We start from the raw sequence: 72,089 nt of genomic DNA, 5'->3' as shown, positions 1-72,089 counted from the left end.
GTAGAAAAACAGAGTTCGTATTTCTCGTTTGTTGCCCGTGCCACATGTTCGCTGGGCAAAGAAGAGGGAGAGAGAGGAGTTGAAAACTTGTCCACAGGATAGTTGGTTGGGGGCGGGGTTTGGTTATCTTAGGTTCCTGGCTAATTGTGTCTCTATCTGAGTAGGTGAGGCCTCTACAAACAGAACAGTATTTACCTGAACCAGTTGGGTGCCAAAATCATCGCAGAGTGGTGGGATTTGGTCGTACTCTGCGCGTGACTTTAAACTAATTCAGCAGAGGGATGCGAACTGAAATTGTAGTTCGAGTATACGGGAGATTCTTGAAATATTTGTCGGGGGTCTGTCCTCGTCCATAGGACAAGGTCTAGAATTTAAACATCCTTGTCTTTCATTCTTATGCTGACCCTGAAAGTTGATCAATTTGTCTTTAAATACAAAAACGCCCACATTTCATTTGTGCATTTTCTCTCATACTCACAATTTCAATGCATTTTTTTTCAGTTTCTGTCTAGTACTGTTGAATTTAATCTTTACCTAATTTCCCATTATCACCCCCTGACAAACCTCATCTGTATTTGCTACTGTCTTGAATCTTTCATAGTTTTGGTCACTGTTCACAATCTTTATCGTCGATGGAATTTTGATTAACTGCTCAGCATTATTTTGCAATACAACGTTTTATAAGATCCTTTCCATAGCTGTACCCTCAACTAAGGAAATTCTATATCAATAATTCCTCCGAGATGTACCTAATAAATGACTTCCTTCTTTTCTCCCTTTCTTTCCCTCGCCTTTTCTGTCTCTATTTTACACCTCTATCCACAGTTCTGCCTTCGTCTAATTCCTCCTTCTGTTTCTTTTCTCTCGATCGCTGCACTTCCACCTTCCCCGTCTACCACTACCCCATATACGCTCCAGTGTTGTTGTTTTTTTCTGTATCTCATTCTGCTCCTTTGCATCATTATCATTCTGTTCTCTGTTCTCCCCCTCCTTCTCGGTCTCGTCTCATGCTATTCCTGTGTGAGTGCCTCTCACCCTGCTTATTAATCTGCTCAGATGGTTAACTATTGCAGAACCACCGATGACTTGTCAAAAATTGCCTGTGGAACGATATACCGATCGTCATCAAGTCTGAAAACATTAAGTTAGGTTGAAAAGAATGAGCTGTAACAAAATATGAAACGGCCAGCTCACTATCTCCCCGTGGATACAATGCGCAGATCTGAATGATTGAACATCTGATGATCGCTAGATTAATTCGTCAATATTGTGAAATCATGTGTTTTGATCTTGATGGTGTAGATTGGATACAAACAGAAACATTACGCATTCAACTGCTATGTCCATCATCACTGGGGAAGTCCAGATAGCTCGTCATAGATTGTGAGTGTCTCTGGTAAAATAGAGCATTGAACAACTCCACAGTTGCAGCCAGACGTCTTCATTATTATTTCACTGCATCTCAGCTGGAATATTGCTCACAGCTCTTGACGCCACGTTCTGGGCTGCATATGAACATATTGTAGTCTGAGAACGTGTGGAAGAGATTTGCGAGTCTGGTTTCCGGTGAGAAACCACCGTTCTGATGATTGAAGAGTATGGGATGTTTCTCATTTGACAGGAGAAGAATAAGAAGAGGATTTGATAGGGGAGGAGGATCTCCAATTTGGCGAGGGCTTTGGACAGAGGAAAACAGGATAAACGTTTTTTCCGATTGCAGATAAACAGCGAACCGGGTTTGTGGTATCAGGCATAGACTTCAACTGATTTGAAACGCTACAAATATGAAATGAAGAAAGATTCTCTTTCTTAAAGCATTGAGTTTTGTTCGGTAATGTGCTGCCTGAGTACGGTGAAGGCAGGTTTCATTCAGGTGTTCAAGGGAGGGATTAGATGAAGATTAGAACATAATTGATTTGTTTGATACTATTGAAATGCAAGGAGAATGTCATTAATTCATGATGCACTTCAAAGAGCCAGGGCTGAAAGCATGGACAAACTGGCCTTCTGCTGTGATTCTACTGCGTAACTATCAGTGATTCTGTGAACTCTGCTCTCAACACAGAACAAGAATTTGGTCCAAAAGCAGAAGGTGCGAGCGACGGCCTTTGTCAGAGTGTGTGGCTGCATTGAGCCATGATTACAATGAAGACCATGGGAATCAGGACAAGGATTCTCTACTGGTTGGTTCCTTAATTCTCTCAAAGGGAGATTGTATTTGCTGACAGGGCCTGCTCATGTCAGCCCCGGGATACTTCTGCAGGACCTCCACAGAATCCAGTCACATTAATATTTTCCGCAATGAGCTTTGCAAATGAAAGATGTGTGTAAATGTGATATTATTGTTTAAGAAAAGGGTAAACCATTCAACCTCAGAGCTGTCAGCTTGGGATTGTTGGGAAAATAGAATGTGGCCTAATTTGGATAACATAAATATTCACTAAGAGCAAAAAAAATGGTAATACTAGACAATGAACAATGATTTGCTCAGGTCAAGTCATATCTGACAAAGCAGATTGACCTCTTTGACGAAGGAAACAGACAGGAGGATGAGGGAATGCTGTAAAAGTTGCATGTTGGGGCTTTTAGAACTTGCTTGACACGGTGCCACGTGGCAGTTTGCGAGGCATGTCAGGAATATTTGGGATGGATGGATCCTTACCATCATGGATTAGCAGTTGGTTAAATGCTAAGAAACAGAGATTATGTTTTGATGGGCGTTTGCCCGATTGGAGGCAATCTGAAGGGGTGCCCCAGAGACTGGTTTTGGGGCCCTTGTTTTTTTTTTGGTTAAGATAAACGATTTAGAGACAGGTGTTTTGGGAAAGCTCTCTACATTTGTAGCTGATGTTAGTTAGGGAGAATAGTGAACTGTGACGAAGCTGCTGTGCAATTTCAGAGGGTAACTAATAGTTAATAAATCTCGCCTGAAGCTTGTGAACACTTTGTAAGCAGTATCATTCAGCTCACCAACAGTCACTTCAACATCACCAAGTTGGATGTAATGCTTATAAAACGTTGGTAAGCATTAAATTAAGATAATGTGCGTTCTTGTAAATGGCTCCAGAGTCTAATTATCTCAATGTCCTTCGGAGGAGATCAGCTGAAGATGTTGGGAACACCAATCTTTATATTTCGATTTGCTGTGGCTCTCCATGGCGGGGGTGGGGGTTGCGGTGGGAGTAGGAGATTGTAAGTGAGGCCATCAGTCGCCAATCTTATGATCCATTTTGTAGATACGGGAAGAAGTGATCTACTCACACACACCAGAACTGCTGTTCATCTGGATCAGAGATCACCCCAACTTAAATCCAGCGACTTATCTTGGTTCTTCAAGAGCTCTGCTGCTTCTGGGTCAAAATCAATTTGGGACTTTTATCAAACTGGACAGAGTTCTCACTTGTGTACTTGGGTGAGAGCCCCTCGGAGTTGATGGCATCTTAACCGTTCTACACACTTCCAAATTGTGGCTGCTAATGACATTTCTGGTGTCAGTGTTCATTGATTAGGCCACACCTGAAGGATAGTGTACGGTCGTTGCCTCCAACTCCCCTGTTCAGAACGGAATGCCTCCATCTCCTCTCTTTGGACAAAACTTCAAACAAGTGCACAGTTCTTCCCTTTGTATGCAATACTTAGACCGTACTGGGAGCACCGTCCTCAGTTTCTGCCTCTATCAACTATGCGAGATAATACTGAGAGCAAAGTGCACAGCAACTACCACATTTTGCACTGTTCCGACCACACCAACAGTATAGTGCACCGTCTCTGCCTTCACCTATACTGTTTGGACGACACTAGGAGCACAGTGTACTTGCGCTGCCGTCACCACACCTGACAGACCACACAGGGAGTACAGTGTAGCGTTCCAGCCGATACCTCCCCTAACAGACCCTGCTGGGAACACAGTGCACATACTCTGACTTATCTTCGATTAACAGACTACACCGGGAGAAAAGAAATGGCCAGTTTCTGTCAATTTTTCCCGATTTTCACTACACATAGCAGAGTCCCTCGTGCCTGCCTCCAAATCGCCAAACGGACCGCATTAGGAGCAAAGTTCTCAGTTGCTATCTATTTTTAACCCAATTCATATAGTCATGGAGTAACACGACATGTAAACAGGTCCTTCAGACCAAACTGACCATGGTGGGCACTCATTCCGTCTGAATGGCCCACATTTGGTCCATATAACCCGAAACCATTCCAATCAATGTGCCGATCCAAATGTTTACTTTGTTAAATACTGTATCTGCCTCAACCTTTTCTCTGGCAGCCCATTCCACGCACGCACTGTTTTCTCGGTGAAGAATTAGCCGGTCAGGACCTTTTTAAATCTTTCGACTTTCACCTTAAAACCTATATTACGGTCACTGCGAACACAATTCATTCTATCGGTGCTGCTCCTGATTATATACGCCTCAATGAGATCGCAAGTCATTTTCCTCCATTCCACGGAGTGCAGTCCTATCCTGGCCAACCATCCCCGATAACCCTGGCCCACTAGAACTGGAAATATACCCGTAAATCTTCTTTGCACTCTTCCCAGCTGCACTATGTCCAGCTTCAGCACCAGCTTCGGCTCCAGCTGCAGCAAAGGCACGAGCTCAATGAACCTGTTCTAGCACAAGTTGAAGGATTCGATCTCGCTGCAACTCCAACACCACTTCACGAGCAACTCTTGATCCAACACCAGAGCCTGCTCTAGCCCCAGCTCCAGCACCAATTGCAGCAATTGCACAAGCTCCAGTACCAGCTTCAGCCATAACTTCGTCTCCTTTTCCAGCACCAGCTCTAGCTCCAGCTGCAGAGTCAGCTGCAGCGCTATCACCAGCTCCAGCACCACATCAGCAAAAGGTCCTGCTCTCGCACCAGCTCAAGTTCCAGCTCCAGCTCCAGCTCAAGATTGAGTTTCCGCTCCAGCTCCAGCTCTGTAAAAAAGTTCACCTCAAGTTCCAGAGCAGGCACCATCACATGTGGCAGCTCCAGAAACCGCGACAGCACTAGATCTAGCTCCATCGTTAGCATCACCTCCAGTCCCAGATCCAAGTCCAGATTCAGGTTCAGCTACAGCTCCTGCGCCAGCTTCAGCACCAGCAACAGCACCAACTCCATCGCCAGCACCAGCAAAAGATCCTGCTCCAACTCCAGCTCCAGCTCCAGCTCCAGCTCCAGGTAGTGCCTGATGTTCCCGGGTTTCAGACCAATTACACTGCATTTCTATTTGCCTCGCCATCTTGTTCTGACCCTCCGATAGGGTCCACTCCCACTCAGCAGTTTAACTCTCCCTGACGACTGACCCGCTGACTGTGTAGTGCACCGTCAGTTCTGAAACGCCCACAAAGCCGACGTCTTCAGAACTGAACTTGCAACAGTGGCCACTCATAGAGCACTGACCTTCCAACATTGTAGCACACCCTCTGCACGGACCCTCGACAGTGCCCACTCCCTCAGCACGGTCCCTCGACAATTCCCACTCCTTCAGCACTAATCGTCCGACAGTGCCAAAACCGTCAAGACTGACCTTCTGACAGTGACCAATTCCTCTGTACTGATTATGCAACAGTGCCCATTCCGTCAGCATTGACACTCCAACAGCGCGGCACACCTTCGGGGTTCACGATTGAACAGTGCCCACGTCACATCACTTCCCTTCCCAGTGCGCAGCTCCCTCAGCAGTGACCATTTGGCAGTGCAGCACTTGCTCAGCACGGACCGCCGTCACCGCCCATTCCTTCAGTACTGACCTCCAACAGCGAGCTCAGCACTGATCCTAAGACCTTGTTCATTCTGTGAGCACTGACCCTACAACAGAGCACCGTCCCTTAGCATTGACCCGCTACAAGTGCAGAACTTCCTAATTACTGACCCTTCAACAGTGTGGGATTCCCTCAGCACTGATCCTTCGACAGTTTTGCAATCCCTCTTCACTGACTGTCCGACAGTTCCCACTTACTCAACACTGACCTTCTGACAGTTCCCATTCCCTCAGCACTGACCCCGCGATAGTTCCCACTCCCTCCACATTGACCCTCCAATAATGCTCACACCATCAGGACTGAACACCAATTACCACTCACTCAATACTGACTGTAAAAGAGTGCCCATTCCCTCAGAGCTGACCTTCTGACTGTGCGGTGTTACCTCAGCATTGAGCCTGCGACCTGTTCGCACTCTCTCAGTACTGACGTTACAAAAGTGCATCCTGATTCAGCACTGAAACACGAAAAGTGCAGATTCCCCTCACCGCTGACCCTATGACGATGCGGCAAATCCCTCAAATCTGATCATTCAACAGTGTGGCACAATATCATCACTGACCCTCCGACAGTGGGGAACTCCCTTAGCACTGACTCTCTGACAGTGTCTACACCAAAGGACTGACCCGTGAAAGTGCCCACGTCCTCAGAATTGACACTCCGACAGTGCCCAGTCCATCAGCACTGACCTGTTCACAGTGACGTCTGATCGTGCAGCTCCCCCTCAAACTTTACACGATGACCGTGCGGCACTCCCACAGCACTGACCCTACAAGCATTCACCCTTCCCCAGAACTGAACCGATGACAATGCTAACATTTCTGCAGTCGTGTAGCAATGTCCCAGCCAATGTCATACTGAATGTCAAGAAGAGACGGACCTCAGGTGAATGTCAATGCAGTGACTTTATTTCTGAAAACTCTCCATTATTTGACTACCTGAATTGACAGGAATCAGTGGACTTAAAGAACATCCACTCTGACACGGCTTGTTTCGTCACCATGCCCACCACCCGTTGCCCCCACCCACCATCTCAGTCATAGTGCAGACGGATGCAGCAGCCATATGTCCAGATACAAAGGTTGCTTCTCCGGATTTCTCCTGGATCACAGCCATCACTTCGACACCTGCCACCCATGCTGGAGCATCTGAATGATGCCGCTGAAATGCAGAAAGTGAGTGGTTATTGGACTGTGGTACCTCGTGGAGGCTTATGGGAGAACGGCGTTCTCTCCCATTCCCCTACGAGGTTTTATCTAGTTTCCACCATCAACCAACCTGCATTATGCATTTCATCATTCCCATGTCCTTTGGCTCAAAACACCTCACGCAATTGTGCACAGTTCTATGAACAAACTGCTTCAATTGGACTACACCGGGAGAGTTGGGCACTTATGCCTTCCACTGCCCAATATTTAGGCCCGTACTTGGGGGGGGGGGTGCATGTACACATTCCCTATCGCACTATTCCTCAGGCCAGAATATGGGCCCTGTGTGCAGTCGCCATTATCCTCTCCTTCAGACCACATTGCGAGCCCTGTGCACAGTGCCCATCTCCCTGTCCCTCAGTTACAACCACACTGGGAACTCTGTGCTCACTCGTCATCTCACTAGCCCTCGGTTAGATTCAATTTGGGATCACTATGCACAGTCCTCGTTTTATCCTTCAGAATGTACCGGCATCACTGTGCAGAGCTCCATTTGCATATCCCTTTGTCAGACGACGCTGGCTGCACTGTGCACAGTTCCTGTCTCCATGTCTCTGAAACAGTCAAGACTGTAGATAATGGAAGTTACAGCCTGAAAAATGTGGAACTGGAAAAATACAACACGTCAGAAAATATCTGTGGAGCATGAAAATCAGCGTTGATCCAGAACTCTTTCGGCCTGAAACACTGACTTTCTTGCTCCTTCGACTCTGCCTGACCTGTTGTGATTTTCCACCTACTGATTTTACCGACTCCCATCACCACATGATTCAGTTAGCTCCATAACAGGAGCACAGCACATATTGTATACATTTCATGAAAAATATCTACTTGTCACTTCATTAGAAACAGTAACCACCTTCAAGGGAGACCTAGCGAGGCTACCTGGGAAATTATCGAATTTTCCGATAATCTCTTGGCAACACCCTCCAGCTGGGGATTCCAGAGTGTCCCCACATCCGGCTCCTATTCTGGCATTGACCATAACAGCCATGCCATTTGAAAACTATAGGTTATTCATCAGAAGGGAAAGCTCGGGGCACATGGAGGTGTGACAGTCAGTCTCCAGAGAGGCCACTTAGGAGAGGAGAGTTGTTGGAACTCACAGCTTTACCCAAAGAGGAATAGATATGCTCAAACATTCAAAACCAGCCTACATCTCACATGTTGTTGTGGTTCTGTTCGCCGAGCTGGGAATTTGTGTTGCAGACGCTTCGTCCCCTCTATAGGTGACATCCTCAGTGCTTGGGAGCCTCCTGTAAAGCGCTTCTGTGATGTTTCCTCCGGCATTTATAGTGATTTGTATCTGCCACTTCTGCTTGTCAGTTCCAGCTGTCCGCTGCAGTGGCCAGTTTATTGGGTACAGGTCGATGTGCTTATTGATTGAATCTGTGGATGAATGCCATGCCTCTAGGAATTCCATAGCTGTTCTCTGTTTGGCTTGTCCTATAATAGTACTGTTGTCTCAGTCGACCTCATGTTGCTTGTTAGCTGAGTGTGTGACTACTAAGGACAGCTGGTCGTGTCGTTTCGTGGCTAATTGGTGTTCAAAGATGCGGATCATTAGCTGGCTTCCTCCTTGTTCTTTGTCGTATTTTTGCAGTCCTTGCATGGGATTTTGTATACTGCATTGGTTTTGCTCAAGCTGGGTATCGGGTCCTTCGTCCTGGTGAGTTGTTGTCTGAGAGTGGCTGTTGGTTTGTGTGCTGTTATGCGTCCTAGTGTTCGCAGTAGTCTGGCTGTCAGTTCGGAAATGCTCTTGATGTATGGTCGTGTGGCTAGTCCTTTGGGTTGCGGCATGTCCTCGTTCCATTGTCTTTCCCTTAGGCATCTGTTGATGAAATTGCACGGGTATCTGGTTTTGGTGAATACATTGTATATGTGATTTTATTCCTCTTTTTGCAGTTCTGGTCTACTGCAGTGTGTTGTGGCCCTTTTGAATAGTGTCTTGATGCAACTTCTTTGGTGTGTGTTGTGGTGGTTGCTTTCACAGTTTAGGACTTGGTCTGTGTGTGACTTTCCTGTATATCTTTGTGGTGAACTCCCCGTTAAGTGTTCTCTGTGCAGGAAAACCACACACACAGACCAAGTCCTGAACTACGAAAGCAACGACCCCAAAACACACCAAAGAAGTTGCATCAAGACACTATTCAAAAGGGCCACAATATAGTGCAGTAGACCAGAACTGCAAATAGAGAAAGAAGAACACCTATAGAATGTATTTACCAAAAACGGATACCCGCGCAATTTCATCCACAGATGCCTAACGGAAAGACAACGGAACGAGGACATGCCGCAACCGAAAGGACTAGCCACACTACCATACATCAAGAGCATTTCCGAACTGACAGCCAGACTACTGCGACCACTAGGACTCATAACAGCACACAAACCAACAACCAAATAACAACTCACCAGGACGAAGGACCTGATACCCAGCATGAGCAAAACCAATGTAGTGTACAAAGTCCCATGCAAGGACTGCAATAACACTACATAGGACAAACAGTAAGACAGCTAATGATCTGCATCAATGAACACCAACTAGCCATGAAACGATATGACCAGCTATCCTTAGTAGCCACACACTCAGATGACAACAACATGAGTTCGACTGAGACAACACTACCATTGTAAGACAAGCCAAACAGAGAACAGCCAGGGAATTCCTAGAGGCATGGCATTCATCCACAGATTTAATCAATGAGCACATCGACCTGGACTCAATATACCAGCCACTGCAGCGGACAGCTGGAACTGACAAGCAGAAGTGGCAGATACAAATCACTATAAATGCCGGAGGAAACATCACAGAAGCGCTTCTCAGGAGGCTCCCAAGCACTGAGGATGTCACCTAGAGAGGGGACGAAACGTCTGCAACACAAATTCCCAGCTTAGCGAACAGAACCACAACAATGAGCACCCGAGCTACAAGTGTTCTCACAAACTTTCTACATCTCACATATTTGATCCTTGGGTCAGTTGGGGGCAAGGGCTTTTGGTGCATGGTATGCCTTGTCTGGGCAGATCTACTTAGTGCGGGGTGTGCTTGCAAGGAGAGAAGGCAGGGTGGAAATGCCGCTTCACTCTCCATTAACAGCTCTGTCTGCAGAATGCATACGAGGGGCCGAAGGGCCTACCCATCCAACAGGTAAGCGACGCAAAGAGCAGACATACCTCCGAATAGTTCTGATACCGTTTCGTCTTTGGCGATGATGGTCTGCATGAGGAGCAGAGCTCCAAATATCATGGACAGGGCGTTGTCCATTGTTCCCTCAGCTCCTTCCAGACAGGGCGAAGTGGCTGCAATGCAGTCACTCTTTATGAGACTATGCGGTATCCTGGAGTTAATCATCACTTGAGCAGTTTGTCAGTTGTCTTCGCCTTGCAGCTGGTTTAATGGTCAATTGACTCACCAGCATCATTATTAACAGATTCAAAGTTCAGAGAATTCCCCAGGAGCATGTTTGCATTCATTAATAGTACCACAGAAACAGTGCTTGGGTAGCTGTTGTGTACAAGGTTTCTGTGTATTTTTTGAAACTGTGTCTGTGCTTTTGCAAATGAATGTGTATTTGTATATCGTGTGTGTCTGTGTGAATCTGTATGTACTTGCGTGAGTGTGAGAATGCGTGGACATAAGTGTGCATTTATTTATCAGAGATTATGGATATGTGTGTGAATCAGTGTGCATGCGTATGTGTGCAAGTGTATGCATGTTTTTACATCAGTCTGCATGAATGTGTATGTGTGTGTGCATGCAGCAGTATGTATGCCTGCATGCGTGTGTATGAGAGTAGATGTGTGATTGAATCAGTATATGTGTACGATTGTGTGTGTGTGTGTGCATGAGCATCAATGTGTTTGTGTGTGTGTGTGTGTGTGTGTGTGTGTATGTGTGGCATGCATTTTGTGATTGTGTGTGAACTTATGTCCTAATTTTTGACATTATCTGAAGTGGCCACACTGTAAGTCCAGATCCAGGGAATTCGTGCTGCAGTTTCCACAGTGATGAGCTTGGTGAAAACTGAGGGAAACGCTACATATTTCAATTTGGGTTTCTGGTGCAGGCTCTGCAGTCAACGGATGAATGCATATGAAGCATTTTTTACCAAGTGGTGAGTTGTTTAATTAAAAAAATCGATATCAAAATCTGAGCATGAGCAGGAAGGGATTCTGCCATTCAAATCTATCCTGCATCATACTTGGATCATGGGCAATTGGAATCTCAGCACATTCAGTACCTTTTGGTGCTGTAACCCTCCAGTCACTATGCAAATATGAACAAATCCATCTCAGTTTTGGAACTTTTCAAATCATTGTGCATCACACATTTCTTTTTTTCTCGTCATATATCCTCAAACCGATGTCACCATTAACAGCTGTCATCTGTGCGATCCCACTTACGGTCCCTTCGTCCCATCCAACATGAATTATGTACCAGGTCTGGAAATCCAACTCAGTCTCCAACTCTCTAATCTCCTCCAGGATTAAGGTTCCGACACGCTCGGAAGCTCGGGAAATTTTGATCGTATGGAATGCAGAAGGAGTTGGAAAATTTGGATCCACGATTGGGTTAATGGTGGGAAGAAAAGGATAGTATTGAAAGGATGCTTATCACACTAGAGGCCTGTCGATAGTGGATTGTCTCAGGGGTCAAAGCTGGGCACATTGCTGTTTATTATCGTTATCAATCATTTGGATCAGACTGTGCAAGCTATGATTAGAAAGTTTGCAAATCACACTAAAATAGGTGGTATCGTGAGCAGGGGGGAAGTTTATCAGAAATTGCAGCAGGGTCTTGATCAGCTGGGGAAGTGGGCTGAAAAATGGCAAATGGAGTTTCAGTGTGAGGTCTTGCATTTCAGCAATTTAGATCAAGGTAGGAGTTTCATTTTAAATGGTAGGGCCTTAATGAGTTTAGTTGGAAATGGGTACCTTGGAGTTCAGGTTCACGGTTCTCTGAAAGTGGAATCACCTGTAAACAGAACAGTGAAGAAAGCTTTTAGTATGCTGACCTTCATCAGTCAGTGCATTGAGTATAGAAGTTGGGAAGTCATGTTGCAGTTGTACAGAACTTTGGTGAGGCCGCAGTTAGTTGATTCTGTTCAGTTTTAGTAAATTTGCCACAGAAAGGATGCTACGAATCTGTAAACAGTGAAGAATACATTTACACGTATGATGCATGGACCCATCGGTTATAGGGAGAGGTTGGAAAGTTAAGATTTTTTAGATTGTCGGAGGCGGTGGGAGGATTTTATTCAAGTGTATAAGGTCATACGTGGCATAGATAGGAATAATACAGTCGTTTTCTGAGGTTTGGGGAATCGAGGACGCGAAGGCAACAGTTTAAGGTTAGAGGGGAAAAAGTAAAAGTGAACCTACACGGCAACTTTTTTTTAATCAGATGGTGGTATGAATATAGGATGAGCTGCCAGGGGAATTGATTGAGGCAGATATATCAGCTACAATTTAAAATGGCATTTGGACAAATACATGGACAGGAAAGGTTCAGAGGGATATGGGCCAAATATAGGGAAAAGTGTTGAGCACGGGTGGGCATTTTGGTCGGCATGGAGAGTCTGCTTTCAGTTTGTATATTTCCAGGAAACTATGACTCAATCTCGCTTCCTCAGATAAAATGGTGAACTCTGTGGTAAAAACCTCACACTGAGCAAACGGTCACAATGGGAAGAAAGCTGCTAATATAAGAACTTTCCTTTTAAATAGTCATAGATTTCTACAGCACAGACACAGACACTTTTGATCAAACTTGTCGATGCCAACCAGATATCTTCAATTAATATATTCCCATTTGCCAGCATTTGGCCCATATCCCTAAAAAGCTTTCCTATCCATATGCCCATTCTGATGCATTTTTATATATTGTATTTGTACCAGTTTATGCTACCTCCTCGGACAACTCGTTTCTTACATGCATGAGCCTCTGTATGAACGAGTTACACCTTCAGTCCTTTTATAATCTTGCACCTCTCAACCTAAATCTATGCTCTCCAGTTCTTGACGCCCCCTCTCAAAGGAAAAATACCTTGTCTATTTAACCTATCCAGGGCCGTGATGATTTTATACATCTCTATGTGTTCATCCCTCCATCTCTGACACTCCAGGGAAAACAGCCCCAACCTATTCGCCTCTCCCTGTCGCTCAGACCTCCCAAACCGGACAACATTTTTCGAAATGTTTTCTGAACCATTTCGAATTTCACCACACCCTTGCGATAGTAAGGTGACCAGAATTGTACACTATATTCCAAAAGTGGCCAACCAATCTCCTATACACATGCAAAATGACCTCCCAACTTAATGCACTGATTAATAAAGGGGAGCATACTCAACCGCTTCTTCACTTTTCTTGGAATATTGTGTTCAGTTGTGGTCACGTCATTATGGGAATGCTGTGGAAGCTTTACAGAGGGTGCAGAGGAGATTTACTCGGATGGTGCCTGGATTGGAGGGCATGTCTGATGAAGAATGTTGAAGATAGCGAGGGCGTTGCTCATTGAAGTGAATAAGAACGAGAGGTGACTTGATTGATGCGTACAAAATAATGAGAGGCATGAGGGGACTGCCAGAGACTTTATCCCAGGGCTAAAATGACTGTCACGAGGGGATATAATTTTAAGGTGATGGAAGGAAGGTTTAGGGAAGATTGCAGAGGTAAAATCTTTACACCGAAAGAGATGGGTGCTTGGAATGCACAGCCGTAAGTGGTCATAGAATCAGATACAGTAGGGATATTTATGCAACTCCTGGATAATCACATGGATGACAGTAAAATGAAGTGAATGTAGCTTAGTTTGATCTTCGAGTCGGATAAATGTTCGGCACAACATCGAGTAAAGAAGAACCCATATAGTGCTGTAGTATTTTATGTCCATGTGCTCTCCTGTCTACCTGCGACCCCAATGTCAAGGAATTATGTGATTCCACCACAAGATCTCTTGGCTAACGAACACTCACTAGGACTTATCAAAAAGTGTATAATTTCTGCCCTGGTTTTGCTAAATGTGAGGCAGATCTAATTTATCTAAATTCGACTCCTGTCTTTGCTATGTGGAGTTTAGAAGAGAGAGAGGAAATCTAATTGCGGGATATAAGATTGAAAACCGGATTGGCATATAAGACGTGGAAAAGCTGATTTCCTATGTGGAGGCATTCTGGAATGAGAGGTCATCGTTTAATGGGATCGGGAAGTGGGATTCAGAACAGAAATGATACGATAATACATCTCCCGAAAGTTCGTGGATCTGTGCATTTCACTGACCAAGAATGCAGTAGATGCCAGGACAGTAAGTAAATTAACGAGCAGATGGGTAATTCTCTAATGCGTAATGGATTGATGGGCAATGGACGTGTGGCAGGAAAACGCAGCTGAGTCCAAGATGGACCAGCTATGATGGTGTCAAATGGTGCAGCAGACTCAAGGGACTGAACAGGTTCCTCATTTTCCAAGTATTTATGTTCTTGTATGGGTTTTGTCTGATGGCATGGGAATACCTGCAGACTCCCAATTAGTTCCGGAGCCATCCACTGCATGTAACAGGCATGACTGGAATAAGACACAACGTCAATTTTGTTCAAAAGTTGTGACAACAGAATAATTTTGAACACTCTCCGCTCAATTCCTGTTGAAGTAACACCGTCCACCCAGGTCCCCACGTTCCTTTCCTGATTGGTGAGGTGATGGGTGAGAAATTCAAACAGAATTTGAGAAGTTGTCTATCTGCTCAGCTATTCATTCTGTAATTCATGGTTAGGGTAATCAGGAATCTCATATATTATATTCCTCCTCTGCCCCTTGCAGCAGACAGGAGCATAGAAAGAGCAGGAGACCATCAGTTCCTCCAGTCTGTTACATCATTCCATTAGATCACGGGTGATTCCATATTGCTGCCTTTGGTCCGCACCCCTGAAGTGAAATGTTTATCTCAGATTTAGAATTTGCAACTGATTTAGCGTCCACTGGCATTCGTTGAAGAGAGACCCAAACATCTGGCAATCTTTGTGTGTAAATGCGCTTTCTAACATCTCCCCTGAAGGTTTTGGTCCTCATTCTCGTACTACACCACGAGTTGCAGAATGCCAACTTGCGAAAATGTTTTTAGCTTTATCTACTTTGTCTTGTCCTGTTATTGTTTTGTTGACTGATATCAGATAAACCCTTAGTTCTTCCAAGCATTCCTCTTCTTTCTTCTTGTCCGCACAGACACAGTGAGCTCCTGGAAAACAATCTCACTATAAACGCACACACTGTAGTATGAGAGCATTCTGCAATTAATACTCAACCCAGGTTCATTGACTTTGGCACCATTTCGGGAGGGTGAAAGGGACAGTTCACTCACCAAGAGCATCAGGAACTGGAAACAGGGAATAAATATGACCTCCCAGTCTGATCTTTAATAATCTCATGCTCGGAGCTAAGGTTGACACAGGACGAGTCAGATCTCAGACCGAAATGTGCCTTGATCCACGTCATTTCGTCTGTGTTCAACGTAATATGACATTTCTCAAGAAAGCATCAGGACGCAGTGCTGATAATTTGGATTTAGGAGTAAGGTTCAAACATGTGAAGTGAATGACGCATTAAATACAGAAAAAAGTAGCTATTTGACCGAGTATATCACTGCTAAATCTTGATGAGAGAACTGAAAGAACCAGTGTAGGAATGATGGACCAAAGCTTAGCAAAAAAAAAACAAAACATATGCATAGTGAAATTTGCTGTAAACTTTCAGCATGTCAACAATTATACAGTTAGGTCTCTTTGTTCCTTGATAAATAACTGATTGCCAGAAACGTGTAATCTTTGATTACAGTTCCATTTGGTCTTAGTGAAATGTCTTTATAATCAGCACAAGTTGTATCCAGCCCTCAATGGTGTTCTGTGATTATTAACTACAGAATAGTCTCTCATTTCGTATAAATTACCTCCGTGTTCCAGTCGTTCCACCGTGACACTGAAAGATCTACAGAGAAAGATGGAATTATTATTTTTGCTATTAATTGTCGTGGTGGTTGCCGGGCCTATCACTGCAAGTGGAGAATGGACACAAAGGATATGATTGCCCAGATAGTACATTTCTGTGAAAACTAACTGTGGAACCATTCAGCTTTACAAACGTGTTCGGTTTTGCTTTCTTTCAGTCAACTCAAATTCTCATTCCCTCCGGTTCTGAATGAAAAGTTGCCATCTCATTTTTAAGAATTTTCAAGAAGTGACACTTTCATTTTAATTTGCTAATTGTCTACCCTCAAGAACTATCCAACAAGTAACTCTCCCTAGCTGGCTCGTTTGCACGTTGAACAGTGACATGTTTTCAAATCTCCTTTGACTTGATGTTCCCTATCTCTGCAATCTCCGCCAGTCCTGAAAACGCTTCTGGACTCCCACATGCCTCTGATTCTAATGAACTCCAAGTGATCAGACAGTGTATCATTTTTGGGATTTTGTTCAGCTGACTGAGCCCACGGCTGCGGGATGGGATCCATACAAACACCGTCTATCCTCTTAAACAGTTCTTTAGTGAAACACGTTGCAAAAGTGTCTGGTAACGTGCTGGTCTATCTCCTTTTATTCTTCTTTCCGTATGAAAGTAAACACTGTGCACAGAACCGCTCCGTATATACATTGGTTACGTCACACTGGGAGCACTGTGCACAGTTCTTATCCCTATATCCCTCAGTGAGACAATAATTGGAACACTGTGCACAGGGATGGTTTGGATCTCCCCTGCTAAGACAAAATGAGATCCCTGAGAAGCATTCTGGTCTCGATGTCCTTCGGTTACACGATACTGATAGCACTGTGCTCAGAGCTGGACTGCATGTTCTTTGGTTAAGCTACAGTAGGACCACTGTGCACCTTTCTGTTCTCTATATCCTTTACTTAAACCATACTGGGAGAAATGTACACAGTTCTCGTCCACATACCCCTCAGTTAGACTACACTTTGGCCACCGTCGATAGAGATAGTCTCAATCTCCCTTTGTATGGCCACACTATGCAAAGTTCAGGACTCCACATTCCTCAGATCGATGACACTGTGATGACAGTGTACCGTGTGAAAGTGGATACTGCAGATGTTGGAGATGAGAGTCAAGGTTGGAGTGGTACTGGAAAAGCACAGCATGTCGGGCTGCATCCGAGGAGCAGGGAAATTGTTGTTTCGGGCAAAAGCCCTTGAACAGGAATGAGGAATAAGGAATCATTCCGGATGAAGGGCTTTTGCCCGAAACGTCGATTTTCCTGCTCCTCAGATGCTTCCTGACCTGCTGTGCTTTTCCAGCCCTGTTCTAAACTTGATTTCTAATCTGTTCTAATCCCCTCCGTCCTTATATCTCCCTGCACACATTGGAAGCAGATAAACAATTTTAGAATCATCCAGACCTGCTGGTTTCGAATTGTGTGAATAAAATTCGTTGCATTGACTTCTATTCTTACCTTAGTTTTTCATACGTGTAATCGGAGGGAGGGGAGGTCACAAAAAAAAGGCAGAATCGTTCATATCTTGGAGTTACAACAGCACCATCCACACAGAGTTATAGGTTTCAGTCACTTCCACCTGTCACCATCCTCGAGGACGCACTGTCATTATGGAAGTCATGGTAAAGGAACACTCCTGCTGATTGCCATCTAGTACACTCCGTCAGCTGCTGGTCTGATTTACGACAAAGACAAACAGCAGCAATAAATTCGTGGATAGGAGCCAGCATGGCTAATCCATTCTGGTTTTGGGACTTGAATCGTCTTCAATCTGAAAGTCTCGGTTTCTCAAATGATGAGTCGAATTGATCGTTTCGTGCAAACCGAAGACTTCGCACAGTTCATGACGAAGACACCAGCAGAAGGGGAAATAATGTCCTTGTTTTCCTTTTTGCAAATCTTTGTGCCTCGAACACATTTGTCCGCATCGTCACTGGTGAGAATCAATACCACTCAGTGCTGCTGAAGATGGAACATTCCCTTCACACTGGGGACACCGTTCAGTTGTTGTGTGCAGTCATTGTGACAAATGTGCAGACTCTCAACAGATATGAAATCCCCAATTTGTGCACGCATGTTGCGCCAGTGGAGTATAATTTAATGACAATATCTTAAATCATGGTGTAGCATATTACTCTTGCATAATCCACTCAGACCACCCCCCGACACACCTTTTGTAATTCATCCCACCTTGGGTTTCAAAGCGATCTCCAAGGAGATATGATGACTTTTGCAGTTCATCATCCACATTGTACACACTGTTGCTTCTGAGCGTCCGTGGTAGTGGGAGCAGATGTTTTTGTATATGGCTCCGAACTTCATCTCTGTTTTAACAGAAGTCATAAAGTGTGCAAACAGGCCATTACAACCAATGGACCCACAGTGACCCTCCGAAGAGTATTACAAAGATATGGGTGTACCTTGAAGAGAGTTAAAGCTAGTAGAACGACCTAATACATCACCAAGTGTTCTGAATAATGTAGAATTGTAACATTTAGTCGAGCAACTAGATTAGCTGGGTTGCCTGGAGACGATGAAACAAATTCGAATTCCGCAAATCAGTTTAAATTATACCCAAAATACCAAACTCAAATCAAGTTTGAATTTAGTATGTTGACAATATTAAAACCCAATGAAACGATCCGGTGCGTTGGCTTATACGACGGGGAAAAATGAACAGTTGAGGAAGAACTGCCAACCACCAGCATGTACAGACTGTCCGAAAAATACCTCTCTTAAAGATACTTTTATCGATCAGTGATTTGTGCAAGAGAAACACTAAGAAGAATAAAAGAAGCCAGAGGAAGACACAGAGAGAAGATACGAGAGAGCTGAATTTGAAATTTTACTTTCTGTTAAATCTTTATTAGGGGTTTTATGGGACTAGTAGAGTAGAAGGGGAAGACAAAGGATAGGTTAGAGAAAGGAATTGTAAATATTTGCTACTTCATTATTCTTTGTTATCATTGAGATATAAAGTTGTTAATTTTTACTTTAAGTAGATCTTGGCCTCTCGAATTTTCACAGATTATTAAAAAGGAGAAATCGTTCTGTGTTGCTGGTTTAAATTAAGCAGTTGAGTTTACCCGTACCGTAACCCTCTGGGGCTCATCGTAGGGATTTGAATGGTTTGGGGGCTCCTCAAGGGGTTTTGATAGGTTTGGGGGACTATTTGTCCGTAATTTAAATAGTTTAACTCAGATTTGAGGTTTGATCTGGTTTAGACAGATTTGAATAGATTTGTGGTACGAGAAATCCCAGCGGATTGGAACACGAGTGGGTCAATGACCTCGATCTTGAAATAATACAGAGGTGAGGCAATTTGTTTTCTTTCATTGACTTGGTCATTAAATTGAAAGTGAGAGAAATGGCTCTTGAAATTGCTGAAGAGATTCTGGGATTTGAAGACGATTCTCAAATTTGCCAAGGAAGATCAGAAAGAAATAAAAGTGCCATAATTTTGAATTAGCAAATAAGTTACATTTGGGTTCAACCAAGGAAAAGAAAAGTAAAGCTCAAATTGGAAGGGACTTACTCAAAAACTTCGGTGTATCGGAGAAACAGACAAGTGCAGTAGAGATGCAAAAACAAAATTACAATTGACGAAAAAGGAGATAAAGATAAACAAAACGAGGGAAAGGGAAGAGCGAGGCAAAGACAAAGAGAAGAAGAGAGAGGAGAAGGGAGAGAGGAAAAGGACAGAGAGAGAGAAAGAAAAGGTTCTTGGCTTTACAAAGCAAGAGAGAAGAAAGAGAGAGAAACAGAGAGCGAGAAGGGTGAAAAAGAGAGATGGTGAGAGAAAAGTAAACGAGCGAGAGAAGCTGAGCAAAAAGAGAGAGAATTTGAATTTTAGACGTTGCGACTCAGTCAGCAAAGTCGAGTAAACAGCATGGAGGTTAAAAGAGAAGGCAGCGATAGGTATAATAATGTCAAAATTCTGCCACATTTTGATGATAAAGACTACTTTATTTAATTTGATAAATGGTTTAGGCAGATGGAATGGTGTGAGGATTTAGGGCTAATGCTAATTCAGACTAGGCTGGCAGGCAGAGCTAGTGATATATTTGCTGCTGTGTCAGATGAGATTTCAAGAGATTATGAAGAGGTTATAAAGGTCATTTTAAATGTTTACAAATTCGTACCAGATCCACACAGAACTCTGTTCAGAAGCACAAAGAAAGAACCAGATCAGACTTATGTTGAGTTCGAAAGATTTAAACGTTGTCACTTTGATCCATGGGAGCGTGCTTGTAATCTGGATAAGTCCTTTGAGTCTCTACGAGAGATTGTTCTGTTGGAGGAGTTTAAAAAACTCACTTCTAGAGATGGTAGGAATTCACGTTTTGGAACAGAAAGTTCAGGAAGAGGGAAGGGCAGCAGAATTGGGTGGCACGGTTGCTCAGTGGTTAGTACTGTTGCCTCGCAGGGCCAGAGACCTGGGTTCAATTCCCACCTCTGTGTGGAGTTTGCACATTCTCCCCGTGTCTGCTTGCGTTTCCTCCCGCATTCCAAAAATGTGCTGTTTCGGTGAATAGGCCATGCTACATTGACCGTAGTGTTAGGTGTAGCAGAATGGGTCTGGGTGGGTTGCTCTTCGGAGGGTCGATGTAGACGTTTTGGGCCGAAGGGCCTGTTTCCACACTGTAAGTAATCTAAACTAATTAGCTGATGAAAACATGTTGATGCATAAGACAAGCCTCCTGCCAAAATTTCATCCTGTGGGCAATGTACGTTGAGAGAAGGGGAGACCCTACAGAACGAAAGAACGAGTAGAGAACGCTGGTAAGTATTTACGACAGAATTTAAAAAAAACCTGAAGAGGGTGAACTAGAGATGAAACGCCTCAGGAGTTTTCACTGCAATGGAGGGCGACACAGAAAATTACAGTGACAGTGATTTCAGAAGGCACTGGAAAAGGGTGTTTTCACTGCCAGAAAGTGGGAAACGCAAAATCACAACGCTGGTCGTTAAAGAAAGGTACTTTGTGAAATGTTGTGGTAAAAGAAGCTAAGCCAGTGGCATGAGAAAAGGTTGTAGAGGCGACCCCAAGAAGAGCTGAAGAGCTTCAGGAGGCTGCATCGCGTAGGCAGTCTCTGGGTGTGGCGTTAGTATCAGATGTCTGCATAGAATTCTCCTCTGTGGCTAATGTTTATTCTGAAGGAATGGGCGAGAATATCAAGAAGTTATAATATTGAGAGAGACAGGATCTAAACAGTAGCTGACTCTAAATGATGAGTGAATATGCACTTTTTCAAATCTGTTTCCCGAGAGTGTGGTAATTTGTGGGATAGATGGACAGACATTTAGCATTCCTCTATGTAAGATCAGGTTGGAGTGCCAACTCAAGTCCGGGGAAGTAACAGTGGGAGTGACGGGCTGAGTGTCAGTTTCAGGACTGCAGTTTGTTCTTGGGAATGATTTAGCAGAATACAAGGTGTAATTGGCAGCCCTTGTTATGAAGAAGCCCAAGGAAGAGAAAGAAACTGAGGAGTGAAAACAGAAGTATCTCAGTATTTTCCCAGACTGCGTGGTAACCAGATGCTATTATCATAAATCACAGCACGAAGTGAAAAGTAAAGAGAAAGATGAAGTCGATGACGTTCAATTATCCGATACCCTGTTTGTTGAAGGGTGCACAAAAACGTGAACACACAGAGGGTCAGAGAGAAGTGTTTTGTTCTGAAAATTGAAGGGACTTGCAACAGCAAGACAAGACGATAAAAGATACCTATGTGGATGCGTACATTTTAAAGGAGACATAGAATATTCTGTAGGGTTATTATCTGAAAGATAGAATCCGAGACGGAAATGGAGATGAGGGCAGGTTAGTGCAGAGGAGAAATGACCAGATTGTGTTGGCCTTAGCATACAGACAGGAGGTGTTATGGGTAGCACAGGAACTACTTGCAGGACATCACCGAGGAGTACAACATTCTCAGGTTAAGTTACAAAAGCATTTTTATTGACCTGGATTGCAAAAGAATGTGGGTAACTCTTGCCGTACTTGTCATTCATGCCAAATGTCTTGGAGGTGAGGGAAAGATTAAATCGAGTAAGTGAGTTAGCTAAACAACACCTAAAGAGAGCACAGTATAGATTGAAGCAGGTGGCAGACTATGATTCTGAGACTCGCACAATTTCCCGAGGTTATGATGTGTCAGCACTGTTACCAATGATCAGAGATCCCTTCAATGCCAGGTTTAGTGATCCTTATTCTTTTGAGAAAAAAATTGAGTCAGGTGAACTTTATAGGAAGGATGCCAGATGGAAAAAATAGGACATCGTGCAAGTCATGCGAACATGTTGGAACCGTATTATACTCGAGAGAATGAACTGGAGAAACAAGTGTTAGTTACTGCCCCTCAGAGTGTGGAATCAAATCCAGATGATGTAGACTTTGATGTGCCTCAAAAATAAATTAAAATTGAAGAAGTCTTGAGGATTGGGACAGGTTAGTGAGCTATCTGTCTCAGAAGCATAGAATGCAGTTGAAAGATGTGTTACTGCAGTGTAAGTATATATGTAAGAATCAGATGTGGAAGACTGATGTTATTGTACAGGAAATGGATGTAGAGATTATTGCTCCGATAAAACAATACGCCTATAGGCTTAATTCTTTCAATGCCAGGCAAGTGCAGAAAGAGGTAGAGGCCATGCTCGACGAGACGTCATTGATCCAAGCCATAGCGAATGGAAGTCGCTGACCATCTTTGTACCCAAAAGGATGGGACTCCAAGATTCTGCGTGAATTATCTGAAGGTCAACGCTGTTACAATATCTGACTCATATCTAACTCCTAGATTGGAGAACTGTATTGAGAAAGTCGGACAAGCCAATTTCACCACCAAGCTGAACTTAATGCGTGGTTAATAGCAGGTAACTTTACCAGAGTTGGCCGAAGAAATTCCTGCTTTTGGGCTACATCAGTTGAAAGTGATGCTCTTTGAAATAAAGAACGCACCCGCCACATTCCAAAGACACATGACCAGAGTTGTGGCTGGGTTAACAAATTGTGCAGTCCATTTGGACGATGTAGTGATCTTCAGTAAATTCTGGAAAGATCACATAGTACAGGTGGCAGAACTCTTTGATTGACTATGAGAAACAAAACTGAAGATAAACTTAAATGAAACTGAATTGGTCATGGAAGTTTGATCCCATGGAACACAAGGACGAAGGCTATTGAAGAATTTACACGACCAAACTTTAAGAAAGTGGTGCTTCAATTCCTAATACACAGTGGATACTATCGGAAGTTTGCTCGAAACTTCAACAATGTAGTGGCACCGTTAATACATTTGCAGAAGAAGAACACACAATTTAGTGGGCAGAACAATGCCAGAAGACATTCGACCATTTGAAATCAACGTTGTGGCTCTGTCGCCGAGCTGGGAATTTATGTTACAGACGTTTCGTCCCCTGTCTAGTCTAGGTGACATCCTCAGTGCTTGGAACCCTCCTGTGAAGTGCTTTTGTGATCTTTCCTCCGGCATTTGTAGTGGTTTGAATCTGCCGCTTCTGGTTGTCAGTTCCAGCTGTCCTCTGCAGTGCCCTGTATATTGGGTCCAAGTCGATGTGCTTATTGATTGAATTGTGGATGAGTGCCATGCCTCGAGGAATTCCCTGGCTGTGCACTGTTTGGCTTGTCCTATAATGGTAGTGGTGTCTCAGTCGAACTCATGTTGCTTGTCATCTACATGTTTGCCTACTAAGGATAGCTGGTCGTGTCGTTTCGTGGCTAATTGGTGTTCATGGATGCGGATCATTAGCTGTCTTCCTGTTTGTCCTGTGTATTGTTTTGTGCAGTCCTTGAATGGGATTTCGTATACTACGTTGAAATCAATGTTAACAAACAAATCGGTTTTAGCTACACCAAAGTTTTCAAATCATTCGAAAGTCGCCTTTGAAGCTAGTGACACAGGGGTTGGAGCTGTGCTGTCTTTCTGTCCCGAACTGTCTCTATGTCTCCCCTTACCTATCTCGACCTGTGCTCAAATCCCTCTCTCAGAATCTCTATTCCGTTCACTTTCCTCCTCTTCCACACTTTTCCTATCTGATTTTGATTATATCGTCCTTTCTCTATCCTGAAGTTTCATGATTTGATCATTTCTGTGCTTCCCCATCTTCCTTTCATGCTATCTCTTGAAATCTCTCTCTCTCGCTGATATATACAAACGCCACAGACGTTAATTTTTTTCTTTTAACTTATTCATTCATGGATCTCACATTTATTGGCCAATTCGAATTGGCTCTTGAGAAAGGTATAGTGAGTGGCCTTCTTGAAAAGATATGCTCCATGTGTGTATGTAAATTCCATTGTCCTACTGCAGGGGAAATTCCAAGATTTTGATCAATGAACATCAAGGAACGGTGACATATTTCCAAATCAGGATGGAGACTGGCTTGGAAGGGAGCATGCAGTGAGCATGCAGAGAGAGGTGCTCCAATATGCTCTTTGTCCTTCTAGATGGACACGGTCTTTGTTTTGGAAGTTGCTGTCTGTGGTTCTTTTGAAAATTTATGCAGCGCATTTTTTCGTAAATGGCACATTGTGCTTACTACTGTGCGTTGAAGCTAGACGGATGGGTACCTGTGGTTGCGGACCCGCAACGTTCACTTTGGCTTGTCTTTGCAGATGATGTCAGACCTGAGGAGTTCGGCAGCAATTCCACTTCTTGTTTGAAGTCTGCTTGTTGGATGTGGTGTCAATCAGGCGGACTGACTTCTCTTGAAATGTGTCGAGCGTTTTCAGTATTGTTGGAGGTGCACCAAACCAGGCAAATAGAGAGTATTTCATCACACTTCTGACTTGTGCCTTAACTATAGTGCACAGGCTTTACAGAGAGTGTCAGGAAGTGGATTTCTCACTGCAAAACTTCAAACTATAAACGTGCCATTATAGCACCTATAATGATTTGTTGTCTACAATTCTGTTTCTGGTCAATGGTAATTCTCCTCAGTGTTTTAATCTTGAGGGAATTATATAATGGTAATGCCATTGAATGTCAAGGGGTTATAAGTCAGATTCTCTCTCAACAGAAACCCCAGGGCGTCATGTGTTTGTGTGCGCATGGGCGTGTGTGTGTGTGTATGTATGTGTGTGTGTTGTGTGTGCACGCATGTGTGTTTGTGTGTGTGTGTATATGTGTGTTGTGTGTGTGCACGCATGTGTGTTTGTGTGTGTGTGTCTGTCTGTCTCTGTGTGTGTCTGGGTGTATTTTGGGGTGAGTTGATAGGAGTTTTAAGTAATGATGATGCCATTGAACTTCCAGGAACAAAGATTGGATTGCCCCTCAATGGTAATCCCCAGGAGGTTAATCGTGATGGAAGTGGATCATGGCAATCGCATTGAATGCCAAGTCCTGATGTTGAGATTCCGTCACACTGCTATTCTCCAGGATGACATAATGGGTTGTGGTGGAATGGCTTCAATGATGGTAACTCCATTGAACACAGCGAGGCATTTGTTAGATAGTCTGTCATTAAAATAGCCATTTTCTGGTATTTGTGAAGCGCAAATATTCCTTGCCTATTAACACTAAAGGCATCTCGTTTACATTCATTGCTGATTTATCAAGTATTTACTTCTGAAGTGAACTGTCCTGTTGCCAGTCACCACCCTGTCGGGCATCTTTCAGTAAAGTTGTAAAGTGAGAGCTGGTTCGGTATATGCACCAACCCCTCACTGTTTCTCTGCAGGGTAATGCTTTAGCTGCGGATATTCAGTCCTCATTCGTTCTGGATACTGAGTGTCCAACACTATAGGTCCAAAGAAATATGCAGACATAGAAAAGTACAGAACGGAAACAAACTCTTCGTTCCAGGTCGTCCATGCCGACCTGATATCCTAAATAAATCTAGTTACATTTGCCAGTATTTGACCCATATCCCTCTCAACCATGCTGATTAATGCATCCAACAAAATCCCTTTCAATGTTTTAATTTTACCGCCATTCACCACTTGCTTGCGCAGTTCTTTCCAAATATGCACAACAGTGCAAGTCAGAAAGTCGCCCCTTTGGTCATTTTCAAATGTATCCCCTCTCACGATAAACCAATGTCCTCTCGGTTTGGACTCCCCAAACCAAGTTACAAGTTATGTGTCAGCATGAGAAGAGCCAACGGACATGCACGCACGCACACACACACACACACACACACACACACACACACACACACTCACACACACGCACACACACACACACCCATGTTCTCTCTCTCTCTCTCTCTCATATAGACGTACGTATACTCTCCCACGCAATACACACACAACAGCACAAACTGTAAGTAGGAGAGGAAAATAGAGAGGAAGGAAAGGAAGGAGGAGACACAACTTTAGAAACCAAAACCAAGGAAGACAGTGAAACAAGAAGGAGAAATATTACAGGTTTGCTGAGTGGAGACGATTGATTGAATTGAAAATAGTGTGGGAGACAAAGAGCATTCAGAAATTGACAAAGGGTACAAGTATCGAAAATGTGAGAATGAGGAAAATGAAGAGAGAGAGAAAGAGGGCGAGAGAGAAAACTGTCAAAAGGGACAGAGAACAGAAGTTCGAGGTTGACCTGTTTTCTAAAACACTCACAGAACTTTCAAGGTTCTAAGTAGCAATGCTGTATACTTCAACGGTAGGAGCATCCAGAAAAAGGAGGGTGAACTTCCTGCATGGTTTGGTACCTGGGACTTCGATGTTGTCGCCATTTCAGAGACATGGATCGAGCAGGGGCAGGAATGGTTGTTGCAGGTTCCAGGAATTAGATGTTTCAGTAAGAACAGGCAAGATGGTAAAAGAGGGGGACGTGTGCACTGTTGGTCAAGGACAGTATTACAGTTGCAAAAAGGATGTCTGGGGACTCGTCAACTGAGGTAGAATGGGCTGGGTTTAGAAATAATAAAGGCGGGGTCATCCTGTTGGGAGTTTTATGTAGGCCTCCTAATAGTTCCAGAGATGTAGCGGAAAGGATAGCAAAGGTGATTCTCGGTAGGAGTAAGACAGACAGGGTAGTTTTCTTGGGGGACTTCAACTATCCAAATATTAACTGGGAACACTATAGTACGAGTACTATAGATGGGTCAGTTTTTGTCCAGTGTGTGCAGGAGGGCTTCCTGACACAGTATGTAGAGAGGCCAACAAAGGGTGAAGACACGTTAGATTTGTTACTGGGTAATGTTAGGCTTGGACGTAGGTGAGTACTTTGATGATAGCAATCACAATTCTGGTATGTTTACTTTAGTGATAGAAAGGTATATGTGCATACCACTGGGCAAGAGTTACAGCTGGATGAAAGGCAATTATGATGTGATTAGGCAAGATTTAGGAAGTATTGGATGGGGAAGGAAACGGAAGGGGATAGGCACACTAGAAATGTGGACCTTATTCAAGGAAAAGCTCCTGTGTGTCCTCGATAAGTATGTACCTGTCAGGCAGGGAGGAAGCTGTAGAGTTTGGGAGCTGTGGTTTATGAAGGAAGTGGAATCTCTGGTCAAGAGGAAGAAGAAGGCTTATGTTAGGATGAGATGTGAAGGCTCAGTTAGGGCGGTTGAGGGTTACAAGGTAGCCAGGAAAGACCTAAAAAGAGAGCTCAGAAGAGCCAGGAGGAGACATGAGAAGGTGTTGGCGGATAGGATTAGGGTAAACCCTAAGGCTTTCCATAGGCATGTAAGGAATAAAAGAATGACGAGTGAAAAATTAGGGCCAATCAAGGATAGTAGTGGGAAGTTGTGTGTGGTGTCAGAGGAGATAGGGGAAGCATTAAATGAATATTTTTCGACAGTATTCAATCTAGAAAACGACAATGTTGTCGAGGAGATTACTGAGATACAGGCTTCTATACGACATAGAATTGAGGTTGACAAGGAAGAGGTATTAGAAATCCTGCAGAATGTGAAAATAGATAACCCCCTGGGCCGGATGGGGTCTAACCTAGGACCATCTGCGAAGCCAGGGAGGAGATTGCCGAGACTTTGGCATTGATCTTTAAATCGTAATTGACTACAGGAATAGTGCCAGAAGACTGGAGGATAGCAAATGTGGTTCCCCTCTTCAAGAAGGGGAGTAGAGGCAACCCTGGTAATTGTAGACCAGTGAGCCTTACTTCAGTTGTTGGTAATGTGTTGGAAAAGGTTACAAAAGATAGGATTTATAACCATCTTGAAAATAATAATATGACTAAGGCTAGTCAGCACAGTTTTGTGAAGGGTAGGTCGTGCCTCACAAACCTTATTGAGTTCTTTGAGAAGGTAGCCAAACTGGTAGAGGGGAGTAAATCGGTTGATATAGTGTATATGGATTTCAGCAAGGCGTTCGATAAGGTTCCCCACAGTAGGCTATTGTACAATATCCGGAGGAATGGGAATGTGGGAGATATAGCAGTTTGGATCAGTAATTAGCTTCTTGAAAGAAGACAGATGGTGGTGGTTGATGGGAAATGGTCATCCTGGAGTCCACTTACTTTTGGTGAACCGTAAGGGTTGGTGTTGGGTCCACTGCTGTTCGTCATTTTTATAATCGACCTGGATGAGAGCATAGAAGGGTGGGTTAGTAAATTTACAGAAGACACTATGGTCGGTGGAGTTGTGGATAGTGACGATGGATGGTGTAGGTTACAGAAAAACATAGATAAGCTGCGGAGCTGGGCTGAGAGTTGGCAAATGGAGTTTAATGCGGACAAGTATGAGGTGATTCTTTTTGGTTGGAGTAAAAGGAATGCAAAGTACTGGGCTAATTGTAAGTTTCTTGGTAGTGTAGATGAATAGAGTGGCCGTGCACACAGATCCTTGAAAGTTGCCACCCAGGTTGACAGGGTTGTTAAAAAGACACACAGTGTTTTAGCTTTTATTAATAGAGGGATCAAGTTCTGGAACCATGTGGTTATGCTGCAGCTGTACAAAACTCTGGTATGGCCACACTTGGAGTTTTGTGTACAGTTCTGGTCACCACATTATAAGAAGGATGTGGAAGCTTTGGAAAGGGTGCAGAGGATATTTATTAGGATGTTGTCTGGTATGGAGGGGGAGGTCTTACGAGGAAAGGCTGAGGGACTTGAGACGGTTTTCGTTGGAGAGGAGAAGGTTGAAAGGTGACATAATAGAGACATATAAGATAATCAGAGGGTTACATAGGGTGGAGAGGGAGAGCATTTTTCTAAGTATGGTGACGGCGAGCACGAGGGGGCATAGCTTTAAATTTAGGGTTTATAGACATAGGAAAGATGTCAGAGGTAGTTTCTTTACTCAGAGAGTAGTGAGGGTATGGAATGCTTTGCCTGTAACGGTAGTAAATTCGCCAACTGTAAGTACATTTAAGTCGTCATTGGACAGGCAAATGGACGTGCGTGGAATACTGTAGGTGGGATGGGATTCAGATTGGTATGACAGGTCAGTGCAATATCGAGAGCCGACGGGCTTGTACTGCGCTGTAATGTTCTATGTTCTATGTATTGTTTACAAAATACAGTCACCGCTCACAGAAACCAATTTGTACATGGCAAGCTCACACAAGCATCTGAATTGCAATAAGAGGAAAAGCTGTGCCCACTTTCCTGGTCAGTAGGTATCTAATCGCGCCATAACAGCAGTGGGAACTCTGTGACTGCAATATTGGTCTTGGACCATTCGGTAAGAAAGAGATAGTGTATGCATTTGTAACTGTTTGTCTCATGCCGAGCTGAATATTTCCCAGATACGCAGAATGTTTCGCATTTCAAACTTTGAAGATTTATCCAGTGGACTATTCCACTCACATGACCATGGTTGGAGTCCAATCCGCACAGTGCCTGTGTGACAACTCATTCGAGAATCATCGATGATTTCATATTAAGAGCATCCGTCCTCCACTCATCTTTCTGCTCGTTTGAAAACCTCAGTGCAAGTTGGGGAAAGCACTGCTCTCGATCCTTGCAAACTCGAAGTTGGTGGAAGCTTTTGTTAACAACAAAATATACTGTATTTTCTTTTTCCTTGTGCATCTCTGAGTGTTCAGTCTGCTAAAATAATGGCTTACCCAGGGATTATCAATTCAGCCTGTCAAATATGTACTGAAATGATACAGGGTCATGAGTGATCTGTGTCTTCACACAATCACCAAATCGGGGTTCCAGGACTGGAAAAAAACCCTTTTCAGTGAAAAACCCAGTAAACTGAGCGTCGACCATTGTAATAAAATTAATGTATTTTAATTTTCAATAGAGTAGCCAAAATAACTGCCTCCTCTGATCTGTTCTTAGTCCGCTTGTATCTTCTTCTAACATGTAGCATTTGGAGGATAAATACTATTAATTCTACATTACAGTTCCAACCACTGCCCATTGATCACGCATTGTTTCTCATTGGTAATCGTCTTCAGTCAGTCGATCCTGCAAGTTATATGCATCGCTCCAATTGTCTCCTCCAGGACAGTCCCTGCTATTCTTTCTTATATCATTTGCCTTCATATTCCCGAGCCGCAGGATGCCTAAAAGCATCCAACCCTCACCCCATTCAATAGAATATAGACAATAAATGCAGAAGTCGGCCATTCTGCCCTTCGAGCCTGCATCACCATTCACTATGATCATGGCTAATCATCCTTAATCAGTATCTGTTCCTGCCTTATTTCCATAACCCTTGACTCCACAATCCTTGAGAGTTCTTTCTTAAATGAATCCAGATACTGGGCCTCCACTGCCCATTCCACACAGCCACCTCTCTCTGGGAGAAGACGTTTCTCCTCATCTCTGTCCTAAATGTTCTACCCCGTATTTTTAAGCTGTGTCCTCTGGTTCGGCACTCACCGATCAGCAGAAAGATGTTCCTGCCTCCAGAGTGTCCAATCCTTTAATAATCTTATATGTCTCAATCAGATCACCTCTCAGTCTTCTAAACTCAAGGGTATACAAGCCCAGTCGATCCAGTCTTTCTGTGTAAGGTAACCCCGCCATTCCAGGAATTGACCTCGTGAACCTACGCTGCACTTCCTCAATAGCCAATATGTCTTTCCTCAAATTTGGAGACCAGAACTGCACACAGTATTCCAGGTGTGGTCTCACCAGGGCCCTGTACAACCGTTTCATTAACAATCTACTTTTACACAATCACGTCTACTAAAACATGTCGTCGTGTGACATGTTAGCTGCTCATGTGACTCAATCACGGGGTATACCGTCATCTCCTGTTGATTGAGTCACCTCAGAAAATTAAGTTCGGACAGAAGCTGAGATATTGGCTATGAAGATATGACGTTTTCCACAAGTCGCTCTGTTTGACCTCACTGGCAACTCAGTGAGCTGTCCTATTTATTATACCCACCAGATTAATGATACATGGATGACTGTGCAAAATTATGATGAACATAGCCCTCATATTGTTCATACGTGGAGAACTGTGCACAGATCTGGTCTCTATGTAACTCAGGTATACCACACCTTGAACACAGTATATAGTTCCAATCTCCATATCTATAGGCTAGAGCATACTGGAAGCATTGTACAAAATTATGATCATCAAATGTCACTGTTAGACCACAGTTGGAGCACTGTACACTCTTCTGGTCATCACATCCCTCAGGTAGATCTTACTGGGAGCACTGTATAATGTTCTGTTAACCATATCACTCACTTAGACCAGATGTGGAGCACTGTGTATATTTCTGATTTCTATGTCCCTCAGTTATGGAGTCAGAGTCCAACAACATGAAGACAGGCTCTTTGGCTCAAGCTGGTCCAGGCTGGTCAAAATGTCGACCTGCGTGGCCCCCATTTCCCTGCACTTGGCGGGCATTCTTCTCAAATTTTCCAGTTCATGTATTTGTCCCAATGCCTTTTAATGCACCGACCTCAACCAATTCCAAGTTAATCTCCACTTGCTATTGGACGTTTCAGAGGAAATGTTGAACGGAAAGACCTTTCACTAGCACCTTTTAGAGCCCTAGCATCTTTCAAAGCATTGTGACATATTGCTGACTTGCATTTAAAGCTTTAATTGAGGCATTATGACCAGATATTTGTCCATCACAAGGATTGACAAGTCTTTTATTCAGTATGATAAAAGTAATAATCCTCTCAACATGTCTGGATGAGGGGAAGATTTAATGTCGATTCAGTGTTGTTACGCAGATTGACAGACTCGGTTCTCACAAAGCTCAGTGTAGGGGACTTGTAGAACCCACCTCCGATCAGTTCATTATCCGATCCCCACTGTTAGATGTGGTCAGCCGTTTATGTTGACCAAAGCAGATTCCGATCTGTGCCATTCACTCCCCTCAGAGCATCCTATATATAGAGTTCAATTCAGAGACAGTCGGATTGGCTGACCGAGGGAGGGTACTCGTGAGAAAGTCAGCAACGGGACTCCATTCCCACGTCGGGACCTATTTAGTGAGATCTCGCAGAATTAGACATTAACAGTGAATACATCCAGGGCCAGTCACCTTGGGCGGTTGACAACACTGTGCTGTCATCTCTGGAGTTTGTGTCATTCCAGTGGGGCAAAGATATAGCAGAGAATGCTCCTGATCGAAGCTGGGAATTGGCGAGAAGCATGATTCTGTAATGCTGACTGTGTTCGAGGTATAAGATGTCAGGATGCGCTTGCCTTTTCCTAACTCCCCTTCTCTTTCAGTCAGTATGAACGTACACAGAAATCACAATGAAATATTAGTAACGGGCAAGGGACTGCAATCAATGCTGTAAGTTTTAATGCCACAAGTCACAATGTAATGCTTCAGAGATGACTACATTGATCCAGTGTTGCTGAACCTGAACAACAAGGAATACAGTTCGTATCGGTCGCAAGTTCAGAGGGACAATTGTGGGACAATTCCCAATGAATCAATCATTACTTCTTACAGCATCATAACCCTTCAGGGCAATACACTACGATATAAACTTATACTGGATCATAGAGATTTGCTCTGCACACTCGTCTGATAAATTCACAAGAGGAGAATCCATCTATGGAACAGAAAGTGAGAGATTACTGACACAACGGTCGAGACAGAACAACCCTGATGCCTGCTATCACGGATCTGCTCACTAACCAGAATGCTGTGCAATATTCCCGTTGTCATGCTCCTGAGGGATAAGGAGCAAAGAACCATTGGACCATAGTAAAGTAACGACACAGGCAGACAGAATTTCATCCCAAAATGTCTGTGCTGTTCGAAGGATAAAGTCACCCATTCTAGTTCAACGGTCGAGGACCTGGTGTGTATTGTTGGAGTTCCCAGAGCTCCCCGTTGAGATTCAAATTCCATTCGTGTGCATCCCTTCTGTACACTCTCTAGACCAATCGTGGACTCCCTGTAATTTGCTAACCAGATTTCCATAACAAACCTCTGGCTGTGTTCAAACCAGTGCGTTACGGAACTCAGTGTTCAATCCTTACTTTCTCGGCTACATCTTCATCCAGGGAAGAACACAAAACGAAAAATTCAGCACGTCAACTTCTCAAAGCTGATCTAACCGACCGAGAACAGTCAGCTTCGGGAGTGAAGCATCGTCTTCTCTGAGAAAGACAATGCTGGTTTCACACCCCACCAGCAACCCCGGCTTCACCACCCCACCATCGTCGTTGCCCAGTGCATTATTCCGTGCCGTTCCAAGCGACAGATTGTTATCATTCTGCAAATTAAATAAAGTACATTTTCCTCGCCGTGTCAGCAAGGTCCATAATCGACTGCAAAGGAAAAGGCCTTTTGGCCCAACGCATACTCCTTACTGCCTCACTATTCAAATTCTATTTTCCAGCACTTGGCCCATTTGGTTGCATGACTTTGCATCGCAAATGTACATTTGAATATTACTTTATGTATTGAGTGTTTTGCCTTTCCCAAACGTAGACGAAGTTATTTTCTGACGCCCACCACTCCCTGAACAAAAACGTTTTCGCTCACATCTCCCATAATCTTTCTGCTACGTACTTATGCTTCCTACTCATTGCTCCGCCAATGAAGGGACAAAACATCCGTCCTGTCGACTCTATTTCTGCCTTTCATAAATTGACATCTCAATAACGACCACTTACAACCACGATCACGAAAAAGGAAACAAGCCGAGTCTGTTGAAACGCTCTTCAACGCTCAAACCCAAGGAATACTCTGGCCAATCCCCACAACAACTGCATCTTCTCCAGTAAAATGACATATCTCATATGATGTGCATTCTAGAACTGCATATAATTTAATCAATTGAGAATTTAGTGCAGAAAAAGTGCAGCTGTCTAGTCAGCATCCGAGGAGCAAAACTGATGCTTGGGCATCAGCCCTTCCTCAGGTATAGATTCACTCTGGACGGAGCAATATTTTATCCTGTTCAAAAGTCATCTTTGTTGAACTTTTCACCTTTGCTAATAAATGATAAGTTTGATCCATTTGATCTGCCTGTCTGGATATCTTATGAAGTCAGTGAATATGTGCTCCCATTTTCTTGTGATCGTTGATTCGTCCCCAGGGGCCCCGCAATCTTTCCAATGACCTTGCCTTGTTGGGCCTACCCAGGCAATGTCCTAGCACTTATTTGGCAGAACAGTATTTGTCACTAATCAGCCCATCACGTCCATGTTGGAGTCAACGAAATGAGAGACAGTCGGATCTTAAAGAATGAATGGCTCTCACCTGCTCAACGAGCTCCTCGGAGGTGGCCATGAACAAACTCGAGTGCTCTTTTCACTGAGTCAGCGGCCATTCCGCATTTACTAATCATTCTTAGACAAAATCGATTGATTCAACCTCCTAAATGTTAAAGTGAGCACGTGTTCAGCACTTTCTTCACCACCCCGTCTACCTGCGATACGACTTTCAAATAACCATGTAACTGAACTTCTGGGCCTCTCTGTTCGGCAACACTCCCCCGGACGAACATCCAACAGTGTAAGTCCTGCCCTAGTGTGGCTTTCCAAAATGCAACGCATTGCATTTATCTATAAAGCTGCATTTGCCAAAATGAAAACTGTGTTGTGAAGCTTGTGGACATTTGGGACACTAATGTTGCAGTCCAAAGACCTGATTCAGGTCTCGGCCGAGTCGGTGTTTTTACCCTTTTATGGATATGTTTGTCTCTGATCATTGTACACCTGCTGCACAATGTACACTACAATGTTTGATGAACTATTCTGTCGAGATTTTGAAGTTGAATATAAAAGAGTTTGATCACAGTAGCCAACAAAAGATAGTGAGCTATTGTCAATGTCCAATGACACCTCATTCCCCGCAGCTCACTGAAGGGTGGCAGACAGGACGGAGACGATCAGCACGTCTGTTCCTCTTCAGAGGTGAATGTTTAGCGAAAGTGTCCGTTCACTCGGTTTTGCTGTCAGTTTGACAGGAACAAGGTGGAGCGAGTCCCTACCATGCATGTACAATTATAGATGATAGAATTCGCTTGCTGTTCAGATGCAGACAATTTGTCTCGCCAGTTTGCTATCGCATTTTTGTAAAACATTATGCTATTTTATTTAGTCGAAGTAAAAGACGAAAGATTGGAAACTCTAAGTTGATCAGGCAACAGTGTGAAGGGAGAAATATTTCAGGTCAATGCCTTTTGCTAGATTGAAAAGCCATGTTCGTGCCAATGTTATTTTAATGTAACCTCACCTGAGTGGTCAAGCCATTTGAGCGTCACTTTTACTGAAACTTCACTCATAACAGTCTTCAATCTAGCCTATCCTATTACCCCATCCTCTCTCCACATCGTTAAAACATTGAAAAGTAATCCTTAAAATGGGAAATCCACTTGACAGTTGAAATTATACTTTCGCCAGAACTGACTTCATAAGGAAATAAGTGTCCTGATAGACTCTCCAGAGCGTCAAGCAACTAAAATTAATATAAATTCAGAACAGGGACTTCAATTATGTTTGGATATATTCTTGGAGGTTGTGTTATGTTACTATTGCTGCTTTTCATTATTTATCTAAATGATTTGAATGTGAACATAGGAAGTATGATTAGTAAGTTTGCAGATGACACTAACATTGACAGTGTAATGAATACCAAAGAAGTACAATGGGATCTTGATCAAATGGGCCAATGGACTAAGGAGTCGCAGATTCAATTTAATTTGGATAAATATAAAGTGCTGCATTTAGGAAAGGCAAAGCAGGATAGAATTCATTTACTTAATGTTATTGCTAAACAAAGAGGCCTTGGAGTGCATGTTCATAGATCCTTGAAAGCGGACTCTTAGGTCGACAGGATACAGTCCGAAAGACTCTCAGGAGAACCGAGTAGAAATTGAACACACGACCATCCCTCCTTGATTTCCTGGTGCTGTTACAGTCCATCAGTGATGACAATGGAGGAGAGAGGCCCCGTCTCTGGATTCATTGAAGAAAGAGTTGAATAGAGCTCTCAAGGATAGTGGAATCAAGGGTTATGGAGATAAGGCAGGAATAGGGTACTAATTAAGGATGATCAGCCATGATCATATTGAATGGTGGTGCAGGCTCGATGGGCAGAATAGCCTACTCCTGCACCTATTGTCTATTGTCTATAAGAGGGAGGAAGATATTTAAAATGACAAAATGTTGTGGCCACAGATGGAGGCCGATTGTCCAATTGTGCCTGTATTCCAGTTCATTTCCCTCGAATCATTCTCCTGCCGTCCCATCTCAATCCTGGCTGCATCGTAATCCTACTAACCGTCCATTCTTCAACTTGAATGTACTCTTCATTAATGAACAGAACGTTACCCCCGAAATTCTGTCAGACCGATCTAAGCTGCTTGGAGGGGCAGGAGTGTGGAGCAGTCTTCTTCCACTCGACTCTCGTCCATCGCCCGTTATGTGGAGACCAATGTCCTGCCACGTAGCAATGAAGTGCATATCACCCAGACACAGGCATGGAGGCAGACTAGAGAAGATTCACGAGGGCTGATCCCAGGTGGAGAGGGACTGTCTAATGTGAAGAGGTTGTGTAGAGTTCATCCGTAATTGAAACACGCATGATTCTTACTGGACTTGACAAAGGAGAAGTGCAGCAGTTGTTTCACCTTTGAGGAGAGTCTTTGTTGGAGTGTGTCCCCTTAGTGTAAGGAAGTCAAACCTTTCAGAGAGATCTTAAGGAACATCTTCTTTCAAAGGGTAGTGTGCTTTTCATTACCGTCGATAGCTATGTGACTGGTTCATTTAAATAAGTGTTCAATTAGTTAGGAGAATAAGTGTCTTGGGAAAAGGAAAGGAAGTAAAGTGAAGTATGATCAGATCAGCCATGATCTGTTTCAATGTTGCAGCAGACTCAATCGGCTCTACGGTCTAATTCACCCTCTGCTTCTTACAACCTTTTGGACAGAAATTGAAAAATAAAACGTTTTGCTATTGCTCACATATTAGAGAAAAAGTTGACTTCTAAATGATAAATCTTAAGATATTCGAGACAAGTGCACAGAGCCTTGTCAAAGCACTGGTTTCAAAAAACAGCAGGAGTGAGGATGGGAAGAATTGAGCAGGGAATTTCACTGCTGAAAGCACAGTGGCTCAGGACAGTTCTCATCATGTTCAGAGAAACCAGATCCTGAGGAGCAGACATGCTGGGAAGCGATGGTGTGATGAACTGAAGGGATATCAGACCGTGACACAATAAACCTAGCTATCATAGGTAAACAAATGTGGAATAGCAGCAGCAGTTGAGGAGTCAGAATGACATCATTCGGTCTCCACCTCCTCCATTTTCGTCCATTCCTTGCATATCTCAACAGACTTAAGTTTAGATATTTTGGTGCATATTTTGGAAATCTAAGCAAACGTCATTGGAGAAACTGAACATATCTGGCAGAATCTATGAAGAGAGATAGACAGAGAGATCAAAACAGCGTGCACGTTTCAGGCAAATCCAACTTTCATCAGATTTTCTTCAGAGTTTGAACTCGAAACGTGATCAGTGTTTCTCTTGCAGCTGGGACGCTGCCAGACCGTCTTGGGTTTTTCCAGCATTCCACGTCCTCTCTGTTCACCTCAAAATATATCCACACCTCCAACCATAACCCACAGTTGCTCGAGTCTACCAGCAGTGAAGCGCTCTGTGACCATTAGTGACATGAATAGCAAAATCAATGTTATTGCCACCCTCCATTGAGCACTGCCTAGGCACAATGTGAGGCACAGGAGCATGAGAGTGGGTACGACATAAAGAAACACACGATTCAATGATTAATCATCACACAGATACAGTGGACATTGCTTATTCATTATGAACTGGACTTGCACCTTCATGAATAATTTACTTCTAAATGTTTGAAAAACAGTTCACCCCATTTGCTTTTAGCACAGCCTCCTATACTTCCTCTTACTTCCTCTTAACCACCCCTTATTTAAGACTTAGCCTTTCTCCTGCGTTTAGGAAACTCTTCCTGATTACTATTGTAATCATTATTTCAGCATGCATCACATACCTTATTTTCCTTCCCTATTTTCTCATCTCAGTCCATGGTCAAAGAGGGTACTTTGGATAGCCCACATTTATTTACGCAGAAACCATCCTATTCATCTCTATGAAATTTCATCCATGGTTTTCCATGTGAAATGCCTTTCCAATTGATGTATTCCTTTTCCACTTAAAGATCACTAAAAATCTACCCGTTTCCAGTCAATAAGGATAATTATTGACTGACGTTTATCCTTTTCCATCTTCATATTGAATCTTATCATGTTGTGATCGCTGTTTCCCAAGTGCTCCCGGCCTCTGACATTCCATCTTGGTCTGCTAATTTTCCAAGGCTCCGATCCAGTACGTTTCCATCACTAGCAGGACTGGGAATCTGCTGCTTCAGCAAGTTCTCCTGCCAATATTGTAGACATTTCTCCCCTCATGGAAACTACCCTGTCGTTTTCTCCTAATCTTAACTCAGATAATTGACATTGCCAACAATCCCAACCCCACCAATCCTGCAGGTTTCCAAATTCTTCCTCCAAATGTGACGTTCCACGTCCCACCTGTTGTTTGGAGGTCTATAATAAATACCCAAAATAAGCCACCATTTCCTTTTTGTTGATCACCTTAAGTGCCGTTGCAACATCATAAATGCGTTTTGGGAGTGACACGGTGGCTGAATAGTTGGCACTGCTGTCGCAAAGCACTAGTTCGATTCCCACCTCCGGCGAATCTCTGTGTGGAGTCTGCACATCCTCACCGTGCAGAAAGTGAGGACTGCAGATGCTAGAGATCAGAGCTGAAAACTGTGTTGCTGGAAAAGCGCAGCAGATCAGGCAGCATCCAAGGAGTAGGAGAATCGACGTTTTGGGCATAAGCCCTTTCTCACCGTGTCTGCATGGGTTTCCACCGGTTGCTTGCTTTTCCACGCAAATCCGATATATGCAGGTCAGGTGAATTGGCAATGCTAAATTGCTGATAGTGCTAGGTGCATTAGTCAGGGTAAATATATGGTAGGGAATGGGTCTGGATGGGTTACTCAGCGGAGGATGGTTGCAGACTTTTGGAGTGAAATTGCTTGTTTTGTCTATTGTTGGCGTCAAATCTAATCTGTTAAGTACTCCACCACCCATTCCAACTGCATTGAATATTGTCCTAACCTAACCCATTTCCTAATATGCATCAGTCCTGCGATCCTGGCAATCGGTCTGCCAAATCTTCAATTCACTCCATTTAAAGACAGAGAATCTTCCTCACACAGCGAGCTCAAAACTAATTGCAACATTTCTGGGGAGTTTAATCAAGTTCAGTGCAGAGGGATCATTGCATTCTCAGTGGGTCAGTCTGAATTAGTGTTTGCTGCCAGATGGCGAGTCCCGAGACAGAGGACATTGTCAATTTATCAGTGCTGAGGAAGCGTCGGATATTACGTCGAAAAGGAGGCACTTATGGTAATAGAGTCACGTCTGATGCAGCATCACACGTCAATGTGTAAACGCGGGAAGGGTATGTACTATTGGGGAAAGGGGTGTAGATGTCATAACATAGAGTCACAGAGTTATAGAGATATACAGCATGGAAACAGATCCTTCGGTCCAACCCGTCCATGCCGACCAATTATCCCAACCCAATCTAATTCCAACTGCCAGTACCTGGTCCATATCCCTCCAAACACTTCCTATTCATATACCCATCCAAATGCCTCTTAAATGTTTCAATTGTACCAGCCTCCATCACATCCTCTGGCAGCTCATTCCATACATGTACCATCCTAACCACCCTCTGCGTGAAACAGTTGCCCCTTAGGTCTCTTTTATATCTTTCCCCTCTCACCCTAAACCTATGCCCTCTAGTTCTGGACTCCCCGACCCCAGGGAAAAGACTTTGTCTACTTATCCTTTTAATTTTGTAATTTTGTACTGATAATTTTGTAAACCTCTATAAGGTCGCCCCTCAGCGTCCGACGCTGCAGTGAAAACAGCCGCAGCCTGTTCAGCCTCTCCCTGTAGCTCAGATCCTCCAATCCTGGCAACATCATTGTAAATCTTTTCTGAACCATTTCAAGTTTCACAACATCTTTCCGATAGGAAGGAAACCAGAATTGCACGCAATATTCCAACAGTAGCCAACAGGAGCATAAGTAAGGCATTTCATCAAGTTCGCTCTGTTATATTGACGGAGAATGTGAATTCGCATGGGTACCAGGGTGTTCGAGCGAGATAGTGAGAGAACTGTCTGGGCAACAGGAAACAGAGTAGTCGTGGAAAGGAGTTATCCAAAATGGAGACCTGTGACCACCGGTGTTCCACAGGGATCCGTGCTGTTGTTTGTGATATATACAAATAATTTGGAGGAAAGTATCCGTTGCCCAATTAACAAGTTTGCAGCTGACACTGAGATTGATGGAGTAGCAAATACTGAAATGGATTGTCAGAGAATAGAGCAGAACATAGATAGATTCGAGAGATGGACGAAAAAATGTCAGATGGAGTTCAATCAAAGTAAATGCGAGGCGACGTATTCTGGAAGACCCAATTCAAGAGCGAACTATGCAGTAAATAGAAAAGTCCTGGGGAAATATGACATATGGAGAGATATGGGTTTTCAGGTCCATCGTTCCCTAACTGGTTGCAATGCAGGTCAATAAAGTGGTCAAGAAGACATACAGCATGCTTTCCTCCATTGGTCAAGGTGCTGCGTACAAGAGATGGGCAGTTATGTTTCAGTTGCATGGAACTTTTGTTCGGCCACATTTGGAATAATGCATTCAGTTCTGGTCGTCATATTATCAAAAGGACGTGGATATTTTGGAGAGTGTGCAGAGGAGGTTCACTAGGATGTTACCAGGTATATAGGGTACTGGTTATAAAGAGAGTTTCATTCTGATTACTTTTATTGCAAAGACGAAGATGCGACGGACCCTATGAGCTCTACAAAATCATGAGAGGATTTGGAAGGGTGGATAACAAGAAGCATTTTCCCAGAATGCACAGCTCAATTACTATAGGTCAACAAATTAAAGTGAGGGGGAAAGAATTCGGGCAAATATGCGGGGAAAGTTGTTTATGCAGAGGGTGGTGGGTGCCTGGAACGCGTTGACAATGGAGGCCGAAACGATAGCGTTATTTTAGATGCATGAATGGACAGGGAGCAAAGGGATATGGATCATTAGAAAACAGGCGTCACGTTTAGAAAGCGAATTTGGATCAGCGCAGTTTGGAAGGCCGAAGGGCCTGTTCCTGTGCCGTAAATTCTTTCTTCTTTGTTATTGGGGCCGTGAGATTGAAGGCTCACTGAATTGTCGGCTCGTCAGTCCTTCAGGGGTAGACATTGTTGAAGGGTAAGTGCTGTTGAAACACTGCAGTTATGGACAATCACTGCTCTTTGAGCACCGTCTTGTCAGAGGGTGAGTCCTGAGGGAGCACGACACAGTCGTCGGGTCAGTACTGAGGGAATGACGCATTGTAAAAGAGTCAGAACTTTGGTAGCAGCACAGTTTCTGGTTTCAGCGTTGAGGGAATGCCGCACCGACTCCACACTGAAACATCATGCAATGGACAATTAGGATGATAGGGTTTCTGAGAGTATTGTGACAAACTGTTATATCGCAGATATTTGCAAAGTAAGCACACCACATTCTCAATCACAGAGAGAGATCACGCGGAAAAAAGATCATAATAGTATTGAACGTGAGTGAAAATATTTCTCTTGGTAGTTATCACTAAGTGATGGACTCCCAGTCATTGCAGAAGGGGATATTCAAACGGCAGCACCCTTCCCTCATCTGTTTCATTTACAAGTGCTGTCACAATGGGAGGTGAAGCACAGAGCTTTGAAGAGCTACATTTGTACTGAACGACTCAATGTCCAATTGCAGCGCAATGCACGCTACTTTGTGGTTTGGCCTGACGAATGGCAAAGGGTCTTTTGTTCCATGCAATTTTCAGAAAAAATAATAGCATCTCCAACAATATTAAACCAAATCACCAAACGTAAGTGTTCAACTATGGTTCCATCACTCAGTGACACATTATCAATATCCTCGAGGTGACAATTGATCGTTAGCTATCAACAAGTCACAACATAAATCTGAAGGCGACACTAGCTTTGGCATCAATATTCAAAGTGCATTAGTCAGTCGAGAATGAGCCAACCTGCTTGATTGACAATCCATTCACGCCATTAAACATTGACTCTCACCAACATCTCCAAACAGGGACACCTAGGTGTGCCAATGCATTTCTGCGACTGCTGCAAGTCTCTTTGGCAGCCCTTTCCAAAGACATGAGCTGTCCACACTCGAACAATAAAGGCACGTTTCAAAACCAGTCAGGTTTGTCGACTTTCCTCTGTGGATTTTCCTGGACCGTCTCTTCTTCAGTCTTCTGCAGGACACCTTTTCTATTTCAGAGAGCTATTTGGCGAGCAGTCTATACTTGTTGCTGTATGGCAGTTCTCCCCCTTATTGTTCAAAATACCTGGTTTTATACCGGAAAACAGAGATCTTTAAATGGATTGGTGTAATCAAAAATCAAATTCGGTTGTGTTTTTGTATCTGGGGCACAGTTTAAAATACTTGGCCATTTTTGAATCTGTTTTTGTTCCATGACAATGTAACTACAGCTATTTGTTTCTAGCAAGTGTTACATTTTTAGGATGTTCCGCACTCTCTGCGCTTTCAGTCAGACTTCGCTATCTTCCCTTCTCCCTTCAAGGTACAGTGCGCAGCAACACCTTCATAACTTTCCTCTTAAGTAAATAATGAACCATCATAATGAAAAGATGACATTTCTTCTGCTATCCATTAACCACGTTATGATGGCACACATATAACTTTAATCTAAGTTCACTTTAACCGCTTACCATGCATATATGCGTGTGTGTGTGTGCGTGTGTGTGAATGCAGAACATCTGCAATTTCATTCTTTCAAATCACAACGCGAGATTTCTACATTACAATGCTCTAATACAAGATTCCAAAGTAATTGTTTCACATTCTCGAATCAAAAACGTTCCAAGAATGCAACAGGATTGTGATCTGTGTACACAATCATCTCCACACATTGTTCGTGACGTAATCGTTAACTTTAGTAAACCAAGACCAAACTTGATAGTATTTTTCTGACTGTCGAGCATTTCTTCTGGTGGATGTTTTGTTTCATCCAAAAGTAACCAATTAGCAGTTCATTCCCATCATTATCGCCCTGCAGAAATACAGCTTCAACTCCTAAGTCACCAGCATCAAATGCAGCTTTGAAAGGTTTTAAAAAGTTTGGTTTAGCTAAAACTGGTGACGTGGTTAATATGGCGTTTGAATGTTCGAATGCCTCCTGGCATTGCTCTGTCCACTGAAACTTTGTGATTTTCTTCAGAAAATTGGTTAACGGTGCGACTAAACTGCTGAAAGTTGGAACAAACGTCCGATAGAATCATCTCTGTCCCAAGTATCAAAATACCTTTTTCTTTGAGGTTGGTCGTGGAAAGTCCTTGACGACCTTCGTCTTTACTTTCCGTGGGGTCAAGCATCCATGAGCGACGATATGCACCTGGAAAGTAACCTCTATTTTCGCGAATTCAGTTTTGTTTAAGTTTACAATTTGTTTTGCTTCTAATAGGTGTTCAAAGAACTCTGCCACTGTACCAAGTGATCTTTCCAGGACTTACTCACATCATCCAAATGGACTACACAGTTTGTCAAAACAGGCACAACTCTGTTCATGAGTCTTTGGAATGTGGCAGGTGCGTTCTTCATTCCAAATGGCATCACGTTAAATTGACATAGCCCATTCGGGGTTATAAATGCAGAAAGGACTTTTGACGTTTCGATAAAGTTACCTGTCAGTAACCACGCAATAAGTCCAAAGTGTTGATGTAACGAAACTTTTCAACTTTCTGGAAACAGTCCTGAAATCTTGGTATTGGAAATGGCTCCAATTTTGTAGCGGCTTTGACCTTCCAATAATCGATCCAAAATCAATGTTTATCGTTCGATTTGTGAACTAAGACAATCGGCGAACTCCACTTGACCCGGCTCAGTTCAAAGACAACATCGTTTAGGATGGCCGCCACCTCCTTTTGGACCTGCCTGGTTTTTAAAGGATTAAGCCGATGGGGGTGTTGATTGATCGAAACAGCATCCTTGACGCCTATTTCATGTAGAATAGCATTACTCTTCCCCATCTGATTTATACATCTGTCCTCATACAGCAGTAGCAAACTTTTCAATCTCCTAACATATCTAGTTTACCCACCAGTTTACTGACATACCCCCCTTTTCAAGGACTTCTTCATATTTTATACATATTTTAAACACATCTGGATTTGATTCCTCAATCCGCTGAGCAGTACCTAACGCCTGTTTGTCCAGTTCTTCCTCTCTTCGTGTTATGTGGTGGAGACCTATGCAATCAATTATAACCCACGTGATAGGTTCTTCGAACATGGGAATTGACAGCAAAGGTACTAGTTTATGAACACATGTAGCGTACCTACCATTCGTCATGTATGACACATACGACCAAAGTTAACAACATTTTCTTTGCATTCTGGGCCATTAAACATGTTTCTGTACCTTAGCCTGTGCTTTTCGTACCACGATGTGACCTTCAGGACCAAATACTACTGCTTGACCCTTTGCCTGTTCAGATTTTTCCCACACCAGTGCGTCAAACACAGTGTCTGCGAACTGAACCCTAACTCCTTCATCTTTCTCTTTAGATTTTGCTTCGTACTGTGACTGATGATATTAGGATATTGTGACTACACAATCTGCGAAAATAACAGGATATCTTTCTTCTAACTCGCTTAGTTTTTTGGTCTTCTCTGGGCCTTTCCACAACAAGGAATGCCACTCCCACCTTGGATCCTGCTAAATGATTCCCAAGAGCAATCTGGATTCATGGAACTGACATTCTATCACTCCCAGTGTTACTTCCCCAGTCTTGGGTTGTCATTCCAAACAGATTTACACAGGAGAAGGCTACATTTCTGTCCATCTATCTCACAAATAAACCTACTCTCGGGTAACAGAGCAGAAAGAGTGCAAATTCTCGAATCTCTTCCTATTAGAGACTGATTACATCATGTATCTCTCAAAATTCCATGTCATTCTCCCCCTGTTCTCTCTGAGTACAGTTTCCCCACGGAGGCGAATTCTAAAAGAGGCCATGGATTAACTCCATGCCCAGACCCTACCTAGGTTGTGCATTCATCTGCAGCTCCTCAGGTCTTGGGGTTTCCTTTACTACTTTCTCTAATGCCACTGGCCTAGCTTCATTCACCACATCTTCTCCAACAGTGTCTTTCTCCATCGACTATGACGGTGACTTTAGAGTCCTCGTTAATAGTGTAAATAACTGGGGCCTTTCACGAACCCTCTACCCTCTTGGACTTCTTTTGCTCACCCCTGGTTAAGATTAACCAGAGTTCGTTACTTGTGGTTACATAATGCAGCATCACGCCTTCTCCCAACGTCTATTCATCACGGGACGAAATTCTGGTCAGAAACGTGTCTTATGCACCAAGTGTATACATCTGCTAATTCTGCTGCCCTTCCCAATTTCTGAACTTTCTGTTCCTCCATGTGAATACCTGGCGAGGTTTTTGAACTCATCCAGCAGTATAACCTCCCTTTGAACCTCATAGGTCTTATGTATCTTTCAGGCCCACACCCATCTGTCAAAACTACGATGTTTATCTCTTTCAAACACAGCAAAATTCTGACTTGGTTGCTTCTTTATTGATCAGAACAGCCGTCGATACGCTGTGGTATCAATTCATAAGGACTTAAAATAGCATGTTTGACCTCTTCATAATATCTGGAAGCCCGCCTGAAATCCTGAAAAATACCTCAATAGCTCTGGCTTCCAAATTAGTCTGATCTAGCATCACCCTCAAATCCTCCGATCATTCCATCTGCCTAGAAAATGTTTCAAAATAAATGAAGAAGGCTTCGATATTCTTCTCATCAAACTGTGGCAACGTTTTGATATATTTGCACGTGTCACTACCTTCTCTTTGAATTTCCATCCTGTTAATCTGGTACATCTGACGACGTTGCACCTTCTACAGCTCAAAATTTCACTTTTCCTCAACTAAGAATCTTTTCCCTGCAGGCACCCTGCCTCTATTCCTGATGAAGGGCTTTTGCCCGAATCGTCGATTTTCCTGCTCCTCGGATGCTGCCTGACCCGCTGTGCTTTTCCAGCAACACTCTAATCTAGACTGTGGTTTCCAGCATCTGCAGTCCTTGTTTTTTTGCACGGTTTTATTTTTAAGTTCAACAGAAAGAATTGAAACGATTATTTGCAACTCCTTTCTCTTAAACCAATCTTTTACCTCTCCCTGAACTGGTCCATTTATAACGTTTATACAAACAAAGTGACTTTTCAAAATCGGTCAGCTTTGTCGATTTTACTATGTAGATTTTCCTCTGCGTTTTTCTGGGTCGTTTTTCCTTCGGTCTTCTGCTCAACAAAGTTTTTTTTTATGGACGGTAATTTTCAGAGAGATAATTGGCTCGCATTTTATACTTGTCGGTATTTGGCAGCTCTCCCCTTAACTGTTCAAAATGTCCGGTTTTACACCACATCGACTCGTGTCATTAGTTTGAATTCATCAAAATGTTAAATTGTAATCCAATTGGATTTTGCTAACCAGTGCACAATTCCATCTGATTAACCAAATTTAAATTTGTTTTGTTTCATGTCAACTAACTCCACCGATATGTTTCAATCGAGTGTTACGTTTTTACAATGTACAGCACTCTCTGCACTGTCATTCAGTTCTTGCGAGCTTTGTCACTGTCTTAAAGTCACAGTACACACCTACACATTCATAATAGTACCTTTGCGTTATTCAACAAAATTCTCCTTACTCGTACCTCTTGGCCATTTTTGACCCTGTGTTACGATGACTGGTCTGACGAACTCAAGTGTCCTGGCACTATTCATAAGTGAATACCAAGGCGAAGTCCCCTGCTTAGGGCAACGTTCCCAATATATATATCCATTCTGTATCTGAGATGAGTTGCAGCTTCATCATCCCGTGCCGTCTCAGTCACTCTCCGGGCATTGTAAAAAGCAACACCTCCACGTGTTTTTTTTTCTGGCGAAGTAGGACATTTCACACAACAGTGTTTCATCTTGCGGTCATTTCTCTATCAAAATAAGATGCTTTCACATTTGGCCTGTTTCCCATGCATATTTTGACTTTATCTAATTGCTCGTTGTTCTATCTAATTAGCCATCAATGGTCTCGTTTGAAGATAGTTTTAATCCTATCACTACAGAGAGACTTTTTGACACATTTTGGCTTCTCCTTGTTTGTGACATAATGTGCACAAAAGTGAACACTTGACACAAAATCAACTGAAGAGCAGCAGAATCTGCACCATTATTATGGTATATAACAGGTGCATCAAAACGTGAAGAAATGAGGCACACAATGAGGCAGCAGATTTAATAACCAATAAATAATTTGGTTATTTTCAAAGCTTTATCATTTAAAAAATAAGATTAAGGGAATAGTTCAGTACTACCTTCTCTTGCTGAACTTAGTCTGGGTCACGGAATAAATTCAACATTTTGTGCAGCAACTCAGTTGGTGCACGATGAAGCCAATTTCTCGTGCAAGGACAAATATCTCTACGAATCTGTAGCCAAGGAAATGCACAGGTCTCCACAGTGGATAAAACATTCTCATTCGAAATAGTAAAGTTAAGTCTGCTGAGATAACAGGCAATAAACTAAATGATTTCCTTTAATCCTCCGTTTCTGAGTCTCTGTAAACCTTCCCACTGCTGTGAGCCTCAGAGGATTCTTCAGTCTGTGCTAGCCACTAAGATTTCTGTTAATAGAAAGGTTATTAACTAGAATCAGAATAAAATGAACACATGGTGTTAAAAAATGTTGGAGGAACTCGATTGCTGTCTATTCCACGGAAAAGTTCGAGCGACTAATTACAAAACAAAACCACGGAGCTTTCTGAAGAGTGCAAAGGCTTATGAACATAAAATCCAGACAATGTTCTTTATAAAACTCGATGCAATCACTACCAACAAAACCTGATTCGCAGGACTTCTTCGTGAAAGTTTTATTTTCCAACATCTGACCAGAAATGGCCACAAATCAATGGACATGAAATTGACACTCAACCAAGTATTTGACAGTATAAAGCAAAGCAGTGTGAATAGCACACAACGGACCAGTCTTCAGGAAAAGAACACTTTCTCCAGAACCGATAGGATTGTGCCTCAAGATCATTATCAGTTTTTCAGATGTTAAGTTTGCCATAAAGTAGAAATTGACAATGACGAAAGGTTGTAATTTCCCAGAGAAGAAAATCGAAATAATCAAAATGTTTATGACAAGGAAGAACAAAGAATTGAATCCTCTGCATAGGATCATTGAGGGTGCACACCCGTTTTAATATTCATGATTGCTGGTGGATTATTTGATGCTTTGAAGACAATTAACCTGTTGCTCGCTGTAGACATTGCCTCTAAAGCTGCTGTTTCGTACTAGTGGAGTTGCAGCTTGCAGATGAACTGAAGCTGGAAAATTGATTAAAATTAGAGAAAAGGTTGGTAACAATAGTCGATTTATCTGTGGACTAGTTGTCTGTCACAACAGTCTTCAATTGCGAACTATTATGTCAATAGTCCTAATACAATTTAACAGTTTGGTCATCTGAATACGCTCCACAGAAATGATCAGATCTCCAGCATCTTAGGAGTTTAATCTTTTCCTGCAGTAAATGGCACCTTGACAATGAAAGAAAAAATATCTTCACAGCACCAGTTGCTCTGAGTTGTGCGTTTCAATGACGAAAGCAGAGACCTTCAATAACTGTACGAGACATCTTGTGCAATTTGTAAACCAGTAAACAGAAATCATCCAGAAAATGAAAGTCGTGAAGCAATATTATCATCAGGACGTGAACCAACTCATCTACTCCTGTAAACTGAGACCACTGAATTGATTTCCCATTTTCTCAGTTCATAAGAGTCACGTTTTGGGCAGCACGGTGGGACAGTGGTTAGCACTGCTGCCTCACAGCGCCAGAGACCCTGGTTCAATTCCCGCCTCAGGCGACTGACTGTGTGAAGTTTGCACGTTCTCCCCGTGACTTCGTGGGTTTCCTCCAGGTGCTCCGGTTTCCTCCCACAGTCCAAAGATGCGCAGGTCAGGTGAATTGGCCATGCTAAATTGCCCGTAGTGTTAGGTAAGGGGTAAATGTAGGGGTATGGGTGGGTTGCATTTCGGCAGGTCGGTGTGGACTTGTTGGACCGAAGGGCCTGTTTCCACACTGTAAGTAATCTAAAGTTTGTACTGTGTACAGCGTTTCTGTTTGCAAGAAGATTCTTCCTTAAATTTTTAAGTTATAAGACAATGATTCATAATTGCACCTTGTAATTAGTGTCTGTAATGGAAAACTGACAGAATTATAATTTAATGTGAAATCTGAAAGAGAATGCTTTGAGAAAGTTAATACTTTTCTGAACTTTGCAAACACTTTGCTCAATTCTGCAGTAGAGGAGACTGCTTGTCTTTGCTAAAATTTGCTCACATTCAACCTGGCCTTGCGAGCACTCGAAATCGCAAAGAAGATAAGGAAAACATAAAGACAGTTATGTCCACGGCAAGGGAATGAAAAATTAAAAACTCACATGTTTTCCAGCCCTTGTCCTTGTCAGCATAATAAGAATTGTGTAAAAGAAGTATGTGATATTTTTCCTCGCCCTAATATGAGGCATTTTTGCGAAGTGTATTGGTCCTGCATGCAAATGGTCAAAATAAAGCTTTTTCTTTGCTCTTTCTAGCAGTTGAGTTGAGTCGATTTAATTTCCACGATAGTAAACTTGTGGGCTCGTCCCAGAATCCCGAGACTGGGTGAGATTCTGAAGATTCCCAGGAGGCGCAGGTGCCAATGCCTTGAAGGTCTTTCACAAACGTTGAAATGGCCGCTTTGCGTGAGAGCACTGGGAATCTGTGGATCGCCCCAGCGCCGGGGTTCGAAGCGAATGAGGTCGGGGTAAGATTCGTGGCTTAAGTAATCCTATGTAAAGGCTCATGCTGAGAGAACAAATGAAGCAGGAAAAGGGTCCAGTGAACCATCACGCGTTATTTGCTTTAAAACCCAAGGGAAGGGATTGCGCCCAATGCGAGTGCGAAACTCTTAAGGTAAAAACAAGTCAAAGGGAAAATATAATGATGCGGCAAGAGACAGCTGAACACTTTGCCTGTAACGCTGAAAATGGGTCCCGGCAAGAGCAAGCAATAAGAGGGTCTACAGAGGACTTGGAATGGCCAACTAAAAATACAATACATACTAAACAACTACGGCCAAGTGTCTGTAGACCAGTTAGAATTGTGGATCAAGGAATGTGGTTAACGGAGGCAGGAAGTTTTAATAAAAGGCAATTGGAAATATTGAGGTCGAGGTTGGAGGAGAGAGAGAAGGAGAATCGTAAGTGAAAATAGAACCTGTGAATTGGAGCGTTTATAACATGTGGAAGGCTGAGGCTGATATCAGAGAAAGGAAATCTCAAGTAAAAGATAGATCAAATACACGCACATGCAGGCACACGCAGAGAACACCCTGACGAAGCTGCACACTGTCTTAAGTCTGTTCCAGATCCTGACCTTGATCACTGCCCTCCGAGACCTTCAGCCCTTATACGAGATCCGCTTGGTGAAGATTCCAGGTCAGCGGCCGCGGCCTCAGCATCTGCTGAATCACCGAGTGAGTTTTACTCGCACCCAATTGAAGCAAGAAGCCCAAAATGACGACGGCCACTCCAAGACAGAAAGGCATCCAGGGCCTGCTCGCGATCTCCCCACAACGGATGATGAGTCAGATGGTGAAAGTACGATCATCTAACCAGTTAGTTCTGCAAGCACCAATGCTTGAGGTTGCAGGTCCAGTGCTGGTCCACCGGCCATGGAACTTCAAAGATTTGGAATGTGATTATTATCAGTTGCCTGACACACGCGTGGTTGGAGCCAATAAGTACACTGAAGAAGTGACATAATTCTTTACCGAGCTCCGTCCCACATCACAGGAAATGAGATGCCTCCTGAGACGAAAACTGGGTGCCAATGTCACCAAAATCAAGTATAACTCGCCAGCTGTACATGTCCATGCCTAAATCAATCGCATTGTGTAACTGTGAAGCATACATGAAAAATAACGATTCTGTTTTTCAAGGCAATACAAGGGCAGTCTCACTCGCAAGAACGGCAGCCCAGCAGCCACCAAATGATCAGTCGTGGTACTAGAGAGATTTTCTGCACCCCTATCGTACGAAACTAGTAATGGGGCAAAATTCCAATTCTCATTCTTGTTATCAGAATTCTGTTCTTTAAATCTGATATTTCGCGTTTCATAGTGAGACAGGGGTTCGATTTGCTCAGTACCCCGACGGGCTTGCAGGTAATTCAAAGGGAAGGTTTACCAATGCAGGCTGTCGAATACGACCCACGACCGCTGATGTATATCTATGAGTGGCAATTTAGCCAGAGCGCGATAGATTTAGTCAGCGATTCACTCGCCCTGGAAGCAAGTAACTATGTTAATCCTACTAACACCGATTTTCTTGCTGGGGACATGCTGCATTGCACAGCACACATACACTGCGTGGGCCCTTACGAATCATATGAGAAGGATTGGTTCAGGGGATTGGTTAAAGAAGATCAGTTATTATTGTGTGAATTTTATTGGAGTGATCGCAGAGTGATTGCAGTCAGTGTGAACTTATCTAAAGTATCTGTGATGGCAAGTAGTCCCTACCTTTTGAAGTGGAATGCTCTTGTCCTCTCGTACCACTGGCAAAGGCGTCCAGCAACAGGTTGCAGGATTTGGGACCATGGGTGGTAAAGCCACAAAGAACGAAAGGTTGGGTATTCAGGACCGAAATGGGCATCTGGTTCAATGCAAATATTTGGATATAAAGGAAGATATTAAATTGGCGAACACAAGCAGATGGGACAGTCGAGGTAAACCTGCTAGCCCGGAAAACCCTCGGAGGGTAGGCTGGCGTTTCCCTAAGATAGAAGTCTCGGACCTAAGATTAAAACGGTCCCTACTGAGTTGTGGGCAAAAGGCAAACATGCTGTAGTGATCGTACGAGGCTGTGAATCCATAAGGATTACCCGGAAGTCGGAGTATCTTCCTTGGAGAGCACAATACCCGTTAAAACCAGAGGCCAGACAAGGAATTACTCCAGTCTCTGTATCCATCCTGAAGGCTGGAGTGATATTGCCCTGTGGAAGGTCACCAGTGAGAACCAACATTTTTCTCGTCGAAAACGCAAACTTTCCAGGTGAACAGGTGGAGTAGATGTTTGTTCAAGACCTGCAGGCAGTCAATAACGCTGTTGTTCCCAACCCCGATACAATATTAGCTCAAATTCCACCGGAAAGTAAATGGTTCTCTGTTGTCGATTTAACAAATGCCTTCTTTAGTGTACCAGTACACACATATAGTCAATTCTGGTTCGTTTTCTCATTCAAAGGGAAATTATATACTTCACACGACTTTGTCAAGGTTACAATGGTCCCCCACCATATATAATGAGGCTCGATGCAGGAGTCTGGAGACTCTTATTTTAAACACGGGGTCAGTGCTTCTGTAGTATGTCGATGATTGCTTAAGAGCAGCACCGACAGAGGAACAATGTCAAAAGGATACCCTTGCGTTGCTCTGATACCTAGCGAGAGAGGGGCACAAAGCTAGTCTCGCAAAGCTACAATTTGTGCAACAACCTGTTGAAGTTCTTTGTTCACCTGATGTTTGTACAAGGGAAGGCCATTGGTTAAGACAGAGTTCAAGCAATCCAGCAAATTCCAATGACTCACACGAAGTAACAATTGCTGTCCTTTTTGGGCATGTGCTCCTACTGTAGAATGCTTATGCCACATTACACAACCCTTGAGGCGTCGGAAGTGGCATAGATCAAAGCAAAGAGTTGCAGAACCAAAGTCCGTTGCAGTCGACCACAGGTGCTGAGAGTGCCTTTGTTAAATTGAAATTGGCACTGCAAACAACACCAGCACTGGGGAGTTCGAATCCAAACAGTCCTTTTGCACAAACGGTATATGAGAAGTGTGGTTGCATGACATCTGTGCTGTTGCACGATAATGGGGGGAAATTGAGACCGGTAGCATATTTTTCGGTTGAGCTAGACCACATAGCGGCAGGATTTCCTAAATGCCTGTGAGCCGTGGCTGCATCTGAAAAGGCTGTTGGAGCATCAAGGGATATAGGCGGCTATGCTGGATTAACCCTATTGGTCACACAGGCAGTATCCTTACTGCTTTCCGAGCAAAAGGCCGCACACATGTCGGTAGCACGTTGGCTCAGACACAATACTGTGTTATTAGAGATGCCTAATATTACAATTAAACGATGTAACGTCCTTAACCCTCCTATCCTTCTCACCAGAGAAGGAGACGGATTGTGTCGCTGTAACTCATGACATTTGCAGACCTGGACCAGATTTCAGGGTTCACTGCTTTGGAATCTAGATATGCAGTTTTTGGTGGATGGTGCATCTTTCAGGAACAAGGGGACAGTCCAATATTGTGTTGGGTATGCTGTAGTAACAACCCACGAGGTAGTCAAAGCGGGATCACTCCCTTCACCTCTGTCAGCGCAAGCAGCGGAGTTAATTGCCTTGACTGAGACCTGATGGAAGGACACTGAATATTTACACCGATAGCAGATACGCATTTGGGGTTATACATGAATTTGGAACCCTGTGGAAACACAGGGGTTTCTTGATCTCCACTGGAAAGCCCATCACACACCGCGGCATGTTGTCTGACCTCCTGGAAGATATCCAATTGCCTACATCACTCGCTGTGAGCAAATATGAAGCCCACATGAAAATTAACGATTCTATTTCTCAAGGCAATGCGAGGGCAATCTCACTCGTAAGGACGGCAGCCCAGCAGCCACCAAATGATCAGCTTGACTTGTTTATGACAAAAATATGTAACCCAACAGCAGACGTGTGGGAGTTACAGTCGTAGGCCACGCCGAAAGAGAAGCATGAGTGTACAAGGGCCTGGTGCAGCGTATGGGAAGGGGTATGGTGTGGCTCCAATGGTAAAACTTGTCATCCACGAACATTAGTCCCATTCTATACCAAACTGACACACGGTAAGAACCATGAGTCAAAAGGGGGGATGTACGATAGTACTTCGGCAGACTGGTAGACTAAGAGATTTACCCATTACTTCCAGAAATATTGTGAATGATGTGTTATCTGTGCCACTAATAATGTGGGCGGCGGAGGGAATATAGGTGAGTCAGGCTGCACACCCCAATCCGAAAGACCCTTTGAACATTTACAGATGTATTTTATTGAACTAACTCCCAGCGATGGGAAAAAAAAGTATTGACTGGTAAGAGTTGATATGTTTTCCAAATGGGTGGAAACGTTCCCACGTCTAAACAGGATGCCAGTGCAGTAGCCCACGCTTCGCTGACTGAAATAATTCCGAATAGTGGCATCCCTGAAAGGCTTAGTAGTGACAATAAGACACCAATTGTCAATAATGCTCTACAGCAGGTCAATGATTACTTGAGAATAAATATGAGACGACACTGTGCCTACCACCCAACGAGCGATAGGGCAGTTAAAAGAGAAAATGCTACCCACAAGGTAGATGCACCAAATATTGTGAGGAACGAGATGTGACATGAACAAAGGCACTTCCGATTGCGCTAATGTATATGAGATATCGGGGGAGAGGAAGAGCCAATCTTAGCCCGTTTGAGATTTTGTTAGTTCGACCATCCAACGCACGAATTGGCCCAAGGCCTAAGTAAGACAGACAACAAACTACTGTGAGGATGAGATGTTGTGTAACTCTATTAACCTCTCGAAACTTTTGTCTCAAATAGGGAATCAAGTGAAAAGAGCACTACTCCAACTAGCAGAAAGGAAGCTGCATGATCTAGAACCTTGACACTGGATAATGGTGAAAACGTTCAGGAGGACAAGCTGGAAGCTGAAGAGGTGGCTGGGCCCGCTTCAAGTGTTCCTTACAACACAGACAGTTGTTAAGGTCACAAATATATCGCTATCTGCATCTGCATATATATATATATTTTAATCTGGCCCTGTACTTTTATCCTTGTAGTAGTGTGGTTGGGGAACTGGTGCAGGAAGCAAGGTTTCAAGTTCTTGGATCACTGGGGTATATTTTATGGTAACCATAAATTCTACAAGAGAGACGGCTTGCACCTTAATAGAACAGGGATCGGCATTCTGGCAGGCAGGTTTTCTGCTGCAACACCGCTACATTTAAACTAAGTAGCGGGGCGGGGGGGGGGGGGAGGGGACAAGCTGGATGTTTAAAAAGGAAATTGAAGGGGTATAAAGAACAAGAGAAGTCAAGAGAGCAGAAGAGTGCAGTCGATGAGGAAGGCAGAGAGGAGACAGGTGCAAGAGACGCCGGGAGAAGTACCTGTCAGGAACAAGTTGAAGCTTTTGGCAACAGTAGAGTCTGATGACACTACCAGTTCGCAAGGCGGCCATGTTTGTCAATCAAAAGTTGCCGCAGAAGCAGAGCGGAAGAGTCGGACATCGCATAGAGCCGTGGTAATAGGGGACTCCATCGTGAGAGGAACTGACCGGGGTTTTTGTGGCAGCAGGCGGGATTTAAGGATGGTGTGTTGCTTTCCTGGTGCTAGAGTGAAAGACATCGCGGACAGAGTGCAGGACATCCTCAAGGACGAGGGTGAAGAGCCCGAGGTGGTAGTACACGTCGGCACAAATGATGTCGGGAAGAAGAGGAGGAACATACTACAGCGAGACTTCGCAGAACTAGGAAGAAGGCTAAAAAGCAGGACGTCCAAGGTGGTTATCTCCAGTTTGCTTCCAGTTCCTCGGGCGAGTGTGGCCAGAAACCGGGAGATAATGGACATGAACGTGTGGTTGGGGAACTGGTGCAGGAAGCAAGGTTTCAAGTTCTTGGATCACTGGGGTATATTTTATGGTAACCATAAATTCTACAAGAGAGACGGCTTGCACCTTAATAGAACAGGGATCAGCATTCTGGCAGGCAGGTTTTCTGCTGCAACACCGCTACATTTAAACTAAGTAGCGGGGGGGAGGGGACAAGCTGGATGTTTAAAAAGGAAATTGAAGGGGTAGTTAGAACAAGAGAAGTCAAGAAAGACAACTGTATCAAGGAGGCAGAAAACTGGAAAAGGCATCATGCTGTAAGGTTGAGTGAAATAAGGGTTGAGGGGAAGGGTGAGAGCAGTAACAAATCAAAAATTCTATATATGAATGCACGAAGCATTAGACACAAGGTGGATGAGCTTGAGGCTCTTTTGGAAATTGGCAGATACGATATTGTGGGGATAACTGAGACGTGGCTTCATGGGGACAGGGCCTGGGAAATGAATATTCAAAGCTACACGTGCTATCGTAAGGATAGACTGACGGGCAGAGGGGGTGGGGTGGCCTTGTTGGTAAGGGAGATAATTCAGTCCCTTGCGCGGGCAGACCTAGAGTCAGGGGATGTAGAGTCAGTGTGGATAGAGCTTCGAAACACTAAGGGTAAAAAGACCCTCATGGGAGTCATCTACAGGCCCCCAAACAGTAGTCTGGATGTTGGAGGTAAGTTGAATCAGGAGCTGAAATTGGCCTGTCGCAAAGATGTTACTACAGTTGTTATGGGGGATTTTAACATGCAGTTAGACTGGGAGAATCAGGATGGTATCGGGCCTCAAGAAAGAGACTTTGTGGAGTGCCTCAGAGATGGATTTTTAGAGCAGCTGGTGCTGGAGCCGACCAGGGATAAGGCGATTCTGGATCTGGTATTGTGTAACGAACCAGAATTGGTCAGTGACCTCGAAGTGAAGGAGCCATTGGGAAGTAGTGACCATAATACAATAAGCTTCAATCTGTAATTTGAGAGGGAGTGGGTACAATCTGAAGTGACAATATTTCAGTTGAATAAAGGGAAATATGGAGCTATGAGGGAGCAACTGGCCAAAGTTCAATGGTTCAATACCTTAACAGGGAAGACCGTGGAGGAACAATGGCGGATATTTCTGTGTATAATGCAGAAGATGCAGGATCAGTTCATTCCTAAAAGGAAGAAAGATCCCAGGAGGAGACATGGGCGGCCGTGGCTGACGAGGGAAGTAAAGAAACATATAAGGTTAAAAGAGAAAAAGTATAACTTAGCGAAGATAAGCGGGAAAACGGAGGCTTGGGAAGTTTTAAAGAACAACAGAGGATTAGTAAGAAGGAAATACGCAGAGAAAAAATGAGGTACGAAGGTAAACTGGCCAAGAATATAAAGGAGGATGGTAAAAGCTTTTTTAGGTATGTCCAAGGCAAAAAAATGGTTAGGACAAAAATTGGGCCCTTGAAGACAGAAGCAGGGGAATATATTACTGGGAACGAAGAAATGGCAGAGGAATTAAATGGGTACTTCAGATCTGTGTTCACTGGGGAAGACACAAGCAATCTCCCTGAGGTAACAGTGGCTGAAGGACCTGAACTTAAGGGAATTTCTATTTGCCAGGATTTGGTGTTGGAGAGACTGTTAGGTCTGAAGGTTGATAAGTCTCCGGGACCTGATGGCCTGCATCCCAGGGTACTGAAGGAGGTGGCTCGGGAAATCGTGGATGCGCTGGTGATTATTTTCCAAAGTTCAATAGAATCGGGGTCGGTTCCTGAGGATTGGAGGGCGGCTAATGTTGTGCCAATTTTTAAGACGGGTGGGCGGGAGAAATCAGGAAATTATAGACCAGTTAGTCTGACCTCAGTGGTGGGAAAGATGCTGGACTCTATTATAAAGGATGAAATTATAGCACATCTGGATAATAGTAACAGGATAGGACAGAGTCAGCATGGATTTATGAAGGGGAAATCATGCTTGACAAATCTTGTTGAATTTTTTGAGGATGTAACTCGGAAGATGGACGAGGGAGATCCAGTGGATGTAGTGTACCTGGACTTTCAGAAAGCTTTTGATAAAGTCCCACACAAGAGGTTAGTGAGTAAAATTAGGGCGCACGGGATTGGGGGCAAAGTACTAGATTGGCTGGAGAATTGGTTGGCTAATAGGAAACAAAGGGTAGTGATTAACGGCTCCATTTCGGAATGGCAGGCAGTGACCAGTGGGGTACCGCAGGGATCCGTGGGGGGACTGCAGCTTTTTACAATATATGTAAATGATATAGAAGATGGTATCAGCAATAACATTAGCAAATTTGCTGATGACACAAAGCTAGGTGGTCGGGCGAAATGTGATGAGGATGTTAGGGGATTACAGGGTGACCTGGACAAGTTAGGTGAGTGGGCAGATGCATGGCAGATGCAGTTTAATGTGGATAAATGTCTGTTTATCCACTTTGGTGGCAAGAACAGGAAGGCAGATTACTACCTCAATGGTATCAAATTAGGTAAAGGGGCTGTTCAGAGAGATCTGGGTGTTCTTCTCCACCAGTCAATGAAGGCAAGCATGCAAGTACAGCAGGTCGTAAAGAAGGCTAATAGCATGCTGGCCTTCATAACAAGAGGGATTGAGTATAGAAGCAAAGAGGTGCTTCTGCAGCTGTACAGGGCCCTGGTGAGACCACACCTGGAGTACTGTGTACAGTTCTGGTCTCCAAATTTGAGGAAAGACATTCTGGCTATTGAGGGAGTGCAGCGTAGGTTCACGAGGTCAATTCCTGGAATGGCAGGATTGCCTTACACGGAAAGACTGAAGCGACTGAGCTTGTATACCCTTGAGTTTAGAAGACTGAGAGGGGATCTGATTGAAACGTATAGGATTATGAAAGGACTGGACACTCTGGCAGGAGGGAACATATTTCCGTTGATGGGGAAGTGCCGAACCAGAGGACACAACTTAAAAATACGGGGTAGACCATTTAGGACAGAGATGAGGAGAAACTACTTCACCCAGAGAGTGGTGGCTGTGTGGAATGCTCTGCCCCAGAGGGCAGTGGAGGCCCAGTCTTTGGATTCATTTAAGAAAGAATTGGATAGAGCTCTTAAACATAGTGGAGTCAAGGGTATGGAGATAAGGCTGGAACAGGATACTGATTAGGAATGATCAGCCATGATCATATTGAATGGTGGTGCAGGCTCGAAGGGCAGAATGGCCTACTCCTGCATCTATTGTCTATTGTCTCTTGTCTTGTTGTCATAAAATGACAAAGGTCGGGGGCGGGGGGCGATCTGGTGGATATTAACAAAATTAACATTTACTGAGAATACTGAAAAAATACATTGCAAAATCTAATTCTTTGCTAAATATGTCGGTAGACTGCCTGACTCCGCTGAGTTTTGCAAGCAGACAACCTGGCCTTGCAAGTCTTGCAAGTAGTCGAATTCAGCAGAGTCATGGAAGACATGAGGGCAGTAAGCAATTATATCAACAGCAAAGGAATGAGAAAAACAACTCGATAACTGGAAGGGAGCTCGAACGTTCCCAGCCCTTATCCTTGAGCATATGATAAGCGTAAGCGAAGTATAGAATAAAGAGAATATGTGAAAGCTGTTAAGAGCCCTGATATGACGCATTTTGCCAAATGTATTGATTCCCACTGCAGTGGTTACAATAAAATCTTTTCTTTGCTCCTGTTAGCATTTGCGTCGAGTCGATTTAGGTTCCAGGACACTGAGTAAAACTGATTGCCAGCACAACATCAAAGGCTGAACGGTCTGTATTGTACTGTACTCTTCTTGTTTAATTTTGTCTGCTCTTTGTTTCCTTAATAGAGGCGAAAACATAAGCAAGGCATTTCCCTTTCTTTTGAAGCTTTCGAGTGACCTCCCCAAAGATGCAATGCTGGCTGGCCCCATTTGAGATGGCCTGCATAGCTTGGTTCTGGAACAACCGTTTCCGGGGGATGTTTCCTACTCCACTGCTCCGCTGTGGTTTCTTCATTCCAATACCGATTTTCCATGGCCTGCCCTGAGAAACGAATCCTTTACAGTCGCTATCGTGGTGCAATGTGTAACGTTGAGCCGGAGACGAATATACCTTGGTCAGGATTTCGAGAAAATTGGCAGGTGTGGGCTAGTCATTTATGGAAAGCCAATGAACCTCAGCTTCTGCTATATCGCTGACGATCAATCGTTTTTTTCCGCCTCTCCAGATCCATGAACACTCTGCCCGGCCAATGGATTTAGCGAGTGACGATGGACGAATGTTACACCGTGGCCTCAAGAGTGCCATGCCGGAGGATGAGTCAGAGGGCTCCTGGGCCTGCAAACGCACTCCTCCTCGCCAACGCATCCAAATCCTGGAGCGAGGTGAAGGTGACCTGCTGTTGAAGGAGGTACTGAGTCTCATTCAGCATCTGTTGCTCACTCTGGTTGTGGCCCAGAACTGGAGCCAAGAAGCGAATGTTGGGTTGCCGTTGACACTGAGGGCGAACGGACTCGCAATTACCATCTTCGTTCTTAGGGATGGGCAGTGCAGGCTTCCAGGAGCGCCGGAGGGGCATTGCATGAACCATGCTTGTTGATCTGTGGGAAGGGAATCAGATGGGCGTTAGCCACTGGGGAGACTGCATTGAATCGTCGAGAAGTCGTGATCCAACAGGAGAATAGGTCCATACGTTTCAGTCAGTCCCATGCACTTGTTTGGTCAAGCAGTACAAATGGAGTCTGAGTCTTTGGATCCCAACACAGACCAGCTCGATCAGTGATGAACTGCCAGTCAGACTTGCTCACACAGCACTCGGCCATTTTTGCATCCTGGCATCATATTTCCTGCATTAAATCCACTACTAGCAATCAAAATCTTACTGGCTTACCAGCTGCAGGCTCTCATCCATCCTGGTCCTAGATATCTCTGCATTTTCGAGATAGTGGGTTCATCGAGTTGTGGTATTTATCATTGAGAGTGAAGTTGATGTGTTGACGAACTCATCATTATGTCTGTGACGCAAACGTGCGTCGTGACCAGGCTGGAAGTGGGGAGCTATTTATTCAAAGCATCACTTCGAGTGACTTTGGCTCATGAGGGCCAAGATGCAGACTGATCTTACATTTCCTTCGTCTATATGTGTACGTTTGGCGGTGGGGATATTGACTCAACAAATCTTACAATGGAATTAAGATTGGACAACGCAGCATTAGGCCCAAGGTTCAGCCTTCACTTCTGTTGGAGTCAAAAACACTTCATCAGCTGGAAGCACTCCGACCATGACCTGGATACTCGGCCTACATTCGCTGCGCTGTGTGTCTCAGTTCGTCCCGAATCACTCAGTGTGCGAATGGCATAGGAATAGGCCCAACAATGGACACTGGAACTCACTGCTTTATGTGCACATCTATTTATCAGTGAGTGTGATGGCCCTGGTCGCCACATCATTCCATATGGTTGACTACCATTGGTGCAAATGAAGCCTGGATTTCCATTTCCCTGTTTTGTTGGTTTTGGTCAATACCAGATGGAAAAACCGGTAAAGCTGACAGATGAGGCACCTTGGTCTCCGACACCTCAGTGCACTTCAGAGCCAAAGACAGATTTTTCATTTCCGTGCACTAGTGTTTTTTCAATGTCTGTGGGAAAAGATGAGATTGACAGTCTCGTGAGTACTAGGTCAAAATATAACTTGAGGCTTTTCTGTCTTGTATGTTCATGCATCTGGGTCCGTCAGTCCCATAACTGGTGTAAGAGCAGAATGCACAAGGCATGAGAATGGGGCTGGTCTATGTTTGTTGCATGACACTGTAAAACACTTGCATTGGTGGAAATTGTTAATTTTGACGATCAGCCCAAGTTTTCGTCCGAGGATAATTTTGCCTGCATTGTTATCGAGAATACCCACACCTCGTGAAATTTGGAAATAAAGTGCTGTGTGGAGTTGGAGCCTGTGGCCTACATTTCTTGCATGGACGAGTACGCGTGCACATGAAGTGAAAACGGTAAATTTCGTGCTAAAGCTGAGATGGAGAAATCGCGGGGTTTTTGCTGTGTCTTGTCAATGTGAGAAAGATTTAGCTCCTGGTCAAAAGGAAAATCCCGCAACTGCAAGTATGATTCCAAAGCTTTCACAGTGGTGGAAAATTATTAAATGTATTGCTTGTCCCCATTTGAGGTCGAAGGACATTATTTCCGGCATGGGATCGAAAATTTCCAGACATTGCGAAATATTTAATATGTTACTGGATGGAAATGTTGCCAGATGCCTACATTTCCCTGCATGGAATAGAACACTCACACTTGAGCAGAAAATGATAAATTCAGTTCGAGACCTGAGATGAAGAAATTGTACTGTTCCTACTGTGTCTCATCTAAAAGTGAGTGAGTTTTAGCTCCTGGTAGGAACGATATAAATGGGGAAGACCAGACTCCAAAGAGCATTGCCAGTGAGAGATTATTTTTAACAGTTCCACGACGGAGGAGGCCTCATTCAATAATCAGGCTGACCGTTATAAAATCTCTCAAGGGCCTCATTCACGTTTTCAATATCAACATCTGCTAAGCAATAGCCAATAAGTAACAACATTCACGGTGAGTTACACTGTTCTGCACACCCCACTCCTCCCCGTCCCCCACCCCCAGAACCCAGGGATACAATTCTTTCGATACACTGCCCTTCACCCCGGGACCAGAAGTCATGCTGCTTTAGATGCACTGCCCTTTCCCCTTGAGACCAAGTGTCACAGTGTATTAGGTAGACTGTCATTAATACCATCTGTGTCTGGCGATCATAGAACATAGAACATAGAAGAATACAGCGCAGTACAGGCCCTTCGGCCCTCGATGTTGCGCCGATCAAAGCCCACCTAACCTACACTAACCCGCTATCCTCCATATACCTATCCAATGCCTGCTTAAATACCCATAAAGAGGGAGAGTCCACCACTGCTACTGGCAGGGCATTCCATGAACTTACAACTCGCTGAGTGAAGAACCTACCCCTAACATCAGTCCTATATCTACCCCCCCTTAATTTAAAGCTATGCCCCCTTGTAATAGCTGAAAGACAGGATAATGAAGCATAAAGCGAGACAGACAGGGGAGGCAGTTTTGATGCAGGCAATTTATTCAGTCTCAATCTGTTGAATTGCCATTGTGAGATTTAACAATGAACAGACTTTCATGGCGAGAAGGAACGAAATTCAGAATGATAATTGCAGTTGATGTGAATTAATGGTATGGTAGTCCCACAGGTCGGTGCAACATTGAGCACCAAAGGACTTGGACGATGTCATTATATTGCATGTAGAAAGCACGGTTAGATTATAGCTGTGCATTACGCTATTCAGAATACGGATTTAGTCAGAATCTATAAGATCATACATCTGCTTCTGACACTTCATGGGAATAAGAATAAGGCAACTCACATTTCCTGATACCGGGAGAGACTGCAACGTGCGTGTATATCAATAAAATGGGGGCGAGAAAAGATTTACAGCACCACAAATGTATCGCCGACACCGTGGCGAAGGCAGTCTGAGCCGACTGTGTGTATCACTGACGTTGGGGAGACAGCAGACTTTCCTCAATGGATGTATATCACTGCCACCTGTGAAAAAAGCAGCCTCCTTATTGTGTGTGTGCTACAGATCTAGAGGAAGATCCCCCTGACCCCAGTCTGTATGCGTCACTGATCCCGATAAAAGAGCAGAGAGTTACCACTATGTGTGCATTGATGACTCTCGGGAGAAGAGCAGACTTAAAAACTGTTTCAGTTTATCAAATGCTGATGCATGTTCCTTGACTGTTTCAGCCTCTGTTTTTGGACGTACAGGAATATGAATTTCAGTGATCCTGCATTGGTAGCGTCAAGTGGAATGTGTCATCTTCAAATGATGTTTAAATTCCAGGTTTTGTTTCCTTTCTCAACTTCACCTATCGACGATTGCAATCCTGTCACGAGCTAAGTGTGGTCTCTTCAAATATGTGAACAATATACCTGGTGGACGGGGAAATGGTCACGATCCTTGACATAGATATTTACAAAAAAACGTTTTACATTGATTAAACAATTTTAATAAGTTTAATTGGATGATTCAACACAGTCTTCATCTGATCCCTGAACTTGTTTAATGTCACAGTGTAAATACATATATTTGTGCAGCAACTCGTGAGCTGGCAGATGTATCCAATTTCCTGTACAAAATAATGTAGGAAAATTCCCGTCTTCACCATCCGCCAAACTCTTCTTGATATTACATACAGTGTAAGGACGGCCCATGACAGGACGAAGTTAGTCGAAATGAGAAAAAGTAAAATCATGGATTTTCTTCGACTTTGTATTTTTGCATCTGTGGCATTCTTTCCCTTTCTCAGAGTCTGGAATCTCATGCGGGCACTGTTGGCCATTAGGATTTGTCTGACACATAAAGCATTAAACAGCACGGTTAAAAGGATTGCCAAACAAGGAGTAAGAAGGTAATGAATGATTTCGACTGTTGCCCAGAACTGAGATAATGCAATATTCCATCTCAGCTGACAAAACCAAGGAATATTCTGTAGCCAATACTGACCAGTTAATATAAAATACCAAAACATATTCTTTAAAAGGCTCAGTATTGTCACTGTTCCCAATATGGCAAATGCAAATTTCACATTGCAATATTTGCGTTTCAATTTCTGGTGGCTGATGGCCACAAATCGATCAATTGTGAAAGCAACAATGTACCACACAGAACAGTCTGTGACTGCATTCACAAGGATGGCATGGATATTGCACACATGGATCGATTTCACGAACTGAAAATTTGTTTTATAAACAATTGGAATGTGCCTCAGTATCAGGTCAAAGATATTGACAAGCAGATCCGCTACTGACATGGCCACCAGATACAGGGACACACATTTGGATACACCACACTTATCTCGAGACAGGATTGCAATCGCCAATATGTTAACTGTGAGAAACAAAACAAAACCTGAAGTTAGATCACGCATTGCATTTCACAGCACAAAAGAAGCACAGTCATTACTAAGAGGGATGAAGGGCTTTTGCCCGAAATGCCGATTTTCCTGCTCCTCGGATGCCACCTAACCTGCTGTTCTTTTCCAACACCATTCTAATCTATACTCTATTACGAAGAGGGAGCCATTTAAGAAAGGAATGAGGATCGACTGTTTCTCTCAGAGTGTTGTATGTCTTTGAAATACTTCCAATGAAGCATTGTGAGCGTGGAAATACTTGTGTATATTTAAATCATAGTGGGCTCAATTTTTTTTACTCTTTCCCTTTTTTCAAATGTATTCTCATAGAGAAGGGCCATTCTGAAGTCAAAACACAACTCGACAAAGTCAAAGCAGAAAGGATGTTCCAGATTACCGCTGAAATTCAGAACAGGTAATACGGGATGGGGATAAGGGACGTTTGTTGGTTGTGTCACAGTCTGTCATTTCATCATTAAATGTGAACTCTATTTCTCTCTCTCTCTCTCTTGCTTGCCACGGATTCTGAAAGGCGAAAGTGAGGACTATGGATGCTGGAGATCATAGTCTAGAATAGAATGGTACTGGAAATGCAGAGCAGCTCAGGCAGAATCCGAGGAGCAGGAAAGTCGACGTTTCGGACAAGAGTCTTTCATCAGATTCTGCCAGACCTGTTGAACATCTCGAAGATTTCTCCTAACTGTCAAAGATAACACAGGAACATTGAAAACAGTGTGTTTGCTGTGCTGAAGCAACATCACCTGTGCAGTTGGTATTTCCTGACACCCGTATATTAATTCCCAAAGCTGGTATTGATTTTGGACCTGTCTCATGTAGACTGAATACAGGTAAAGATGATAACGCCATCAGATGCCGCTGACTGAAGTAAATGCTGATGAATAGTTCAGGTTGGTTCTTGGAACACCAGTAGGAATTCAGAAGATGGACAGATTGGTCTAACGCCGTCCCTCGCTCCTGGTGTCATTGTCTGCTGTTATTTATAACTGAATGTTGGCAGAATGGCATTTCCTAGATATGACGTGTTGCATTGGGATGACACGATTCCGTCAATAATATACTCCTCGCGCAGTTCCAGTTGCTAGTCTTTGATTGCTGTCTCTTTACCAAGTCAGCAATTTGTCTTCCTCCATTTGCTTGATCCTGCTCTTGCCAGCTCTTTGAACATTTGCTTTTCACAAGGCTTAGTACCTCCTTTGAGTCCAATGATCGAATGAGGTATCACGATTTCAGCATTCACCCTCAGAAGTCCCCTTTGGTGCTTTCATGTTTCACCCCTGATTCTTCGAAATTGTAATTGATTGACAGCTTGTCTTACAATTGTGTATTTGTTTCGCATAAAAGAACATGTCCCACCACTTATTCATACAATGTGTGTCTGTCCATTCCCAGTCACCCTATGACTGTGAAATCAAAGCAATGAACGACTCGAAATCTGAGACGAAAGCAGAAATGTTTGGAGAAACGCAGCAGTCTGGCAGCATCCCGTTTCAGGCAGAGCATTGCACTGATTGTGCTTCTGTCTCTGCTGTTGCTGTGAGGACCCAATGGACGGCCTTGAGAGTTTACTGCTCAAGTGGGCAAAGTCTCGTGCCTCTTACGTGGACTTGGGGAAAAGAGGAAACATCAGAAATCCCGCACAGCAGTTTTGGCATGAAGACAGATGAATGAAAGTGTTTCAACTGACATTTCGAGACAGCGACTCCATTCATTCATTGATACATTCATTGTACGTCCTTTTGGATTACTGCAAAGTTTATACTGAGTTATCATTCACACTGATCTGATCGGTTCTCATAAATAGATGAGCTACAAAACGTTGGGACAGTTACAACAAGTCACTCAACTCCCGACTTTCCCAAAACTAGTCTGCTATTGACAATGCACTAATCACATATGTGCTGGTATACTCCTCACTTAACAGGATGACTGTAGCTCCAACAACACTCAACAACGTCAACGCCATGCAGAACAAATCAAACAGCTTAGTTGGCACCACATCCGTGAACATCCTCTGCCAACTCTTCGTAGCAGAACCATGTATAATCTACAGAATATACAGCAGAAAAACACCCGAGATCCTCAGACTGCACCTTCCAATCCATTCTAGAAGGAGAAAGGTAGCGGATGCATGGAAAGCGAGTCCTTGGAAGTGACTTTGGAGAGGTATTTTATCAATAAAAGTGACAATGATCAGAAGTATAATGACATCAGTTATCAGCACATTATCGACGTCCAGAAAGGAGGTGCGATAGCCGTGCTGAAACTCATGCTGGCATTCAATGGATTTCAATCGGAAGGTGTGGGGTAGGGGGGGAACCATTAGATCTGGCAATTGTACCAACGTTTTTCGTGTTTTGTTGCATAGTAAAGCAGTTGTCCAGTCAATCAAACCCATTAACGTCAGCTAACATTCAATGTAAACATTGAAAGTTCTCGATCTCTCGTTATTGACAAACCTCCCCTCAACTCCAGTTCATGGACTAAATTCACTTGACAGAAGTACTTACCAACAACACCAACAGCAGCAAGGAAGGGATAATAAATGTGCTCAAAGAGCAGGAGTACATGTCGTATTCGAATGTATACTGGCATCCATTGTTGATTTCTAATGTAAAAGGCAAAGTGGGAAGAAAGTTTCGAGGTAAACTTTGTGAATCTTTGGTCCTCTGCATACGGATTTTGTTCCATTGCTATAAAAGTCCAGTCTGTCCTTCTCGAATTGTGGTTGCTCGTCTCCCTTTGTCAGAGACTCCGAGCCGTGTTCATGTCAGAGCTGAGGCTTCTCTCTGAAACGATGAGATCACAATTTGGAAAATTTCCCTTATGAAGAATACAGGATATCCCTCCAGCGACACAGCAAGGATCCCTAGAGATTGACATTAATCACAGACTCTGAACAAACAGGTTTAACTCATATCTCTCAAAACCACATTCTTAGTATTCGGAGCGGCAGGAGAACATTCTGTCTCCGGTCAGAGAGCTCAGCATGGTAGCTGAGTGGTTACCATTGCAGCCTTGCAGAGCTCGGAATCCGTGTTCGATTCCAGTGTCGGGTGACTGCATGTGTGAAGTTTGTCCGTTCTCCCCGTGCCTTCATGGGTGTGCTCTGAAATCTTCCCAGAAGCCAAAGATGTCCATATGAGATGAATTGGCCATGTTACATGATCCTTCGTACAAATGTGGAGCCAGGGTGGGGTGATGTTTGGATGGACATTGTGGACTGACTAATTTGCAGTGGTTGTTCCAAATTCTATGATTTACGAACAAGGTTTTGAACAAAACACAACGAACAGTGGAACGATAAAAGGCAGTTTTACATTGATTTACCACTTGTTTTACATTGATTTATGTCAGAGGTGATTTTGCAAAAACTGCAACACTTAAGCAGACTTTCTCCACATGTTGAACTGATGATCGAATGTCTCCGACACGTCTGCCATGTCGTGACAAGAATGAATGTGTTCCAGATTTTTCAGAATATAATAGAGAATATTGGATAGGGGTTATGGTTACGTTTGACGAAAGAAGTGTAAAGAGAAGTAATGTGTGGTATGAACGGTGCAGTACAATACAGTGCTATGGAATGAAGAGGTAATCACAACAGCGATGCGACGGACGTGAGCTGAACAACTCCCAGTGAATACACCTCGGTAGATGTGCTGTCAGATTGACTGGAGAGCGGGCACGTTCCGATCAATCTGCTGGTCAGGAGCATGGGGCCCAGGACGAAAATTCGGAGATGAACAAAATGCACTGAATAATTATGGGGCGGATAATACTGTCTCAGGAAACAGTAAGGTATTGGACAGCTCAGAGTAATGTCTAAGAAAAGCGAAAGTATTGAAAGTAAACAGGCCACACACTGAAGGAGAAGAATGTGGTAAATAGCTTTGGTGACTCACATGGCAGATGTTTGACACACCACACCACACCCACCACTCCCAAAACACCACCTTCCCTACAAACAAGAAGTGTAATGTCGTCGGTACATTAACGTGTGGGTCTGAAGAAGAGAGGACCGGTTGTGACATATTCATGGATGCACTGTGTTCAAGAGAGAAATGAAAATTGATGATAGTAAACCTTAAAATGATTGCAAAGAAAGAGGCAGCGAGGAAGGTAGAAAGGCGGTGGAGGGACAGAAGGACATACAAACAGAGAAAGGAGGATGTCCCATAAGCAGATGGGTCTGTGACTGAGCATTAGCAACAGGTTATTATGGCGGATTGAGATTGTTGTACCGTAATGTTGAATACAGGAAAAGACAGCGCAGGCTGGAAAAAATAAACAGGAGAATTTCACGGTGAACTCTGTGGGAAAGACATCTCATTCCAAGAGACTGCACGCGTCATCTGTAAGCCGAAAGAGAACAATTTATCATTTCCCATGCTGTGTACCAGCTGACGGGTTTTTGCCCAATAACTCAATACATCCCTGTGCATCTGCAAACTGCTTATGCGTACCCCACATCGGTTATCACTGCCGACCTTAGCGTTATCTACAAGTATCACTCCACACATTTTCTCTCATGATGTTAATCTATGCATCAAAAATTCCTAACCTTTGTTTCCATGTGTTTTTCAGATTCCCATATGCCTATTCCTTCTGTTATCACTTTGTAAAACTATTTATGTACGTGTCAGACATTTTGGATCACCATTTGATGGGAGTTGCCGATCTTTTTCTCTAAATTCCTCTTTGCTTCTCTGCTATGTTTCTCCGCTGCCTTTTCATACCTTGTCTTCCCGTTTTCTTTCATTCCATGTCACAGAACTGCAAATTACTTCATTGTCGAAACAGGCCATACTGCCCATCGAAACCATATCAACACGCCAAAGTACAGCCCAGCCAGCATCCCTGTAACTCTGCATTTCCCGTTTCCAACCCACACATCCCTGGACATTATGCGGAAATTTAACAAGACCAATTCACCCAACCTGGGCATCTTTGAGCTGTGGGAGGAAACAGAAGCAGACACGGGAAATTTTCAAGCTCCAAACAACAGTCATTCGAGGATGGAAATGAAACCTGTTCCCTCGCACTTTGAGGCAGCAGTGATAAATACTGAGCCGTCGTGCTGTCCAGATGTGGGTTTTTCTTTAATACACGTCATGAAATTATCTTTTTAGCTTTAGTTTAGCTCCTTTGTCAAAAACTTGGCCCAGTCTTTGTTTGTCCTCCCGTTCCAGCGTGCGGAAGAGAGACTTCTTTGCGTGGAGATAATCTCCAGTTTGAAGTTCGCCCATTTCTTACTTCCAGTCTCTCACAGCAAACTTTCATTGTCATCATTCTGATTCTGCTTCTGTTCTTCTTCTCTTGACAATCTCTCTCCGTCAAATCTTATTCTGGTTTGAACATTGATCTTGATGAGATTAAATTACTTACAGTGTGGAAGCAGGTCCTTCGACACAGCAAGTCCACACTGACCCTCCAAAGTGCAACCCACCCAGACACATTCCCTTACATTTACCCCTTCACCTAACACTACGGGCAATTTAGTACGGCCAATTTAACTAATCTGCGCATTTTTGGACTGTGGGAGGAAACTGGACCACCCGGAGGAAACCCACGCAGACACAGGAAGAATGTGCAAACTCCACTCAGACAGTTGCTTGAGACGGGAATTGAACGTGGGTCTCTGGCGCTGTGAGGCAGCAGTGCTGATCACCGTGCCACCCAAAAACGCATGTTATAGCAGAATCAGCTACGTATGCAATCTATGTTGCGATATGTTCATACACACAATCGATATCTCACTGTAGAAGTGAATCCAAAGTCATCATCATTCTCTAGGACTACTCTCCAATAGAGACGACTGGCAATGGTTTTACTGTGCCTCAGGAAAGGAAGAGATTAAGAAGGAAAGTCCTTCATGGAAGCATCAGCAGGTGCGGAAAATTGAACCCACACCGCTCGTATTACACTGTAGCACACACCAGTTGCCCACTAAACTAAGATAATCTTTATTCCAGTCAACTGACCTAATCTCTATTCCAGTCAAATTAGCTAATCTCTGTTCTTCTTCTCCATCTTCCAATTAATGCATCATCATCTGCCACATATGTATCCACTCGATCTGATGGACTCACCACATTTCAAATAGCCAGATCTACAGCATAACAATTGCATTTGAACTGAACCTATACAGATGCAGTAATGTCTTCTGAATGCAATCGAAGGACACTTGCCTCTCGCTGCCCTTTGCAATATAGTTGTTCTGATCAATACTGGGTAACTATTATTCCACATGCCATGAATCCTGGCTCAAGCTCATGAATTCTACTGGAACCAATAACTTCGACACCACTGATGCATAGATTGGACATTCTGCAGCACCATCACGCCAATGCCTTGAGTACTCTTCTGAGGCTAACAACGTTGCCATTACTGCAATTAGCACATCGCCATCGTCTGCCCTAACCTCACCAACATCACCGTGACTGAGCAAACATTCATCATTCACAGCAGCAAGGACTACTGCACTGGGCACACCAATGCGGCTTCTGGCTGTGGTGGCAGACCAACGTCTCCGTCATGGAACCAAATGTCGTCACTTTCCAATGACAATGATTGCCACTTGATACGACCGCTGCCATGATTGCACGCTCGGCTAAATTCGCCGATGCCTCTGCATTCTGCATTGCACCCACCTGTCACTGCAATTAGTGTTGCCAATGGACACTTTTGAAAACGCAAAAGAAGAGGCAAAGCCAAAAAAAGTAAGGAAAATAGAATAAAAGTAAGAACACCCTGGAACATCCTCACTCCCGAGAACTAAAATTCTCCCTTTCATTACTTTTGCCACCTTTCCTTCTTTCTTGCATTCGCAATTTTTGATGAACATCTTGTATCCCGGAGAGT

The sequence above is a fragment of the Chiloscyllium punctatum genome, chromosome 51, assembly GCF_047496795.1.
Source record: "Chiloscyllium punctatum isolate Juve2018m chromosome 51, sChiPun1.3, whole genome shotgun sequence".
NCBI lineage: Eukaryota > Metazoa > Chordata > Chondrichthyes > Orectolobiformes > Hemiscylliidae > Chiloscyllium > Chiloscyllium punctatum.
This window is presented reverse-complemented; position numbering follows the sequence as displayed.